The sequence below is a fragment of the Budorcas taxicolor genome, chromosome 20, assembly GCF_023091745.1.
Source record: "Budorcas taxicolor isolate Tak-1 chromosome 20, Takin1.1, whole genome shotgun sequence".
Classification (NCBI taxonomy): Eukaryota; Metazoa; Chordata; class Mammalia; order Artiodactyla; family Bovidae; genus Budorcas; species Budorcas taxicolor.
Genome location: NC_068929.1, coordinates 32,191,913 through 32,264,001, shown reverse-complemented (window position 1 = coordinate 32,264,001; position 72,089 = coordinate 32,191,913). Strand labels below are relative to the sequence as shown.

The following is a 72,089-nucleotide window of genomic DNA, read 5'->3' as shown; positions in this document are numbered from 1 at the left end:
AAGACACACAAAACTAGAATTTGGAATGGGAGAGAGCCTGGGACTTCCCTGGTGGCTCAGCAGTAAAGAATCCGCCTGCAAAGCAGGAGACGATGCTGGGTTTGTTCCATGGGTTGAGAAGATCCCCTGGAGTAGGATGTCAACCCACTCCACTACTCTTGCCAGAATAAGTCCCATGGACAGAGGACCCTGGTGGGATACAGTCCTTGGGGTCGCAGAGTCAGACAGGACTTAGAAACTAAGCACATAAGCATGGAGCCTGGGAAGAAACATGGGAATACATGGATGCCTTTCTCTCAGCCCAACTGTGACCTAATTCTAAGAAAACAACCCAGCTTCAAATTATGATCTCTCTTAAATACCTTAATTTCCTTCCCCGAAGGTAAATCCTTGAGGTTTCTGAGGCTAAAGGACTGGCTGATGCCTAGCTTTCTCCCTTACTAGATAACTAGTTTGCAACAGTTTTGCTAGGTATAAATTAGTAAACTCTACCGAATTCTATGTGGTGTAAAAGGAAAGCCAGGTAGAAAATGAACATGTTAAGTTTTTGTTTGATTCTCCGTGGTTCAAAACTCATAGAAGTCAACTGTTTGCCAAAGATCACAGGACTTTGCAATTCAGCTGTGTCATAGACCATTCATTTGGCAACATTCTTTCTCAAGTCTCTCCAGTATAAGGGCACCTGTGTTTCAATGTCTCATCTGGGTTGAGAAGTTTCCAGCCTAAACTCAATCCTATGGATACTGATTTCTTTCCTGAAACGTATTATGTAATTGGGGCCCATTTAGTTTAGTGCACAATGGTAGGGGCACAGATACAAAATAATTAGTACTTTGGCAAATTTCTATGATTAAAACAGAAAAGTAAGAATGGTAGACACATTTCACATGCTTTAAAGTCAGGTTAAGTTCCCCAAATAATACAATGTCTGCTGCCATTTAACAAAGGAGTATCATTTCTTTCTACAACTGACTTTAATGCACACATTTTTGCATCATGAACTCAGACTGTACTTTCACCATGAATTAAATCCAAACAATACCACAGAAAATAGCAAGGCACCACTTAATAGGCATGAAACCAGAAATCTAATAGTCATAAATAAGAACCAATTTTGTAAACTGTGGTTTTCCCCATATAAATTTGTATTATTTCTGTCATTTCTTCGTATACTTTCGTAACATTTTAAAAGAGCACAAAACTTTAATTTCTCTTTAGATAAAATATAATTTTATAGAGCTTTAACTCTTTTTTTTTAATTTAACTAAAGATTTTTCTTTGTACCAGCTAAGGAACCTTCAGTGCATCACTGAAGGCAAAAATAGACTATAATTTGATCATTGTTTTCAGAATTTCAGGAGACGTTTTTAAAACAGAATATTTCTTAATTCAGAATTTTAATGCTTTCTGAGCTACCTGACCTAGAAGAGTGTCATCAAGAGACTGGTGTCTGTCTCACTTGCAGACTTATAGTGCTGAATACTGTCTTAGCCACAAACTCTCTCCTGCCACTATAATCACTGTGAACACTGGTTGATCACCCTTATCTCATGCTCCACATGATAGCTACTAGAATGGCCCCAGACACCCTACTCAAAGAAACAAATATATGAGTGAATGTAATTAGGATAGGTAGGTGACATGAATGGCTATATATATATATATATATACACTCTGGTATTTTGTGTGTGCAGATATATTTTTATAAATGGGCAATGTTTTGATTGAACCTTGATCATGGATTTATTTCCAAATAAAACAACTTTTTTTTCTTGTCAGCAGAAAGCTAAAGTGGCTCTTGTAGCTCTGATGGGGAACAATGAGAGATTTAATAGAAATTGTTTATATATAATTTATATATGTATATTATATTATATATATTATTTATAAATAATTTCCACCTTTTGTATAACTGCTGTCAACTGAAGAAAAAAAGCATACTTTAAAGTTGTGAGTTAAAGGAAAACATAGGCAAAACACTCTCTGACATAAATCACAGCAGGATCCTCTATGACCCACACCAGAGTAATGGAAATAAATACAAAAATAAACAAATGGGACCTAATTAAACTAAAAAGCTTTTGCACAATGAAGGAGACTATAAGCAAGGTAAAAAGACAGCCTTCAGATTGGGAGAAAATAATAGCAAATGAAGCAACTGACAAAGAGTTAATCTCAAAAATATACACAGAGCTCATGCAGCTCAATTCCAGGAAAATAAATGACCCAATCAAAAAATGGGCCAAAGAACTAAATAGATATTTCTCCAAAGAAGACATACAGATGGCTAACAAACACATGAAAAGATGCTCAACATCACTCATTATCAGAGAAATGCAAATCAAAACCACAATGAGGTACCATCTCACACCAGTCAGAATGGCTGCGATCCAAAAGTCTTCACGCAATAAATTCTGGAGAGGGTCTGGAGGAAAGGGAACCCTCTTACACTGTTGGGAATGCAAACTAGTACAGCCACTATGGAGAACAGTGTGGAGATTCCTTAAAAGACTGGAAATAGAACTGCCATATGACCCAGCAATCTCACTTCTGGGCATAAACACCTGCTGCTGCTGCTGCTGCTGCTGCTGCTGCTGCTAAGTCACTTTAGTCATGTCCGACTCTATGCAACCCCATAGACGGCAGCCCATCAGGCTCCGCCGTCCCTGGGATTCTCCAGGCAAGAACACTGGAATGGGTTGCCATTTTCTTCTCCAGACATAAACACCTAGGAAACCAGAATTGAAAGAGACACATGTACCCCCAGTGTTCATTGCAGCACTGTTTACAATAGCCAGGACATGGAAGCAACCTAGATGTCCATCAGCAGACGAATGGATAAGAAAGCTGTGGTACATATACACAATCTTACTCAACCATTAAAAAGAATGCATTTGAATCAGTTATAATGAGGTGGATGAAACTGGAGCCTATTATACAGAGTGAAGTAAGTCAGAAAGAAAAACACCAGAACAGTATATTAACGCGTATATATGGAATTTAGAAAAATGGTAACAATGACCCTATATGCGAGACAGCAAAAGAGACACAGATGTAAGAACAGACTTTTGGACTCTATGGGAGAAGGCAAGGGTGAGACGATTTGAGAGAATAGCATTGAAACACGTGTATTACCACATGTGAAATAGATCGCCAGTCCAGGTTTGGTGCATGAGATAGGGTGCTCAGGGCTGGTGCATTGGGATGACCCTGAGGGAGGGATCGGTAGGGAGGTGGGAGAGGGGCTCAGGATGGAGAACACGAGTACATGCATGGCTGATTCATGTCAATGTGTGCCAAAACCACTACAATATTTTAAAGTAATTTTAGTTTAGTCACTCAGTCATGTCCGACTCTTTGCGACCTCATGAACCACAGCACACCAGGCCGCCCTGTCCATCACCAACTCCCAGAGTCCACCCAAAGCCATGTATTAAGTCGGTGATACCACCCAACCATCTCATCGTCTGTTGTCCCCTTTTCCTCCTGCCCTCAATCTTTCCCAGCATCAGGGTTTTTTCAAATAAGTCAGCTCTTCGCATCAGGTGGCCAAAGTATTGGAGTTTCAGCCTCAACATCAGTCCTTCCAATGAACACCCAGGCCTGATCTCCTTTAGGATGGACTGGTTGGATGTCCTTGCAGTCCAAGGGACTCTCAAGAGTCTTCTCCAACACCACAGTTCATCACGACAGTATGATTACTCACCTAAAGCCAGACATCCTCGAATGTGAAGTCAAGTGGACCTTAGGAAGCATCACTACGAACAAAGCTAGTGGAGGTGATGGAATTCCAGTCGAGCTATTATTTCAAATCCTGAAAGATGATACTGTGAAAGTGCTGCACTCATTATGCCAGCAAATTTGGAAAACTCAGCAGTGGCCACAGGACTGGAAAAGGTCAGTTTTCATTCCAATCCCAAAGAAAGGCAATGCCAAAGAATGCTCAAACTACCGCACAATTGCACTAATCTCACACACTAGTAAAGTAATGCTCAAGATTCTCCAGCTAGGCTTCAGCAATACCTGAACCGTGAACATCCAGATGTTCAAGCTGGTTTTAGAAAAGCAGCGGAACCAGAGATCAAATTGCCAGCATCCACTGGATCATTGAAAAAACAAGAGAGTTCCAGAAAAACATCTATTTCTGCTTTATTGACCATGCCAAAGCCTTTGACTGTTTGGATCACAATCAACTGTGGAAAATTCTTCAAGAGATGGGCATACCAGACCACCTGACCTGCCTCTTGAGAAATCTGTTCTAACTGTTGCTTCCTGACCTGCATACAGATTTCATAATTAACTGCAAACCTTGAAATCCATCTAAGTTGTTGCATATTTGTTCCTTTTTATTTCTAAGTGATATTGCATGGTGTGGATGTAGTGCAGATTGCTTAAATATCAATAGTTACCCTTGCAAAACAATTTAGTTGTTTCCAGTTTCAGGCTACAATAATTAAAGCTGCTGTGTACAGTCATGGACTGGTTTTTAGTGTGAACCTATGTTTTCATTCCTCTGAGATAAATGCCTAGGAATGTGGTTGCTGTGTCATGTTTATTATTTTAAAGAGACTGCTGCACCATCTTTCAGTGTCTGTACATTCCTACAAACAATATATTAGATCTCATTCTGTGCATCTGTGTCAGCATCTGTATTGTCAGCATTATTTTAGCTATTCTCATATTATGTAGTGATAGCTGTTTGTGATCTTTATTTCCATAATAACTAGTGTTGAACACCTTTGTATGTACTTATTTACCATTTATATATACTCTTTTGTGAAATGCTTCTTCATGCCTTTTGCTCATTTTCTACTTGGATTGTTTGCTTTGTTGTTAGTATTGAGTTTTGAGAGTTCTTTATATTTTCTAAATATGAGTTCTTTGCCAGATATGTGACTTGCAAATATTTTCACCCAGTGAGTAGTTTGTGTTTTCATCTTCTTAAAAACATCTTTTGCAGAGTAAAGGTTTATAATTTTGATGGATCATAATTAACCATTTTTTACAGATTGTTCTTTTGATATCATTTCTGTGTACTCTCTACCAAGCCCTAGGTTCCAAAGATTTTCTCCTATTTTTCTACTAAAGGATTCATAGGTTATTTTTTTCACCTATAAGTTCTTTCACTGTGGACTTTTAAAAAAGTACATAAAATTTGCCACCTTATCCATTTTTAAGAGTACAGTTTAGTAGTATTAGGTATATTCACATTGTTGTTAAAAAGGTCTGAACTTTTTCATCTTGCAAGGCTAAAACTCTGTACTCTCAAATAAACCTTCTTTCCCCCCTCCTCCCCAGCCCTTGGTAACCATGATTCTCCCTTATTTTTCTATGGATTTGACAATTTTAGACACTTCACAGAAGTGAAATCATACAGTGTTTGTGACTGGCTTATTTCACTCAGCATAATGTCCTCAAGGCTCACCCATGTTGTAGCAGGAAACAGGATTTCCTTCGCTTTTAAAGTTGAATAAATCGCATTGTATGGCTATGCTTTTTATACAATTCGTGGGATTCTCACAGCTAGTATACTGGTCAAGAAGCAACAGTTAGAACCCTGTGTGAAACAACTGGTTCAGGATTGAGAAAGGAGTACAGCAATGCTTTTTATCATCACCCTGTTTATTTGACTTATACATAGAGCACATCATGGGAAATGAGAAACTGGATGAATTACAAGCTGGAATCAAGATTGCCAGGAGAAATAACAACAACCTCAGATATGTAGATGATACCATTCTAATGGCAGAAAGTGAAGAAGAACTAAAGAGCCTCTTGATGAGGGTAAAGGAGGAGAGGTGAATAAGCCAGCTTAAAGCTCAATATTTAAAAAACTAAGATCATGGCATCCAGTCCCATCACTTCATGGCAAATAGAAGAGGAAAAGGTGGAAGCAGTGAGAGATTTCCTCTTCTTAGGCCCTAAAATCACTGTGGGTGGTGATTGCAGCCGTGAAATTAGTTGACAATTCCTTCTTGAAAGAGAAGCTATGAGAAACCTAGACAATGTGTTAAAAAGCAAGGACATCACTTTGCCAACAGAAGTCTGTATAGTCAAAGTTATGGTCTTCCAGTGGTCATGTATGGATGTGAGAGCTGAACAATAAGGCAGAGTGCCAAAGAATTGATGCTTTCAAACTGTGGTCCTGAAGAAGACTTTTGAGAATCCCTTGAAAAGTAAGGAGATCAAACCAGTTAATCTTAAAGGAAATCAACCCTGAATATTCTTCGGAAGGACTGATGTTGAAGCTGAACTGCAATAAAGAGCTGACTCATTGGAAAAGACCCTAATGCTGAGAAAGACTGAAGGCAGGAGGAGAAGGGGATGTCAGAGGATGAGATGGTTGGATGGCGTCACTGATTCATTGGACATGAATTTGGGCAAACTCCAGGAGATGGTGATGGACAGGGAAACCTGGCGTGATGCAGTCCATGGGACTGCAAAGAGTCAGACACAACTTGGCAACTGAACAGTAACAACAGTATGGCTATACTATACCTTGTTTATCCAATTCATCCAGTTAACAGATTTTTGCTTTGCTTCCACCTCTTGGCTATTGTGAATAGTGCTTGCTGTATGAACATGGATGTGGAAGATTTAGGTGTAAGCCTTATAATGAAATTTGTGATCCATTTTGAGATATTTTTGCAAAACATGTGTGGTTTAAGATGAGGCTCATCATTTGTATAATCAATTCCTGCAGCAACATTTGTTGACTCGTTGGCAGTACTTGTATGGGGCTATTTCTGATTTCTTTATTCTGTTCCATTTTTTTGTGTATCTGTCCTTCTGTCAGTACCACACAGTCTTGTGTTAACAGTTGTGTAATAAATCTTAAAATTGAATGAAACAATTCCTCCAACTTTATCCTGATTTTTAAATATTATTTCAGCTTTTCTTTTTCCCTTTCCAAATTTTAGAATAATTTTGCTTTATTTACTTATTGTTTAGTAAATATCTTCAGGATAAAATCTTATTGGATTATAATGAGTAAATTTGTATATCACTCTAGGGAGAACTGGCATGCTTACTTTCTTTTGATTTACATGGCATATATTTCCATTCTTTTACTTTACTGTTTCATCATTCCGTTTTCTTTTTCTCGCATTCCTGTGGGTTACTAGAATATTGCTTTACACTCCATTTTATCTATAATGGCTTTTTATATCTTTGTTAGCGGTTTCTCTAGGTATCATATTATAATATATAATTTCCTACAGTTTTTTGATATAGACATTTCACCAGTTTGAGTGAAGTGTAGAAACTTTATCTTCTCTTATGTCCCTTTATACTCCTGTTTATAATGTAAGGATATTAAATATTTTCTTTATATTTACATTACACTGACAACCAGATCAGGAAATGTTGTGATTTTTGCTTTAATAATCAAAAACAATAGAGAAAAGTCAAAAGGAAAAGAAAGTCTACTGTATTCACTGATATTTTAACTCTTCCTATTATTCTCTGTTTATAAGATTCCAGAATTTCTTCTTTTACAATTCCTGTCTCTTCAGATAATTTCTTTTTTAATCATTCTTTTAGGATCGGTCTTCTGGTGACAAAGTCTTGTAGTTATGCCTCATTGAGAACATGCCTCTTGATTTCTACTTCATTATTGAAGGATCATTTCACCAGACATAGAACACGAGATTTACAGAATTTTGAGCATTTGAAAAATGCTGCGACACTTCTGTCTCTCCTTCATGGTTTTCGATAAAAAATCTGCTGTCATTCATTTTCTTCCTCGGCAGATCAAAGTGTTTCCGTATTGCTGCTTTCAATAGTATTTTTTTATTCTTAATTTTCACAGCACTGATTACAGTGTGTCTTGGCATAGATTTCTTCAGGTTTTTGGTTTGTTATTTGCACAGCTTCTTAAATATGTTGGTTTATGTCACTTGCCAAATTTGGGGACAGTTTCAGCCATTATTTACTTATTGGAGTACTTTTTCAGTGCCTCTAGTTCCCGTTTCCTCCTAGCACTCACATGACACGAATGTTTCTCTTTTGTTGTCATCCCGCAGGTCCCTAGGGCTCTGTCCATGTTTTTTAGTCTACATTTATCTATGTTGTAGATTGGGCAATTTCTGTTGTTGTCTTCAGTATCACTGCTTTGTTCTTCGGTCACCTCCATCCTGCTGTTGAGCTTATCCACTAAGTTTCTTTTTTTTTTTTTTCACCATTACTTTTTTTTTAATTAAAAAATTTTACTGAGGGAGAGTCGATGTACAATATTATATTAGTTTCAGGTATACAACAGTGATCCAAAATGTTTAGAAATTTTTTTATAGATTATATTCCACTTAAAGTTATAATAAAATATTAACTATATCCCCTTATTGTATAACATATCCTTGTAGCTTGTTTTATATTTAACACTTGTTCCTGTCAATCCCCTACCCCTGTCCTGCCCCTCCTCACTTCCCTCTCCCCACTGGTAACCACTAATTTGTTCTCTATATTGTGAATTGGCTTCTTTTTTGTTATATTTACTAGTTTGCTATTTTTTTTTTCGATTTCACATGTAAGTGAAATCATACCACATTTGTCTTTCTCTCAGTTATTTCACTAAGCATAATACTCTCTGAGTCCATTCATGTGGCTAGAAATGGCAAATTTTCTTTTCTATGGCTGTAGAATTTTCATGTACCTGTTAGCTATCCCTTATGTCTTTTTTTTTTTCTATTGGAGGCTAATTTCTTTACAATATTATATTGGTTTTGCTATACATCAACATGAATCTGCCATGGGTGTATACGTGTTCCCAATCGTGAACCCCCCCCCCACCTCCCTCCCCATCCACCAAGTTTCTTTTAAAATTTCAGTTATTGCATTTTTCAGTTGTGAAATTTCTATCTGGGTTTTCCTTATATCTTCTATTTATTTTCTGATGCTTTCTGTTCATTATTTTTACATTTGTTCATAAATGTTCACTGAAATGTTTTGATGATGGCTGCTTTAAAATTATCATCATATAATTCTATTTTCATCTCAATATTAGCATCTGTTGATTGATTTTTCTTATTCAACGAGAGATGTTCATGATTTATATAATAATAAGTGAGGTTTTTATTGAAATTTGGATTCTTTAGGTATTGTGAAACACTTTAGTGGGGAACCACTAGACCATGCAGGTATGACCTAAATCAAACCCCTTATGATTATACAGTGGAAGTGAGAAATAGATTTAAGGGTCTAGATCTGGTAGATAGAGTGCCTGATGAACTATGGAATGAGTTCCGTGACATTGTACAGGAGACGGGGATCAAGACCATCCCCATGGAAAAGAAATGCAAAAAAGCAAAATGGCTGTCTGGGGAGGCCTTACAAATAGCTGTGAAAAGAAGAGAAGTGAAAAGTCAAGGAGAAAAGGAAAGATATAAGCATTTGAATGCAGAATTCCAAAGAATAGCAAGAAGAGATAAGAAAGCCTTCTTCAGCGATCAATGCAAAGAAATAGAGGAAAACAACAGAATGGGAAAGACTAGAGATCTCTTCAAGAAAATTAGAGATACCAAGGGAACATTTGATGCAAAGATGGGCTCGATAAAGGACAGAAATGGTATGGACCTAACAGAAGCACAAGATATTAAGAAGAGGTGGCAAGAATACACAGAAGAATTGTACAAAAAAGATCTTCACAACCCAGATAATCACGATAGTGTGATCACTCACCTAGAGCCAGACATTCTGGAATGTGAAGTCAAGTGGGCCTAAGGAAGCATTGCTACGAACAAAGCTAGTGGAGGTGATAGAATTCCAGTTGAGCTGTTTCAAATCCTGAAAGATGATGCTGTGAAAGTGCTGCACTCAATATGCCAGCAAATTTGGAAAACTCAGCAGTGTCCACAGGACTGGAAAAGGTCAGTTTTCATTCCAATCCCAAAGAAAGGTAATGCCAAAGAATGCTCAAACTACCACACATTTGCACTCATCTCATACGCTAGTAAAATAATGCTCAAAATTATCCAAGCCAGGCTTCAGCAATACAAGAACCGTGAACTTCCTTATGTTCAAGCTGGTTTTAGAAAAGGCAGAGGAACCAGAGATCAAACTGCCAACATCCACTGGATCACTGAAAAAGCAAGAGAGTTCCAGAAGAACATCCATTTCTGCTTTATTGACTATGCCAAAGCCTTTGACTGTGTGGATCACAATAAACTGTGGAAAATTCTTCAAGAGATGGGAATACCAGACCACCTAATCTGCCTCTTGAGAAATCTGTATGCAGGTCAGGAAGCAACAGTTAGAGCTGGACATGGAACAACAGACTGGTTTCAAATAGGAAAAGGAGTACGTCAAGGCTGTATATTGTCACCCTGCTTATTTAACTTGTATGCAGAGTACATCATGAGAAATGCTGGACTGAAAGAAACACAAGCTGGAATCAAGATTGCTGGGAGAAATATCAATCACCTCAGATATGCAGATGACACTACCCTTATGGCAGAAAGTGAAGAGGAACTAAAAAGCCTCTTAATGAAAGTGAAAGAGGAGAGTGAAAAAGTTGGCTTAAAGCTCAACATTCAGAAAACGAAGATCATGGCATCTGGTCCCATCACTTCATGGGAAATAGATGGGGGAACAGTGGAAACAGTGTCAGACTTTATTTTTGGGGCTCCAAAATCACTGAAGACGGTGACTGCAGCCATGAAATTAAAAGACGCTTATTCCTTGGAAGAAAAGTTATGACCAATCTAGATAGCATATTGAAAAGCAGAGACATTACTTTGTCGACTAAGGTCCGTCTAGTCAAGGCTATGGGTTTTCCTGTGGTCATGTATGGATGTGAGAGTTGGACTGTGAAGAAGACTGAGCACCAAAGAATTGATGCTTTTGAACTGTGGTGTTGGAGAAGACTCTTGAGAGTCCCTTGGACTGCAAGGAGATCCAACCAGTCCATTCTGAAGGAGATCAGCCCTGGGATTTCTTTGGAAGGAATAATGCTAAAGCTGAAACTCCAGTACTTTGGCCACCTCATGAGAAGAGTTGACTCATTGGAAAAGACTCTGATGCTGGGAGGGATTGGGGGCAGGAGGAGAAGGGGACGACAGAGGAAGAGATGGCTGGATGGCATCACTGACTCGATGGACGTGAGTCTGAGTGAACTCTGGGAGTTGGTGATGGACAGGGAGGCCTGGCGTGCTGCAATTCATGGGGTCGCAAAGAGTCAGACACGACTGAGCGACTGAACTGAACTCAGTGGGGAAAGATTACTGATTAAAGATTACTCATTACTGTCAGGAAGTCAGAACTGATTTCTTTTGCCTTCACTGACATCTAAGGAAGAAGGGGTACCTTGTTCCTCTAGGATGGAAGTTAGACTTCAGCCTTCCACCAGGAGTGAGAAGGGGGCCTTGTTAACCTTCCAGGTGTTACCCCCAGGTGGGGTAAACGTCTCCCCGCTCAGCTTTTTGTGCTGGTTGTGGGGGTGGGGCCACAGTGGCACTATTTGAGTGGAGTAGAACAGTTACTATCTAAATGTTTTTCTGCCTTACTAGAGTATTTCTTTCATGGTTCTTTGGCTAAAGAGAGAGTTTCCTGGATCTGAACTCATTGTTATTTCCAGGCTGTTGGCTTCTGTAGCACCTAGTCTGGGATATATGAGGCAACAAGAAAAATCAGGAATCTCGTTGGTGTGTCATACCTTGTGTCCCAAAGTTCCTAGTTGGTCTGCATTCTTCTCTTCACATTTCAGAATATTTCACTGGTTTTTTAACAAGGCAAAATGTTATTAGCTATATTTAGGGAGCAGAATAGGGGAAAATATGTCAACTACATCTTTCCAGAAGTGGATCTTCAATCATTGTTTGTTTGTTTGTTTAATCTAGTCATTACCCAAATACAGTTACTCATCCCCTTTAACTTGACCTAAAATGCTTTACAACACAAATATTTATTAGCCATTAGTCATTTTAATATGTATATATAATTCAGTTGAGTCAAATATAAATATATAGTGAAATATGCTATTATCCTCCCTAATGAGTTTCTTTTTGCTTTGACTGCTAGGATCATCAAAATGCTCCATTTGGAATATTGATTCTCTTTTGCAGAAGTAGACATTTGTGTAGATTACAAATTTGGAAATATTTTGTAACCAGTTTTACTAAAATCAATTGAAAATGACACTGCAATGTTGAAAAATAAATTTTTGCAGGACAAACAAATATGTCCTATACATTAATTTCATTTAAATGTCCATTTATGTCAAGGCCACTGTTGTCTTTTTTATTTCTAATATATCTTGCTATGCTTTGAAAATTCCTTTCTAACTTCCTATTTGATGTGTCAAAATACAGATTCCCAGCTGTAGGTACACTTTTGTTGGGCTTGGGAAGGATGAATTGTTTTATGAGATTTGAATCTCCTGTGTGTATAATTTTAAAAAGTCAGTATTTTCTATTCTAGTGCCTTTAAATTCACATTTAAATAATTAAAAATTTAAAACACATTCTATAATGCTTAAAATTTTAATTCAGAGTACATTTCATTGAATTTAATTACATATTAGGCATATCCTTTGAGTTAACACAACAAAAAACCCTTTAAACATTCTAATACAAGCATTTTCTGTACTGTTTACATAATGCAGAATGGCATTAGTGAGAATTTGACATACATGTTAAAAAAAGAAAACTACAATTATTTGGGAATATGTCGTAATAAATCCACAGTGCTTTTTTTTTAAGTAAAATTTATGGGCAAATTTCTATCTTAAAAGACACAAAAGCAGTTCATGTAATCATACTGTGTGATATTTTTGTAGCATTATGTAACATTACAGTTAATTACAAATACTAAGTCTAATATTTTCATTTGTTTATCAAATAATCTTTAAAAAATAATTTGTGCTAATTATATTCTGAAGTAAATTACAAATTAAATAGGAGAATCAATTTTTATGAATGAAAGTGCTTAAACATAATAGATAACACACCAAATAATACAAGGACTTTAACCAATACCATAAACAAATTTCACTAGCTTTCTCCCATTTGGGACATGAGAAATGAAGAAATAGATGTTATAGGTTAATCACATGATTAAAAGTAATTTTGACAATATTAGTCATGAGTGAGCGTCACTGATTTTACAAATAAATTTTATTATAAAGGCATAATCAGGCATTCCTGACTTATTGAGAATCATACAGATATTATCATTATGACACATTAATCATGAAGATAAGCAAATGCAAAGAATTGTCCAGTTCATTTCACAGGCCATCAAAAATACAACTTTGCTTCCTAGCCTCTCTTACAACTTGTGAATCACGTTTTTGAATGCTGATATATTTATAGTACTGCTGAAAAGTAATAAATCTTTAAGCTTACTAAATTGTCTCATAGGCATCTCACCTGGCATTTACCAAGGATAGTTCTTTCCCTGAAGGTGAATTTCAAAGTGTTTATCATTCAGACTTAAAATGTTGCTGCTGTGCCTAGGACTTCCCTCATACTAGATTATCCAATTCTTTGCTCCTACCTACAGGTAAAAATGAAACTTACCATCTGTTTTCCATTTGTCCTGATAAAATTATATATAGCACCTTCTTTCATTCTCATTGTTTGGATAATAAATTTTATGGTGACACTAGTTATTGAGAAGTAAAATTAGGGAAAAAAATAAAGACTCTCCAAAACAAGCAAAAATATATTGATTCCTTAGTACCACTGCAGGGATAGCATAAATATGCCACAGCATAGGTTCTATAAGCCTTAAGAATAAAATTATGGAACTTATTATTTAACTAACCATCTAAAAGAGTCAAAATTTTTTTTAAAGACAGTTTATAGATAATAGCCTGATTTTTCTAAGACTTTCCTTAGTAGAAGGCCAAAGCTGTTCACCATAGTTGTTTAACCTAGACTCTTAAGGAGAACTCCTTGGATTTCAATTCCCAGCTCTAAATACTTAATCTCTCAAGCTTGTTTCTTCATGTATAACACAGTATGTAATAGTTTCTATAGCATAAGATGATGCGGAAATTAAATGAGATAAAACATTTCAAAGTATTTAGTGCTGTACCTGTCACATGCTAAGCACTCAACAAATGTGAGTCATTACTATTTAACAATATGATATATCATCAATAAAGAAATCAGTTGATAAGCTGCACATGTAACTGACCTTCCAGATATACTGCAAATACATTCCTAAATATCATGTGAAAGAAATACAAATAGAGTTCCAGTTTTCTTTATTATCTCTCCTAGAGAAGATAAATTCAGTTAATTAATCAAAATCAAAGTAGATAACATACATATATATAATTTAAGATTCCAAAATAATTCAGTCATTCATCTATTTTTCATTCATTCAATAAATATTAATTCAGAGAAAGCTACAACAGGTCAGTGTGCCTTTTAATTAATACTAGAACACATACTTTTGAACTTGCTCCCACCTAAAAATGTTAATCGGAAGTACCTAATTCATTGCAAAACTTGTTCCATTAGAGAAGATTCATTTTCTATAAAGAAGTAGATTCAGTAAATAATTTTGCATAAATCTACCTAAATGCCTCAAAGGTGAAAATCCAGGGAGTATGTGAGCAGAACTGACATTTCTTTTTTTATGTATTTGATTATCAGATACAAACTTACAGAGACCAAAGTAAAGACAACTTACAGGGACCAAAACTAAACAATGAAAACTTTCTAAAAAATATATTTAAGATAATTTTTTTTTAAGATAAATTTTTGAATTGGATTCTGAGATATTCTAAGGTACTATGAGGTATTGGCAGGGAGGAGGAACGGGAAAGTTAGTGGAGTGGACACCAATATCTACAGTGCCATGCAGAGAACAACTGCTAAAATGCTTTACATATACATAAAGTCAACACATTACCTTACTGAAATAAAGGAGAAAAATAAGGTTAACATTTGTACTGCCAATAAAAAATAAAGGACAATGGGAATTTAGATAAGTTCTAAGCAACATACCCTGTATAATAGTTTAGGAATCAGAACTCTCTTTGCTCATTAGATTATCACACATTATTAAAATTCAACAGAAGTTTAATTATATTGCTACTGTTTCTCAAAGAAGCGGAAGCAATCACTGAAGTTATAAAGGATTGGTTTATTTCTGTTAAAATATTTTGTTTCACTTCTGATGTCACAATTTAGATTGTTCTTCTAAAACTAAGTATAAATTTATAAAATTTTATTTTCAGCTATGCATTTATCCATTCAGAGGTTAAAGCATCTGCCCGCAATGTGGGAGACCTGGGTGGGGAAGATCCCCTGGAGAAGAAAATGGCAATCCACTCCAGTATTCTTGCCTGGAGAATCCCATGGACGGAGGAGCCTGGTGGGCTACAGTTCACGGGGTCGCAAAGAGTCAGACACGACTGGGCGACTTCACTTTCACTTACTTCATGACACCTACAATGTACCTTCTCTGTGGTAGGTATGGGACAAGCAAATAAAATCAGAATCCAGGAAGGAGACATATAAAAGCATATGTATAATACAGGTAAATAAGCACAAAAAATGTGGAGTTATTTGAGCACATATGATGGTACATAGTCAACTGGGAATGAGGGATATGCCAGGAAGTAACATCAGATTCAAGTCTTGATGGCTAAACTTGAGTTCATCAAAGGGGAGGCGCGCAGCGGGCAGCATTCTGGATAGATTCTCTCTTTGTCAAGGCTAAATCAAAGACAGTAGAGAAAAATTGCTGCTGCTGCTGCTGCTGCTGCTGCTAAGTCGCTTCAGTCGTGTCCGACTCTGTGTGACCCCATAGACGACAGCCTGCCAGGCTCCCCCGTCCCTGGGATTCTCCAGGCAAGAACACTGGAGTGGGTTGCCATTTCCTTCTCCAATGCATGAAAGTGAAAAGTGAAAGTGAAGTCGCTCAGTCGTGTCCAACTCTTAGCAATCCCATGGACTGTAGCCTACCAGGCTCCTCAGTCCATGGGACTTTCCAGACAACAGTACTGGAGTGGGGTGCCATTGCCTTCTCCGGGAGAAAGATTAGCGATTGGAAAACTGCAGCATTAAGGTATGGCAAAGGGGAGCCTATACAGGTCTGTCATGGGAACTGGTACATTATGCTCCATAGTGAGATTTGTGTTTTAGAAATATGGCCCAGCAGCAATGCTAAAGGGGCATCTCAGGAGGTTCAGTGGTAAAAAAACCTGCCTGCCAATGCAGGAGATGTGGGTTCGATCCCTGAGGTTGGAAGATCCTCTGGAGAAGGAAATGGCAACCTACTCCAGTATTCTTGCCTGGAAAATCCCATGGACATAGGAGGAGCCTGGTGGGCTACAGTCCATGGCGTTGCAAAGAGTTGGACATGACTGAGCAACTAAGTGCACACACACACACACACACACACAAAGCAATGCAAAAAATGGATTAACAGTAGATGAGGCTGATGTAGGAAAACCAAGACCTTAGCTGTTGCAGCTGGTGAGCATGGGGTAGGGGAGGCAATGAGTGGATTGATGAGCTATTAAAGAGGACAAAGGAACAGAGATTCATGACTAATAAATATTAGTTAATAGAGGAAAAGAAAATGGCACAGCGCACTTTAGGTTTTGGCCTGGGTAACTAGATGCTAAGAAAAGAAAAGAGAGAAAAAGACTACAAAGTGAAGATTTACATTAGAGCATAAACTGAATATGAAAATATCTGGGAATTTTAAGACATCATTAAATCTACTTAATATGCAGCAAAACTCTGTTAGCTGGAAAGATGAACAGAATTTCCCAAGGTGTCTAATATAATAACGTGGCGTAATTTTCCTACTTCAGCTTTTCTGCTTGCTTTGTATTTTTAGTCAATTTACAATTGGTCATTTTTAGTTAATCCATTCATTTCCATGAGGTTACTTAATGGAAGCATTCCATTTTTTAACCTAACAGTGGTGAAATAATTTTCTGGAGGTTCCCCAGAGAGACTCTGAGAAGTCAAAACTCAACTTTAATTTCCTGAGTACCTTTTCTGCTTAAAGCTACTGAACTTAATTTTCTTTGCTAGGAAAAATAGCAAACACTGACACTTAAAATTTCAATTTACTACATAAATATTTCAGATCATTTTATGTTGGACAGCAATTTTTCTGCCTGAGAACCATTTTAGTCTAAATAATGGTGGCAAAATAGAAGAATACACACTGCATATGAGCTACGAATTGTATGGGGATTTGTATATATCTAGTCACAAATGCATTTGAATTGGATTTAGTCGAAAAGCAGGTCTGACTCATTTTTCATTGAATTCAAATCGTTCAGATTAACTAAGTGAACTGCTTGGTTGCAATCATATAGATACCACCCAAGATCATTTTGTCAAATTAATAATTAACTAAACCAAAACAAATGCCTGGCTCGTGGCTCTGAGACAAGAATATGATGAAACCTGCCATTGCTTAAATGATGTAGTCTATTCAGTAAAACTTTTGTGGATAGTTCACACGTTTTATGCAAAACAGTGCTGCAACAAACAGAGAAGCTTCCAAGTCACACTTCATGTGTATTATTCATACTAGTAATATTTTAACGTTAGTTAAGATGCCATATAAAGCATAATTTTTCACCATCTCAATTTTATTATAATTTTTTCACCCAGAATATCATACAAATTTCTATAAAGTATTTTTTCAAATAACTGAACTTCTCTTTTTCAAGCATTAATCCCCTAGGTCACCAAGACTGTGGGATCTTCACCACCATCCCAAACCCTCCCTCTTTGCCTGTAATTGTTCTGATCCCTGCTGCACTGTGAGCTGGGGGACAGTGGACACATAAGCACCAAGGATCCCCCAGCGGGTTTCACATATTGTCTTCAACCTAACCTAGTATCCTGCTGTATGATACCAATATTCCATTGAAAGCCACTGACAACTTTTCATGTCTATTCAGATTTCATTCGACTTGGTTAAAGTGAGTTTTATAAAATAATTTAGTTATACACGCAATAGAAAGCCTAAGGCACTGGCAACAACATAGAACAACTTTAATATTTCTTGATTTCAGACAAAGGCATTAGTATTATGAACCACTAATGATGCTTTTTGAGATATTTAGCCAGCCATGGATACCACCGTGAAACACAGAAGCATGCCTACAGCAGTGAGACATCATGTCTATGTGAACCTTAATCCTACAACATCAACAACAGCTGTAACTTAAGAAATCCAAAACCCACAGCTTAAAATAAAAAAGGCTCTCTAGGAAGTCTAAGAATCACTTTAGCTTAATGTGAGACAACAGTGGAGATGAGCGGAATGAGACTGAGAAATTTGCTTCGGTGGAGATGGAGATAGGCAAGTGTATGGTTTTATTTCTTTGCCTTCAACCAATGTTTTCATAGGAAAAGTATGTTTTCCTTGTGGTGACTGCACAGTAACCATCATTAACAGAGGTAGAAAGTGCTAATTTCCCCTTGATGACACTTCTTTTCAATATGACTGAAGAATGAACTTTACAGGGAATTAATACAAACACTTCACCTAGTAAACATGATTGGGGAAAAAACCTTTTTAAGACAAATGGCAAAGCTTTGCATTTAATGAATTCTTTGGTAATAAACAGGTCTTGAGTGACATTCACTCTGTGTACTATTTGGTTTTGCTGGTGTCATTCTGCGTGTCCCTTAAGGACTGGAATGAAATTAATTATCCTGGGTTATAGCTCATAGCACAAACTTAATATAATTTACCTTGCTTTAGTGTAAAATATAGAATGAAAATATATCTGTAGATCTGAAATTGCATATATTATTTACAAAGCTACTACTGAGCATTTTACATAAACTTTTCATCCTTTTAAAAGTAAAAAAAGTCACACGTTCTTAACAAGAAGCAGAAATAAAGCTGAAATGCAAACTCTCTGTACGTCTTCCTGTGACTCCTGACATGATGTTTGTCACTCACTGGCCCACGGATTCCTGAGTTACATAAAGCATAATGAAACATAATTAGTACATCCTGGTTATTCTGGAACAACTTATTATCATTTTAGCAAAGCAAAAATTTCTGGAAGGAGGTGATCCAAAATTGCTAAACCAAACAGTTGCTAAATACTCAAGAGAAAAAAGATGAAATATGGAAATTTTGATCCTCATCAGTAAAGAAAATAAACTAATATTGATTCATTCACAGACTAGATGTATAGGAATATATGAGAAAATAGGAGAATCCAGAAAAACAGAGAAAAAAATAAGACTCCATAAAAAGTTATAAAATAACTTGGCCTGTGGTGACAGAAGAAAAAATATACATCTACAGTGCAACCAATTCACTTTTAGATTGGTTGTTACATGTTCTCTGGTGGAAAAAGGATGCCATTTAATTATTGTGTAATGAGTATATTCTCCTATAATATCCAAGCACATAGTGAATGACTAGGTCTTTCATGAAACTAAAATAAAGGAGATGGATTAACAGGCTGTGTGTGCATATTGAATTTTACGTTTTTTTTTAGAAGGTAAGCATTTGGAAGCAACTTACATTTTTTCTGTGCCTAGGGCCACTATTTTCTATACCATTGCTATCATCCAATTTCCTGTATAGAGAACAAACAAGAAAATTACTATACATTTACACTGCATCAGACTAAGTCAGTACATGATCTATATCATGGCCATCAAGTTAAAATATGAGGTCAATAGAGATAGGATTTATTCTTGCTAAAAATGGTGTTTTACTCATAATGTTGATTTTATTTGCATGCCATTGCTTGGAGAGGAACCACTGCCACAGATGAGTGACAAAGTCCTGTTTATTTTATGCAGAGAGAATTGCTTTTCCCCAAGAGTGAGTGAAGGCTTCAGTATATGGCCTAACATATGTTGCTTTGACCCATCAAGATAATAGCCAATCTGGAGGTCAGCCAGTATGTAGATAAAGGTGCTATAATCCGACATGTTTATACACTGAATTAGAGGTTAAGCATGGCTCTTTGTCTCCTCAAAGTGCATCAGAATAAGACCACAACATGGGCTCCAGATTCTTAAGACAAGAAAGACTAAACTAGGTTACAAGGGTACATAATTAATACCCTTCTAGATCTTATGGGCAAGCTTGAGCTTATTAAACTAGTCTCGCCAGATAATAAATTGAACCATATAATCAGTTACATCAAAATTGGGAGAAGGAGTTATAGGTAAAATTGTGTGGATTAAATATCTTGGTGGATTAGATAAATGAATGAGCTCTTCATTGAACTGACTAGCTTGTTATACTCTTGAAATGACTAGCTTGTTATACTCTTAGTACTATTTTTTAAAGTCATTTTAAAAATCATTCATTCTGTGAATGGCTGGTATCTAAAAACATATATAAGCATCAAATATAAAATATATTGATAAACAATATTCTCTTTAAAGACAAATTTATCTCCTAAACTAAAAATTCTAAAAAAAGCATTAGTGAGAGGCTTCTCTAAATGAGTCCAAGTGCCCTTCATACTTGTATTAAATCTAAAGATACTAACAAAACCTAAAGATGAGAAATGTGACTGCAGGGGAATGGAGGGGAACACTTTGGAGGCTGAGCTGGGAGAACAAAATAATCCAGGCAAGGGTATAACTGTTTCAAGTATCTGAATAATCGTCATGTTTTTCATGATTCCAAGTGTAAGAAAGGTAATCAGCACATGCAAACCAGAAACATAAAATGTTCAAATTAATATGAACAAGTTCTCCAGAACGAGGTTCACATCCTTTTCAATCATAAGAGTCTGATTCTAAGATTAACATTTTTTTTTTCCTTATCTGGGGTTATAGAACTCCTGATATAATTATTTTATGCCCTTACTTTAGAAGCTTTGTCCTGTTGATTTGAGTGAACTGAGTAAAAATAACTATTTGAATAATATCTATGAATATACGCATGACAACTATCCACTCTAGTCTTGCTATTTAACTGTGGTTATAGCACTCACACCTCAGAGCTCGTCTTGACTGACAAAGATAAATTATAAGTGTCCATTTGGTAGTTGCTCAGGCTTCCCTTTTCCTAGGTTTCCTTTGGCTGCTTTACTCTGATCTCATTTTCCAGACCCCGGCTCTATTACTTGAACTTCAAACCCAGTTTTGGGCAACTCCCTCAGCCCAGTGGAGCTGGGCACCACTCTCAGTTCCCTGGCATGGTGGAACCAACAACTCCTACTGTCACCAAACCAAATGACATCACTGGTCATTTTCTTTCTAATTCTCCTCCAGCTCAGCTCAACTCTAAACAAAGGGGACTGTAAAAGAAATAGTGACACAGTTTGTGTTCTCAGAAAAATAATAACAAATAGAATCCTAGATCAGTGATTTTCAACATGACAGAGAATCAGAATCAGTGATGGAGACTTTAAAGAAATACAGATACTCAGGCATAGAAGGCATTCAGTAACCGAAGCTTATGCTAAGCACTTTTACACAGAGTTAAGTCTTTTAATCCCAAAACCTATGTGGTAATGTCATTAAACCCATTTTGTTGAAGAGAAAACAGAAGTACAGCAAGGTGTTGCAGACAGGTAAATGCCACTTTTCACCACAAATGGATATGTGCAGAAAATCACACACAATATACTCTTGTACCTTTTTCTCTCTAACTGCAAACATTTTATTTAATTTCATATTTATCTGTATTTTATTCAAGGGAAGATTATTATATAAAAAATAATACTTACAGCTGTTCACCTTGTTCAATTTCTTTCCCATCATCTGTGTAACAAAAGAAGAACTTAACTGTAAGGCTGGTTTATTATTCTTGTGGAATATGTATGCTCAATTCTACTTTCCCCTGAATTCTAATCCCTGACTGCCCACGCTGTTTTCCTGCTCTGCAATGAGAGGTGACAGCTGCACGTCTGTCATGTCCACTCCTTCCCTGCTCTCCTGACTTGCAGCTTTTATCAAGCAAAACACTGGCTTTCCAGATGGCTCGGCGCATAAGGAATCCATCTGCAATGCAGGAGACACGGAAGACACGGGTTCAATCCCTGGGTGGGGAAGAGCCCCTGGAGAAGGAAATGGCAGTCTGCTCCAGTATTCTTGCCTGGAAAATCCCATCGACAGAGGAACCTGGCTGGTTACATGCCATGGGGTTGCAAAAGCGTCAGACATGACTAAACACAAGGTACATGCTGAGGTATAACTGACAAAAATTGCTCAAGCCTCGTCTAGTGCCTGGGATCGTCAAAAGCAGGACTGACTGACTCGTAATTATTAGAGTTACTAAACAGCACCAAATAGGAAAAAATACAGAATGCACGAACAATTTTCCTAGCGGGCCAGTGGTTTCTCAGTCTGTAAACCATCAGGAACAGGCCAGGAAAACAGATCCGGCAGGCAATGTCTCTTTTATGAGAATTCAAAAATGTTTGATAAAACATTTTAAAAAATGAGTTATCTAAGTAAAAGGATAATTGCTTATCTTTGAGATCTTTTCTATTAAGTTACCACAGAAATTTCTAATATTCTAGTACCAAAGCATGTTATCACTTAATTGGTGTGTTGGTACCAGTAACACCAAAGAAGGGGGGATAAAAGGCATATTTTAGCACTAAAGCTTCTTAGGAAGTTGAAAAAAGAAGTCCATCAATATAATCTCCTAGCTCACAGTCATCACTGATATTAACGTAAATACCACTACAAATAACAAAAGTTATGTTTTTTTTCCCCAAAACTCTAAAGCCACTGTAATGTAGTAAGTCGTAACATGAGAATGTTATCTAAAAAAAGAAATCTTACCTGAGGGCTTCTTTTTCTTTTGAGTATACATTTCAAAAAGCAGAATAATAGCCACTAAGAGAACAACCTCAGCAGCTATCGCACAAAATGCTTTAAGGGGTACTAAATAGCTGAGCACGACGAGTTTAACGTGTCCTTCACTTTCCCCTAACTCGAATATTGCATGGCACCAGTAGGTTCCCTGATCGTCCTCTGAAAGTTGCGTTATCTTCAGCCTTGTTTCATTAGCATGTTTTCCACTGATCACATACTTATCATTCACTGGAACACCAATAGGAACCTAATATAAAGAGACATTAAAATCCATTCCTGTCATATTCCATAAAAAAAAATATGTCCTGAGTGATCTAGTTTTGAGTGAAAGCTACAAGACAGTACCAAGAAAACAGCTTAGTAGCAAAAGGGCATAATGAAATTTGTGAGAAGTTATACATAACAGCCTTGTCTAACTCAATGAAACTATGAGCCATGCTGTGTAGGACCACCCAAGATGGATGGGTCATGGTGTAGAGTTCTGACAAAACATGGTCCACTAGAGAAGGGAATGGCAAAACACTTCGGTATTCTTGCCTTGAGAACCACATGAACAGTATGAAAAGGCAAGAAGATAGGACACTGAAAGATCAACTCCCCAGGTTGGTAGGTGCCAAATATGCTACTGGAGATCAGTGGAGAAATAACTCCAAAAAGAATGAAGGGATGGAGCCAAAGCAAAAACAACACCCAGATGTGGATATGACTGGTAATGGAAGTAAAATCCGATGCTGTAAAGAGCAATATTACACAGGAAATTGGAATGTTAGGTACATGAATCAAGGCAATTGGAAGTGGCCAAACAGGAGATGGCAAGAGTGAACATCGACATTATAGGAATCAGTGAACTAAAATGGACTAGAATGGACGAATTTAACTCAGATGATCATTATATCTACTACTGTGGGCAAGAATCCCTTTGAAGAAATGGAGTAGCCATCATAGTATACAAAACAGTCTGGAATGCAGTACTTGGATTCAGTCAGAAAAATGACAGAATGATCTCTGCTCGTTTCCAAGGCAAACCATTCAATATCACAGTAATCCAAGTCTATGCCCCAACCAGTAATGCTGACGAAACTGAAGTTGAATGGCTCTATGAAGACCTACAAGACCGTTCAGAACTAACACCAAAAAAAGAGGTCCATTTCATTATAGGTGACTGGAATGCAATAGTAGGAAGTCAAGAAATACCTGAAGTAACAGGCAAATTTGGCCTTGGAGTACAAAATGAAGCAGGTCAAAGGTTAACAGAGTTTTGCCAAAGAACACACTGTCATAGCAAACACCCTCTTCCAACAACACAAGAGAAGACTCTACACATGGACATCGCCAGATGGTCAACACTGAAATCAGATTGACTATATTATCTGCAGCCAAAGATGGAGAAGCTCTACACAGTCAGCAAAAACAAGACTGGGAGCTGACTGTGACTCAGATCATGAACTCCTTATTGCCAAATTCAGACTTAAATGAAGAAAGCAGGGAAAACCACTAGACCATTCAGGTATGACCTGAATCAAATCCCTTACAATTATACAGTGGAAGTGACAAATAGATTTAAGGGATTAGATCTGATAGAGAGCCTGAAGAACTACAGACGGAAGTTCATGACACTGTACAGGAGGCAGTGGTCAAGACCATCTCCAAGAATAAGAAATGCAAAAATGCAAAATGGTTGCCTGAGGAGGTCTTAAAAATCGCTGTAAAAAGAAGAGGAGCAAAAAGCAAAGGAGAAAAGGAAATATATACCCATTGGAATGCAGAGTTCCAAATAGCAAGGGAGGATAAGAAAGCCTTCCTCAACGATCAATGCAAAGAAACAGAGGGAAACAACAGAATGGGAAAGACAAGAGATCTCTTCAAGAAAATTAGAGATGCCAAGAGAACATTTCTTGCAAAGATGGGCACAATAAAGGACAGAAATGGTATGGACCTAACAGAAGCAGAAGATATTAAGAAGAGGTGGAAAGAATATGCAGAAGAACTATGCAAAAAAGTTATTCATGACCCAGATAACCACGATAGTGCAATCACTCACCTAGAGCCAGAAATCCTGGAATGCAAAGTCAGGGGGCATTAGGAAGCATCACTAGAACAAAGCTAGTGGAGGTGATGGAATTCCAGTTGAGCTATTTCAAATCTTAAAAGATGATGCTGTGAAAGTGCTGCACTCAATATGCCAGCAAATTTGGAAAACTCAGCAGTGGCCACAGGACTGGAAAAGGTCAGTTTTCATTCCAATCCCAAAGAAAGGCAATGCCAAAGAATGCTCAAACTACTACACAACTGCACTCATCTCACACACAGGCAAAGTAATGCTCAAAATTCTCCAAGTCAGGCTTCAACAGTACATTAACTGTGAACTTATCGATGTTCAAGCTGGATTTAGAAAAGGCAGAGGAACCAGAGATCAAATTGCCAATATCCACTGGATCATAAAAAAAGCAAGGGAGTTCCAGAAAAACATCTACTTCTGCTTTATTGACTACGCCAAAGCCTTTGACTGTGTGGATCACAACAACCTGTGAAAAATTCTGAAAGAGACGAGAATACCAGACCAGCTTACCTACTCTTGAGAAACATGTATGTAGGTTAAGAAGAAAGTGTTAGAACTAGACATGGAACAACAGACTGGTTCCAAATCGGGAAAGGAGTATGTCAAGGCTGTATATTGTCACCCTGCTTATTTAACTTATACGCAGAGTACATCATGAGAAATGCTGGACTGGATGAAGCACAAGCTTGAATTAAGATTGCCAGGAGGAATATATACAACCTGAGATATGCAGGTAACACCACCCTTATGGAAGAAAGTAAAGAAGAAATAAAGAGCCTCTTGATAAAGTAAAAGAGGAGTGAAAAAGTTGGCTTAAAGCTCAACATTCAGAAAACTAAGATCACGGCATCCAGTCCCATCACTCATGGCAAATAGATGGGGAAACAATGCAAACAGTGACAGACTTTATTTTGGGGGGCTCCAAAATCACTGCCAATGTTGACTGCAGCCATGAAATTAAAAGATGCTTGCTCCTTGGAAGAAAAGCTATGACCAACCTAGACAGCATATCAAAAGCAGAGACATTACTTTGCCAACAATGGTCCATTTAGTCAAAGCTATGGTTTTTCCAATAGTCATGTATGGATATTAGAGTTGGACTATAAAGAAAGCTGAGCACCAAAGAATTGATGCTTTTGAACTGTGGTGTTGGAGAAGACTCTTGAGAGTCCCTTTTGGACTGCAAGGAGATTCAACCTGTCCATCCTAAAGGAGATCAGTCCTGAATATTCATTGAAAGGACTGATGCTGAAGCTGAAATTCCAATATTTTGGCCACTTGATGCGAAGCACTGACTCAATTGAAAGACCCTGACTCTGGGAAAGATCGAAGGCAGGAGGATGGATTGAAACCATCCATCCAGGCTTCATGTTAGAATACCTGGCTAGTTGTTCAAAGTACTTCCTCCTTCACAAGTGCAAGCATACATTCATTAAATCAACTATTAAGTTGATTAAGCTATTAAACTGATCATTCCTATTAAGGAAGCTCCCCGGTTCTTGACACTGGGAGTTCCTCAGACTGGAACGGGCATCTTCAGGCCTTCAAAGCTGATGTAGAAGGACTAACAGACCTTCCTGTGAGCCTGGTAAGCAAGGTGGTCTGTATACTTTCTGTCTTTTCAAAGCTGTATTTCTCTTTCAATCAAGTCAGTTTCTGGAATTCACTGGGTTTTCTTCAGTCTTTTAAGATCCATACCAAGCTATTTGGGGGTTGATTTATTTAATCTATTTAAATTAAATTTTACTCGTAGGCCATTTGCTGCCTTCATTGCTCTATTATTCAACTGCAGTGATCAATAAATGCTAATCTGAATACAAGTATTCCTGGAGATTATCTGATGAAGAACTGTGAGTTTATTATTTGCCAAAAAATTATACCAACCAGGCTCTCTGTGCACAGCTTTGCCTGTGATCTTGTTACAAAGTTACTCTCTAACTCAGGGCTGATAAATCAAAGCACCTCATGTTTAGTAGGCACCCCAGGTTGAGTCTGATGCAGATGGTTCATGTACATTTTGAAAAAACACTTGACCTAAAGTTTTGACTTGTACTCTCTTCGCTGTACTTTTCTTATATTCTAATATGATCCATGCTTGGGGCTAAATTGGAGACACTTAGTAAGATGGAAAGAAGCACAGACTGTACTCTCGAAGTTCCATATAATTAGATTTGGCTATTTTTTGTCTAGTATGACATATGCGGGCTTTCCAGGTAGCTTAGCTGGTAAAGAATCCACCTGCAATGCAGGAGACCCTGGTTCAATTCCTAGGTCCAGAAGTTCCCCTGGAGAAGGGATAGGCTACTCCAGTATTCTTGGGCTTCCCTGGTGGTTCAGATGGTAAAGAATATGCCTGGAATGCAGGAGACCTGGATTCAATTCCTGGATGGGAAGATCCCCTGGAGAGGTCATGGCAACCCACTCTAGTATTCTTGCCTGGAGAATCCCATGGACAGAGGAGTCTGGCGGGCTACAGTCTATGAGGTTGCAAAGAGTCAGACAGGACTGAGCACTTGTCAGCAGCAGCGTGTTTTTCTTAATATCAGGTCTTTGAAAAGCCATTCATTTTTTAGTAGGAATTTAAAGTATCTGGCTTCCCCTAGGTCCCTGGAGGCATAAAAGAGGTCAATGACACTAAAAGAACCCAAAACCTAAGTTTAAGTTACCTAATTTTCATTCTTTCCTTAAATGTTGCCACTATATTGCATTCTATCACAAATGTTTCTAGAGACAGAAGCAGGAAAAGATAACTTCCTTTTTTTCAAGTTACTTTCATGAAATGATAAGGAAAAAAAAGAATAATTTTTGTTGGGATTATACCTAAGCTTATCAACTAAAAATGAATTGTACATTCAGTGAATTTAAAGAAGTTGCTAAATATAAAACAAAGTACCAGCTAATGAAACATTGGGAGTATCCATTGGAAAAGACTCTGATGCTGGGAGGGATTAGGGGCAGGAGGAGAAGGGGACGACAGAGGATGAGATGGCTGGATGGCATCACGGACTTGATGGATGTGAGTCTGAGTGAACTCCGGGAGATGGTGATGGACAGAGAGGCCTGGCGTGCTGCGATTCATGGGGTCGCAAAGAGTCGGACACGACTGAGCGACTGAACTGAATTGAACTGAACTGAGATGTATAATGTAAAGTGCTAAAAACATCAAACAACTCCATTCATCACTGTTCTTTCTCCATGATCATGTATTTAAGAATAAGATAAGAGAAGAAGCAATAGTCCTAAGAACTTTGAGTATAATACAATCTTATTACTTATCAAGTAAATGTGTTTATTTTATAAGTAAAAGAAATATTATCTTACCTGTACACTCCCATTGCCACTGTACCAGGTCCAATTTAAAGGAAGACAATCTTGACATTTACACATCAAGACAACTGAATCCCCCATGTAAGTGATCAGTGGTTTGTTTTTCCCATTAATTTCAGGAACTAAGGAAAATGTATAAATATATATATATTACTAAAAAAGTCTGAATGGCAGGATGTATTCAAGTTGAATATAATTTATCCTTTCATTTTTTCATTTACATATGATTTTCTTTCTGTAGTTTTAGTTCTATATAAAATGAATCAATGTACAGTAGTTACCATGGACAGTTGTAGTAGGTAGGTAGTGCAATGTAATTGTCCAGTAGTACAGAAAGAGAAGAAAGGTCTTCTATTATGAGCCTAATGACAGTTATAAATATTGTAATAAACTGTTACATACTTTGGATACGAAAGAAACTTCATGTTTTTCAAGTCTATTTTTTCATCCCACCTACTAAATTACTTTAGAACAAATATTTCTCTTAAAATTTACCCTTAGATGGCACTTAAGTAAGGAGACAAAATTTTTAGGATTTAAAATTCTTAGTTCATACAAATTTATGAAAAGGGTTGGAGAAGTTGAGAAGATGAGAAATGAACAAAGGAAATTTAAGACAGAAAAGGAGAATGAGATGAAAAATTCTTTCATGTGGTTTTGTTAAAATTAAAAAACCCAAAAAACTAATAGTCACTGTGATAATCTATTTCATAAAGTCAGAATCAGATGCCATTAGTAATAGTCTAAAATTGAGTACTGAATTTAGAAAAATTAAGTTTTAAGGCTATGAATAACTTGGTATGTGTGTGCTAAGTCACTTCAGTCGGGTCCGACTCTTTGCAACCCTATGAACTCTAGCCCTCCAGGCTCCTCTGTCCGTGGGATTCTCCAGGCAGTACTGGGGTTGGTTGTCATTTCCTTCTCCAGAATAATTTGGTAAGAAAATTAAAACAGACCAACATAAGCAAAGCAATAAAGATCAACCAGTAGCCTCCATGATGAAATCAATTCCTTCTGCTGGACCTCAAGGGATATACTGGAGAATATACACTTATACTGGAGATAGAAACTTATCAACAAAGATGACTTTTGTTGATATCTTTTCTTTTACTAATTTTAGCAGGTTTTGTGTTTTGGTTTTCCTTTTAGTAGGTTTGCTAGCAGAGAGTGTTTGACATTATGTGTACATTTTAATAATATTATGTTGACAAATTTTATAGATATTATTTGCTATTCATTTGTTATCCTATTTTTATATTTTATTTTGGGAGGGTCAGGGTGGAAAATGGAAAGATCAATTTTAGTTGCTAAAATTAAGTTTCCAGATTAAATACATTTTCTAAATGCTCTTGGCTTTCTACTACCCAAAGATAACTGAGCATTTTATGGATATGTGAATTATAAAGATGAGGAAGGGCAAAATAATCATAACTAGAAAAGAAATTCTGACTTCTATATCCACTTGTATGGGCCTCCCTCGTGGCTCAGATGGTAAAGAATCTGCCTGCAGTGCAGGAGACCAGGGTTCGATCCCTGAATCGGGATGATCCCCGGGAGAAAGGAATACCAACCCACTCCAGTATTCTTGCCTAGAGAACTCCATGGACAGAGAAGCCTGGAGGGCTACAGTCTATGGGGTTGCAAAGAGTCAGACACAACTGAATGACTAACACACACACAGACACACACACACACACACACACACACACACACACACACACACACACACACTCCTCAACATAACCACTTGTATAGGGGATAAAAATAGGGTTGGATTTCTTCATAGTCTGTCTTTAGGTGATTAACATTATTGTGATAAATGCGGGAAGTCTTCCATTTTCCTTATGGTTTTACATGGGGCTAAATACAACTGCACACGTCATCCTCTCCTTCATCAGTAAACCTGCCCAGCATACTATTGAATGACGTACTGCTAAAAATAAGAGATGCAAATGAGAAAGACATATCACCAGCGCAAATGTTCCAGAAATCTTAAGATGGCAGAGCAATCTGTAAGTCAATGATTACTATACCTATTATTACCAAGGAAACCTGTTTTGACAAGATGGAATGATGTACAATTTTACAATAACCACGTGTGAACTGCCAATCATAATTTGTAATCACCCCCACTAACAGTTTATGAGCACCTAGTAAGGTACCACTAGGGCACTCCTGAGGAAGGAGAGACGTGGAACCCATGTAACTGTTGTGACTGAGGTCATCCCAGTCACAAGAAGCTGGTGAGCTGACCTTGCCAGAGAATATTCTGAGCACTCCTTCTGAGAGCCTCCTAGTGTCCCATATTCCCTTTTGGTCGCCATGAGGCTGAGGAACTTTAAGGGAAATGTAGTCATTACTTGTCCATTTCAAAGATCAGATCATGGGTGTTTGAATTAGTCAGCACAACGTGACGGTGACGCGACAGACATAAGCTCTAGGTCCGGGAAATATCTGAGTTAGAATTACAGTTTCAATGTCACGAGCGTTGAGGACACAGGTAGATTATGCCCTCCCCTACAGTGTTACTGTAAAGAACTAAGTACAGGAGCACAATATATAACATTGCTCGGTGTAGAGCAGTTGTTTTGCTTTAGTTGCTAAGTCGTGTCCACCTCTTTTGCAACTCCATGGAATGTAGCCACCCAGGCTCCTCTGTCTATGGGATTTCTCAGGCAACAATAATTGGAATGGGTTTCCATTTCCTTCTCCAAGGCATCTTGCTGACCCAGGGATCAAATCCACGTCTCCTGCACTGGCCGGCAGATTCTTTACCGCTGAGCCACCAGGAAAGCCCTCGGTGTAGAGTGAACACCACGGAATTCAAACTTTTGCTGTGTCCAGGTGCTGGTACCGCTCTTCTTAACAGAGCTTCTTATAATTTATAACGCCCATGGCCTTCCTGCATTCGCCAGCTTAGTGGCGTGGATTATTAGTGTGTGCAGGAATGATTTCTAGGCTGTGTGGAAGACAGAAGAAATAAAACACAGAATGAAAGGAGAACTGGAGATTCATCTGAATTCATTTCAGAACTTTAAGAGTGCATAAGAACACCCCTGAATGAGGAAAAGCATCCAAACTGAGTCTTTTACAGAACAACCAACTCAGCTGAGAAAGGTGATTAAAAGGGATTAAAATGATGGAAAATAAAAAATGAATTCACAGGGGACAAGGCCCAGAAGAAAAGAAACAGTAGCTTTGAGATGCTGGTGGTGGTACCAATTCATCCTTTAATAATATATATATTTAAAAAGTTTGCTCTGAAGCTGTAAAACAAATTCTACCACTTAAAAACTCATTCAAGTCCTTGGCTAACACAGATGAATAAGAGTTTATTTGTTTAAGAATTACAATTTAAGTATAAATTAGAACAATTTAAATCAGGGGACCTAATTACCTCTCCTTACCATGAAAAGAAATGAAATTGGTTAAAAGTTAAAAAGAAATTATTGTTTCCAGAGCTATGTTGTATATGGAGCAGAAATAAATGGAATAATAACTTTACATATTATTATAAAACCTAACAATATAAAGGAAATGGCCCATTCAACACATACTGAATTTAACAAGGCAGAATAAAGCAAGTAATACTTTGATACCATGAGCTAAATTTTTAAATACTATACACGTGTCTTTTTATAATAAAAGTAAAGAGGGTATCTCTCACGTAAGTGTTCTTACTAGATCAAGTTATTTTTTTTATCCAGTTCAATTTCCTCAGTCTTGGGCTACCCCTTCAGGGCCATTTGTAGATCCAGACAGCACTCTAATAGAAGAACCCATACAAGAAAACCAGGAGCAAAGCTAGCACCCAAGAGAAGACTGACTATACATATTGACATGAACATGAGAACGGTATTTTAAGTTCCTGAAAAATAAGACAATAACTTTAAACGTCACAATGTTAAAAGGTTTAATTCAGCTTGAACCACAGAACATATTTTGTTTCATTTTTCTTATGGTACAGCCCGTTTCCTCAGGAGGCACTGGAGAAGAAAACTGAGGTCTGGGGAGGGGCTGGACTGAATTCCCTGGTGACCTCAGTATTAAATTCCCTACTCTCATTCAACCCTCCAGTTTTTCAGTCCTAGAAGAGGGGTGAGCCCTGGATGGGTCATATTCCGGGGCACAGATTGGGCCTTGTTTTCTAGGGCTAGGAATCTGGAGGTATAAATAACTCAGCCTCATACTCAGCATGTTTTTTTCTGGTTTGGGAGGGTCTCTCCTCCTGTCTGAGGAAATAAGTATCAAACTGAGCTTGGACTGTGAAAGCATAGGTGACTCTGCTTTGGTTTAAGGTTAGTAAGACCTAAGTGAGAAAAAAGAAGCCACCTAAGGATTTCAGCAAGGTCTGTAGCCACGTCTGGCCGATAATGAGATGTTATTTTTCTTTGGTGTCTCTTTTCTTTTTCTTTTTTTTAAATTTATTTATTTATTTTTTTGGTGTCTCTTTTCTGTGTGTATTTCCATATTTGAGATTTTGTTGTGAAGAGGAATGACTGCACCAGGTAAGAATGGAGTTATTCTTGGATATCCTGACAAAACACTATCAACTCAGTAGCACCTTTTAATCGGACTCCATTCCAATATTCCCAAGAGCTGACGTGGCTTTACTACTAAATGGAGTATGAGAACACAGAAGCACTTTAAGGGATAAAGTCCTACCTGGAAAGATCCACTCTACTTTTGGAGAGGCCTCAATTAAAAGACTGGCTTCCCTGGTGGCTGAGGGTAAAAGAATCTGCCTGCCAATGCAGGAGACATAGGTTCAATCCCTGGGTCGAAAAGATTCCTTGGAGAAGAAAATGGCAACCCACTCCAGTATTGTTGCCTGGAAAATCCCATGGAGAGGAACCTGGCAGGCTACAGTCCATGGAATTGCAAAGAATCAGACACGACCGAGTGACTAAGCAACTAAATACTGGCAGATTAAGTAGTTTTGAGCTTGGCTAACATATGGATTCCTTTCTGAAGCCACAAGGTTCCTTCCAAACCTCAGATGGAACAGAGCCACCCTTCTTGAGCTCCACAAGCAGAGGTACAACGTGTACATATCTGGCACTGCTTTTTCATAGCGTAGCCCTGATACAGTTGTTTCTAGAGCCAAGCTAGGCTCACCTTAAAACAAGCACTGCTTTGAAGGCAGACGGTGAAACTGGTTTGGTTGAGCACCAGGTAAGGGCAGTTTCTGCTTTCCCAGCTTGTGGATCTCCCAGACACCTATCCTGCTTCTCAATTTCACCATGCTTCTTTTTGGAAATTAATCAGGCCATGCTTCAGCATGGGAATGTGCGTTGAAATATGATCAAAATATTGAAATTCACTCACAAGCTAAGAATCAAAAGTGGAAGACAGGTAACATTTGAGATGGCAAAAGATACATTGGTCTGCAGTGAGCCTCTAAGAGGCACAGGTTTGGGAGGCACAACTGGTAGCTGAAGGGTGCTTTTCAAGAAAATCCTGGGTATTTTATGAGGTTTGGGTGAGGAACACATGGGTATGCTATGAAAGCATCCCAGGTTAAATGTTGCTGCTGCTGCTGCTGCTGCTAAGTCGCTTCAGTCGTGTCCGACTGTGCGACCCCATAGACAGCAGCCCACCAGGCTCTCCCGTCCCTGGGATTCTCCAGGCAAGAGTACTGGAGTGGGTTGCCATTTCCTTCTCCAATGCATGAAAGTGAAGTCACTCAGTTGTATCTGACTCTTCGCGACCCCATGGACTGCAGGCTACCAGGCTCCTCCGTCCATGGGATTTTCCAGGCAAGAGTACTCGAGTGGGGTGCCATTGCCTTCTCCGAGGTTAAATGTTAACTGCAGATAACTGACAGTGACTGAGGGATACCACAGGGAAACAAAACTCACATTCTGTATTCTTTGCATCTCTTCTGTTTCCTTGACGATACCCTAAACTAAAAGCCAAATGACATTAATCACTGCTCTGGTATGCTTTCTTTGGCTGATAAGAGTGATGTGCATCAAAATTAGAAAAGGCACTATACTCAGGGAACACTGATTTGTTTAAACTTCTCCAGAGGTAACAGCTGATTCTGGGTTTCTGCTTATGTTTAGAAATATTTATGAATAGAAGGGCAGTGTTAGAGCATTCCAATGTGTCCTGCTGGCTTTATGGAACTCTGGATAAAGTAGGACACACACTCTTTGGGTTGAAAGAATTCAAATTTTAAGACAGTAAATTTGCTGATTCAGATGTGTCAAGGAAGGTAAGGTCTAGAAACTACTTAGTGGAAGTGAAAGCCCTATGGAGTTGTAAGCTTAGAGATTTCTATTTGCATATTTGTGAACTATAAAACATCAGCCTGTGTCACTTTTGGCTCAAGGATGTTTAGGTGTTATTGAATTAGAAAAAGATTCTCGCATATAGTCAAAGCCAGCTAACTAGCATTCTATTAATACACTATACACTTCTATCAATACACTTTGAAGCTGAAGTTCCAACTGTTTCTATTATTCTGTTCTTCCTTACTTTGACTTGTTGGATGCTCCCAACAAGGACAGATGGCTGGGAGAAGAGAGGTTTCTTGATACTATCAAAATGTCACTGTGTCTTCTAAGTTCTTTGTCCTATTACTTATTCTTTACCAACAAAATTTCTGCATCTTGGTACTAAGAGATTTTAACACTGATTGTTATTATAGAAACTTTCAGTATCCACTTTAGAATATTTCACCTTCTACTGAAAAACATGGTAGACCATCACTGACATATTAGCATTTGCAAGGTAATCACTGACATATTAGCAGTTGGTGAAAGGTAATCACTGACATATTAGCAGTTGCAAGCTTCAGGTGTGACCTTTGCTTTCTCCCTGTACTGTCACCAACAGACAAACACACAAAGTCAGCAGGTTTTTTTCACAACATACTCATCAGGGATGTTCAGGTTTTTTATAACCTTGTAGTATAGTCAAAGATGGAGACGATCTATACAGTTAGTAAAAGCAAGACTTGAAGCTGACTGTGGCTCAGATCATGAGCTCCTTATTGAAAAATTCAGGCTTAAATTGAAGAAAGTAGGGGAAAACACTAGGCCATTCAGGTTTGAGCTAAATCAAATCCCTTTGATGCTGGGAGGGATTGGGGGCAGGAGAAGAAGGGGATGACAGAGGATGAGATGGCTGGATGGCATCACTGACTCGATAGACACAAGTCTGAGTGAACTCCGGGAGTTGGTGATGGACAGGGAGGCCTGGCATGCTGTGATTCATGGGGTCGCAAAGAGTCGGACACGACTGAGCAACTGAACTGAACTGAACTGATGACTATACAGTGGAGGTGACAAATAGGTTCAAGGGATTAGATCTGGTAGACAGAGAGCCTGAAGAACTATGGATGGAGGTTTTAACACTGTACAGGAGGCAGTGACCAAAACCATCCCAAAGAAAAAGAAATGCAAAAAGACAAAATGGCTGTCTGAGGAGGCTTGACAAATAACTGAGGAAAGAAGAGAAGTGAAAGGCAAAGGAATAAGGTCAAAGATATATCCATCTGAATGCAGAGCTCCAAAGAACAGCAAGGAAAATTAAGAAGGGCTTCTTAAATGAACATTGCAAAGAAACAGAGGAAAACAGTAGAATGGGAAAGATGGGAGATCTCTCTTCAAGAGCACAGAGATCTCAAGGGAATATTTCATCCAAGGATGGGCATGATAAAGGACAGAAACAGTAAGAACCTAACAAAGCAAAAAAGATTAAGAACAGGTGGCAAGAATACACAAAAGAACTATACAGATAAGGTCTTAATGACCCAGATAACCAGGAAGGTATAGTCACTCACCTAGAGCCTGACATCCTGGGGTCTGAAGTCAAGTGGGACTTAGCAGAAATTACTAATTTTAATTGGAAAATACCTTGATGCTTAGAAAGACTGAAGGCAAAAGGAGATGGAAGCAGCGAAGGTGAGATGGTGAGATGGCATCACCAACTCAATGTACATGAATTTGACCAAACTCCAGGAGACAGTGGAGGACAAAGGAGCCTGATGTCCTGTAGTCTGTGGGGTCACAAAGAGTTGGACACGATTTACTGACTGAAAAACAACAGTAATAAATCAACCAATTCCCATAAAAGGAGAAAAAGGGACTTTGCTGATAAACTGTTTGGAGGTCTCAGGCGCACGCACTCCAGTTGACTCATGTAGTCAATAGCAGAATTTGGGGAGGGGTGCTCAATTAGACGATAAAATAGGCTCAAATAGAGGATAAAATGGGCTTTTCATCTACACTCAACTGAAAAGATAACCTTTCTTAGGAAAAGTCATAAGCAATCCACATGGAAAAACAGAAATACAGGATATTTGTAAAAATATACACTAGTCTAGAAGTCTCACAAGATCTAAATAACTATAATATGAATTATTCTGCAAATGCTATTAAATTATGCTCAAATAATTCCTCCAAGTAATAGTCACCTTAAATAAACAGAATTATTTTATCAGCAAGAATCTGGAAGGGCCCAAATTATTAATTATATAAAATCTTTAAGATATAGGACACACTTAAAAGTTACACTGTTAAGTGGGCATTTAAAACTAATAAACTGAAAATAAATTGTTTCAAGAAAACTATCAAAAGCAAAAAAGTAGGTATTCAGTGGCTCTTTGTATTCCTCAAGCACTTGATTTCAAACCAAGACCTTGTGTAGGTGCTTCTAACAAAAGCAAGCATCAACCTAGTTACTCAAAATAGATATAAATTAAGAGGTCTTCTTTAAGACTGGGATTAACTTTATTAAAGTGTTAGTCACTCAGTCGTGTCTGACTCTTTGCTACCCCATGGACTGTAGCCTACCAGGCTCCTCTGTGTGTGGAATTCTCCACGCAAGAATACTGGAGTGGGTAGCCATTCTCTTCTCCAGGGGATCTTCCTAACCCTGGGATCAAACCAGGGTCTTCTGTATTGCAGGCATATTCTTTACTGTTTGAGCCACCAGGGAAGTCCCAAAAACATGGTACATTGAAAATGAAAATGCTTCTTTTCACATTAGAGGCCAGAATGATCAGTTCCAAGTAGTAATGTAATTTATTATGAGTACTAATAAGAAAAAATGAATTTAATATTTAAACTTTGACCAGGTATGACAATACATACTTCTAGAAAACAGTACTATTTAGAGGAAGAGAAAAAGCAATTTTTTAAGTTGAATCTCCTGGAGGCACTTTGAGCCTCAAGATTTGATAGGCATTTCCTCAAGACCTCTAGCCTTTCTTTATGCATTTAAAGGAGACACAATAAATTGTTTACTAGGGTTGTGTGTGTGTCCACATGTTAAGTCTCTGTTAGCTCATTAGAATGGTTGCAGGGGGCAGAGAAAAAGACTGGGGAAAGAAAGGAAAAGAGAAGGGAAGAAAAGAAATAAGGGAAGGAAATTTATACGACGTTTCTAACATTCACTAGGTTAAATTAGGCAAATGGAGGAAAGATGGTTAAAAGAGAACATCAATGATCAAAATAATCAAAAGATGATAACAGATTCTGCCTTTGCAAAGACCAAAGTGCATAAATACAGGATTTATTATATTTATTCAGTAGGAACATATACAAAACCACCTGAAGGAAATGAGTCTGCGTGCAGAGGGACTACAGGGAGGCATGAATGAGGGAATGATCTGAAATCATGGCAATGATGGAGCAGGCCATCCTGCTATTGATGGGACTCTGGGGACAGTATATTTTGTCAGAGCAGCTAGCCAGATTTCACAATCTTTAGGAAACGCAAAAAAACAATTTCTCGTGTGCCCTGAGAAATTAACATGAAACAAACCCCAAAACATGGCAACAGACTGCATTTCCCAATTACCATCAGGGACAGTGACATACACTAAGCTGTTAATATCATAAAATATGATTTTTTTTGTGAAGATAATTACCCAATTTGAACAACTAGTCTATATTATGAGATTAAGACCTTTAAAGTTTGGTTTAATGGTGGTAAGAGTAAAATACTTTGACTTTTTTTTTCCCATGGAGGAGAGCTGTGGATTACACTCTAGGGTTTGGCCTTATTTGATTAAAACAAAACCAGGCAACCTTTATGCATCCCCATATTACCTTTAAGTGCTGCACTCAAAATGCCAACAAATTTGGAAAACTCAGCAGTGGCCTCAGGACTGGAAAAGCTCAGTTTTCATTCCAATCCCAAAGAAAGGCAATGCCAAAGAATGCTCAAACTACCACACAATTGCACTCATCTCACATGCTAGTAAAGTAATGCTCAAAATTCTCCAAGCCAGGCTTCAGCAATATGTGAACCATGAACTTCCTGATGTTCAAGCTGGTTTTAGAAAAGGCAGAGGAACCAGAGATCAAATTGCCAACATCCGCTGGATCATGGAAAAAGCAAGACAGTTCCAGAAAAACATCTACTTCTGCTTTATTGACTATGCCAAAGCCTTTGACTCTGTGGATCACAATAAACTGTGGAAAATTCTGAAAGAGATGGGAATATCAGACCACCAGACCTACCTCTTGAGAAATCTGTATGCAGGTCGGGAAGCAACAGTTAGAGCTGGACATGGAACAACAGACTGGTTCCAAATAGGAAAAGGAGTACATCAAGGCTGTATATTGTCACCCTGCTTATTTAACTTCTATGCAGAGTATATCATGAGAAACGCTGGACTGGAAGAAACACAAGCTGGAATCAAGATTGCCAGGAGAAATATCAATCACCTCAGATAGGCAGATGACACCACCCTAATGGCAGAAAGTGAAGAGGAACTAAAAAGCCTCTTGATGAAAGTGAAAGAGGAGAGTGAAAAAAGTTGGCTTAAAGCTCAACATTCAGAAAACGAAGATCATGGCATCCGGTCCCATCACTTCATGGGAAATAGATGGGGAAACAATGGAAACAGTGTTAGACTTTATCTTTTTGGGCTCCAAAATCACCGCAGATGGTGACTGCAGCCATGAAATTAAAAGACGCTTACTCCTTGGAAGAAAAGTTATGACCAACCTAGATAGCATATTCAAAAGCAGAGACATTACTTTGCCTACTAAGGTCCGTCTAGTCAAGGCTATGATTTTTCCAGTAGTCATGTATGGATGTGAGAGTTGGACTGTGAAGAAGGCTGAGCGCCGAAGAATTGATGCTTTTGATCTGTGGTGTTGGAGAAGACTCTTGAGAGTCCCTTGGACTGCAAGGAGACCCAACCAGTCCATTCTGAAGGAGATCAGCCCTGGGATTTCTTTGGAAGGAATAATGCTAAAGCTGAAGCTCCAGTACTTTGGCCACCTCGTGTGAAGAGTTGACTCATTGGAAAAGACTCTGATGCTGGGAGGGATTGGGGGAAGGAGGAGAAGGGGACGACAGAGGATGAGATGGCTGGATGGCATCACTGACTTGATGGACGTGAGTCTGAGTGAACTCCAGAAGCTGGTGATGGACAGGGAGGCCTGGCATGCTGCGATTCATGGGGTCGCAAAGAGTCGGACACGACTGAGCGACTGAACTGAACTGAACTGAAAATCTCAAGTCCTAGAGCCACTGATACAGAACAACAAAAGCGTAATCTCACAGGTTAGGAGTGCAATAACTCAGACACCCAGAAGAATATTATGAAAGCTCTGAGTTTAGAGAGCTAACTAAGTAAATAAATTCAAAAGAGTGCTACAAGAAATGTAGAAATAACCTGGCAGCCTAGTCTTTCAAACTAAAACCTGTTATTTTCAACTGGGAAGGCACTGGGAAACTCCATTTTCAACATCACCACTTATAACCCCACGGAAAGTATATGATGACTTTCTTAGTATTGTAATAATCATTTTAAAATGTGAGGATTCAGAATTCTCCAAGTATAATGCTAGATTACTTAAAGTTATTACTCTATAAATGATTAGTACTGACCTTTCAAATTAAATGTGCCCCTTTGTTGCTTTTTCTCGCCAAAGAAACAAGAATAGCTTCCCATCTGTTTGCTGTTAATGACGGCGACCCTAAAGATAATTTATGTTATTAATACAGGCTTAGTTCTCAAAAATGCTTCTTAATGAAAACAAAAAGACTCAGCCATTAATCAAGATTTTAAAAAAGAAACAATTCTGTAAATGTGCAAATTAGAGTATTAGCATAACATTCACGTGACAGCAAAGGAAAGAATGCTCAGTCAGCAAAAGTATCTAGAATTTAACTGATTTCATCTAGCCACACGGGTTAAAATTTTATATACTCACCTATATTGGGTATACAGGATACTTCCCGTTGCATTGACGAGATAATTATCCTCAAGTAGTTTATCACCTTTTTTCCAAGTCACATTTACTGAATTCAGATTTCCAGATGGTGTGAATTGGCATGTGAGTTCTACATTAGAAGGTCTTTCTAAAGTGATATTTTTTTCTACTGGCATATTGGAGCGTTCTACTAGCCACAAAATAAAACAAACAAAAAAGGATGTAAAAGTTACAGTTAGGGAAAATTCAACATATAAAAAATTTTAATAATCAACAATAGTGCTACATCTACAGTTACCTAATGTAACATTCCTTTGAAGCATTATTCCTCTGTCAACACAGATTTGGTTCCCTTTATTATTTTCTTTCATAGGCATAGCTGAAAAAAAAAGGTTTGTTGCAACAGTAATAGAATCACAAAAGCCCAATTCTAAGATCTTAATCTACTCAAACTCTTGCTAGCTGACAAGGATATAGGGGGAACAGTTCTATTTAAAGAAGTGCCATATGCTCTTGATGGGGTAGAAACAGTACAACTGTAAAAGCAAAAACTAGTGGCAACAGAAAGGAGTGACTGTTTCAATTCCTTTTACTAATCATGTTACTGGTAGTTACTACAAGAATGTTTTGTGAATATACTTTGTATGATATACTAATTCTCTCACTCCCAGCTTTCTTAAATCCTTAAGAACTTGAAAGAATGGGATAAAGATGCAATTGTGAGACAGAAGAATTTAAATAAACATCCTGCAATTCTGAGTTTTCACTGCATTTGAAATACCAGTACAAAGCCATTAGGTGATATATCTATATATAAATAGGAAGATGTAAACATTTATATATATATATATAAATATATATATATAACTTTTATATATATATAAATATATAAGTGTGCCAACTTATTTTAAATTTTGAACAGTGGTAAATTTAAAAAAAATCAAGTAGGCACACTGCTCTTTCTATACTAATTGTACCACTGGTAACCAAATAATAAAGAAGGATAACTTTCTCTTTATAGAATTCCAATGAATAAATGCAGAAGTCATAGGAACAGGCATTTTGCATCAACTGCTACAATCATCTCAAAAACAGAACTGTGTGTCTGCTGAGGAAGAACATAGTACTACCTATGAATTAAGTTTGTCCAAAAAAAAAAAAAAAAAAAAAGTAAAGTGGAAGGGAGCCCTAAAACTAAGTCTCTCAACCCAATTGCTAGTTTTTGGGAAATACAGAGAATAGAAAAACATTTTAAAACATGCATTTTTTAAAAAAGTAAAATAAATTATAATATTTAGGGATGTACACCTAAGTGATAAAACAATTTTAAAAAGCAAGGAAAAGACTATACAAAAATCAGAACAGTGATGCTTACTTCTACTGGGAAGGAAAGGGCTGGGTTTGGGAGAGGACATTGCTTTATAGAAACACATTTTTCCATCTCATGTTCAATAGTATAGTATCATTAAAAGCATAATGCAGAGCCATAATGTAGAAAGAAAAAAACTGAATTTAAAACAGCAAAACATCACTCTTAATTACATTTAAAACTTTACAAAAATGCTTCCTTAAGCAAGGGCTAGGTGCAAAGTTTTTCAAACAGTGAAGTACAGCTAGTGTGAAGTGCTTTGCGAGCGAGCACATGCTTGAAATGACTACCCATGTAATTCTAAAACTGCTGAATTGAATTTTATGCCCAAAAAGCAAAACAAAACAAAACTCCTAGGTATAGAAAGATCTTAACAAAACTCAATTATACAGGAGAAAAAAATATGAGTCAGGTAAAACTGAAGGGATTTATACGTTTCAGCAGATGTACATGCACAAATTATACTAGGTACTAGTAACAGGAGAAAATGTTTCTAGATCTGATGTATTTGGTCCTGAGCTTCTGTTTTCTGTAAATTTTCCTCGCTCTAGGACAGCTATAAATCTTAGTCCTGTCTGTCAAAGAAATCTACTTCTTCCTAAGAGTCTCTGTCTTCACCCACACCCTCATTTCAATACAGAATATTCTATCTTACCACATTACAGAAAGTGCTTTGTCTTGGGTTAAAAATGGCCTATTTAATCTGATGAGTTCTTTTCCAAGCTCATGTTTTGTCTGATGTCTTTGAAATATCAGATGTTGCCAGAGACTACCTCTATGTGCTTAATCTCTCAGTCATATCCAGCTCTTTGTGACCCTATGGACTGTAGCCCACCAGGCTCCTCTGTCCATGGGGATTCTTCAAGCAAGAATACTGGAGTGGACTGCCATGCCCTCCTCCAGGGGATCTTCCCAACTCAGGGATCGAAACCAAGTCTCCCACATTGCAGGTGGATTCTTTACCATCTGAATCACCAGGGAAGCCCACTTCTCAAAATTCCCTCTGTGTGCTCAGTAGCTAAGTCATGTCCAACTCTTTGGGACCTCATGGTCTGTAGCCCACCAGGCTCCTCTGTCCATGGGATTCTCCAGGCAAGAATACTGGAATGAGTTGCTATTTCCTTCTCCATGGGATCTTTCTGACCCAGGGATTGAACCAGTGTCTCCTGTATTGGCAGGAGGATACTTTACCACTGAGCCACCTGGGAAACCTGAAATTCCCTTAACTTTGCTCCTGTTTCACAATCCTAACATTGTAAAAATGTGTACATTAATTCTTCCAACCACCCCTAAATATTGGTCTCTAGTCTTTTTACTTTTCAATTTGACCTTCCCATGTTGGACTCAACTATTATTTCTAACATCCCTTATTTGTAAAACTGTTGGCTCCATTCAAGACTTTCTTTCTGACCTCCAGGCCCACAGCTCCAGCTGTCTACTGAGCATCTAAATCTAGATATCCCGAATGTTCTTCAAACTCAAAAGGGCCAAGGGAGATGCATTAGCCTTCTCTTCTCCTGACCTCTAAGAAAATCACATCCAGCAGAATTCAGTTGATTTTTATCTCTGAAATGTCAGATTTGCCCAGTTGTCTCTAACCCCCCTTACTTAGGGGCTTTGATGAGATTGAGAACACGCTACCCCCAAAATATGGCACCTTGGTATACTAACTATCTTAAGCTGAAGGAGTTTGTGAAAACAGCAGAAGCAGGAAGGTCACTGGCATTCCCCTTGCCCACCTCTCTTCAAACAGCTCATAAAACCCCGATGCAGAGGTGCCCTCTCTGTACCTGGGGGAAAGGAGCATCTTTATCTCCAAAGACAAAGGGACACATAGAAGAATTCTAGCAACAGGATTTTCTAAATTTCTCCCAGTTTATTACATGTATCTCATACTCTCTATCATATTCTCCTATAACTATTCACTTTTCATCAAGCCTAGCATAAAAATTTGCAGATTTAACTGTTTCCTTGGTTCTTCATTTCCTTATGAAGGATGTGTGTCACATAAAACTTACATTAAATCAATTTCATGCTTTTCTACTATTCATCTATTTTTTCAGTTTAATTTTCAGACCTAGTCAGGGACCCCCTAAGAGGGTCCAGGAAAACCTTCTCCTCCCCTACACTTTCATTATCTTTCACCAGGACCAGAAAAATGACCTCCTAACTTCTCTTGACTAGAGTTCCTCTTCTTCTACTTCTTCTCTATAACAACAAAGTTGTCCTTCTAAAGCAAAACTTGGATTATTTATCTGCTCTGATTAGATACCTTTCATCTGCCAAAAAAAAAGTGGGGGGTATTCTTTTTCTTTTAATCATAGAAGGGACACTTACCATGAGACCTACCATCTCATCTGTAGGCACACTGTTGTATAGTAGAACTGACTCATCTTGCATAACTGAAACTCAGTACATTTGACTAATACCTCCCCATTTCCCCCTCCCACTAGCCCCTGGCAACTACCACTATATTCTTTGCTTCCATGAAAGTGTCAGTCACTCACTTGTGTCTGACTCTTTGTGATCCCATGGATTGAAGCCCACCATGTTCCTATGTCCATGGAATTCTCCAGGCAAGAATCTAGAGGTGGGTAGCCATTCTCTTCTCCAGGGGATCTTCTCAACTTAGGGCTCAAACCTGGGCCTCCTGCATTACAGGTGGATTCTTTACCATCTGAGCCACCAGGGAAGCCCTTGCTTCTTTGAATTTGACTATTTTGGATACCTCATATCACAAGAGCCAAGATATAGAAACACTCTATCCATCCACCAATGATGAACAGACAAAAACAATGGGGTATATACAAACAGTGAAACATCACTCAGCCTTAAAAGAGAAGGTAGTTCATTCAGCAATATACAACAACATTGATGAACTCCAGGGATACCATGCCCACCATGTGAAATAAGGCAGCCAGAGGACAAACACCGCACAATCCCACACATATGGGAAGGTCTGCACCTCTGCAGTCTCAGCTCATAGCAGTCACCCTCTGCTGGTACTGTATGGCTCCTCAGAAGACCAAGCTGGTTTGCTCTATTCCCCTCCATTTTTGAAAGGAAAGCTTAGTTTGTAAAGAAATTCTCAGGAAGTCAAAATGTCTAGGACATGTGGCAGAGAGATGCACCATCACTCAAATCTCCAAAACACCCTTTCATATCTGACAAAACTCTGCTTTAGGGATAGTCTTTGTAGACATCTGTGAATCGCTTTCCCATGTCTGAGTTGAGTTTATTCCTGGTGAATGCTGAATGTTGCTCAGCCCAAGTGTTAACTCCTGCAGGTTCCCCTGTTCAGAGTGAGGAGAGCCGGGCCTCGCTGCAGGGCAAAAGATGCTCAAGGTCAGAGAACCCAGAAAAGGCTATTTGACTCTTGCATTATATCTGTGGCCCCTCAATAAGGGTGATGACAAACTTCCCTGGGGAGAATTGGCAGGGAGATGTAGTGCCATTATCACTCCTGGCAGGAAGCAGTGTAGAGATTTATGTTCCAGAAGGCAGTTCCAGGGCACCATGCTCTTCTTGGTGATGTGGTTAACTGGAGCCTCCCAACATAGCAGGAAGTTAGAATATGAATCATTCCCCCATTTCACAAGAGAGCGGCCTGATGTCAGGGGCTCTTGTAAGGAGTTACTTACAGGGCAAAACAAAGTATATTGGACACTTCAATTTCCTCATTTATAAAATGGGACAATATATATTTTATGAGACAGGAGAAAGGATTAAATGAGCTATCATGAGAAAAGTAGTAGTCGTATAACATAGTAATTGCTGAATAATTACCCACTTCTTTCCTCTCACCATTTATCCCACTGGGGGATATAGCAAAGTTATCATGTATGTTGCTAAAAGTTATATATTAATTATATCATTTAATCTTCACAGCAGTTCTACAGTGTTAGGTACCATTATTCTCTCACTATTTCATGGATGAGGAAGCTAAAGCAAGCAGAGTTTGACTATCTTGCCCAAAATAGCATAAATATAATATAAATATATTAAGCATAAATATAATAATAGCAGAGAATGTCAAACTTAGGTGTGGCTGAGTCCAGATTCTCATAACCAATAAATAGTATATCCCAGCTCTCAGAGATGTGAAATGCTCATAACAATGGAAATAACTTCATCACTTTCAAACTACTGAACCAAGATTTTAAATGAAAGAAAACATTAATAGAAGATGAAACAAATCTATAACATAGCAATATATTTCTTCTGCTTGCTCCTCAGAAGAAAAGCTATGACAAACCTAGACAGTGTATTAAAAAGCAGAGACATCACTTTGCCAACAAAGGTCCATATAGTCAAAACTATGGTTTTTTCCAGTAGTCATGTACAGATATGAGAACTGGACCATAAAGAAGGCTGAGCACTGAAGAACTGATGCTTTTGAATTGTGCTGGAGAAGGCTCTTGAGAGTCCCTTGGACAGTAAGGATCAAACCAGTCAATCCTAAAAGAAATCAACCTTCAATATTCATTGAAAGGACTGATGCTGAAGCTGAAGCTCCAATACTTTGACCACCTGATGGGAAGAGCCAAGGCATTGGGAAAGACACTGCTGATGGGAAAGACTTAGGGCAGGAGGAGAAGAGGGAAACAGAGGACAAGATGGTTGGATGGCATCATTGACTCAATGGACAAGAGTTTGAGCAAACTCCAGGAGATAGTGAAGGACAGGGAAGCCTGGCATGCTGCAGTCCATGGGGTAGCAAAGAGTTGGACACAACTGAGAAACAACAACAAAGCAATACAGCAGTGTGTTACTAAATGAATGCTGTGATTAACATTTTTAATTAAAAATTCTTTTCTTCTCCAGTTTGAGACATAATTGCCATATAACACTATAATAACTTTAGAGCATAATGTTCTGATTTATGTACATTATGAAATGATTACCATAGAAGTTTAAGGCATATACATCACCTCATACAGGTAGAAAATAAATTAAAAAGAAAATATATTTTACCTTGATCAACATATTTTCAACATTTATACTTTCAACTAAATGCCTCCATTAAAACTGCAGCGTAGTCTTTCTTCTTGCCAACTCACTCTCCAAGCCCTAACTGTTATCTCACTGCTTTTTATATATGCTAGTGTTTCTACAGCCTGATTTCCTTCCCATGAGGAAACACAAGCACTGAAAACATGTAGAAAGTTTTATCTCTAACATGAAAATATTTTTGGTTAGCAAAAAACTAGTCTGTCTATTTAACTCAATGGACAATGTTTCAACTTCCCCAAAACTCCACAAGTGCAATGCATTTCTGCTCTTTTACTGTTTTATAAAAGAATCCATGACATCTACATTTCTCAGACCATACTCATTTGCTCAGTTTCTGAATTATATTTTTAAAAGAATGTTCTTTAATTCATAGAGTAATTTACCTCTGTCCCAATACAGTCTTAAAATTTTAAACGTATATGAACCTTTCTCAACCGTTTCCAAAGAAGGCATACGGATGGTCAACATGCACATGAAGAGATGCTCAGCATCACTAATCATAAAGGGAGATGCACATCAACAGCACAGTGAGATATCACACCTATCAAAACGGCTATTACCCAAAAAACAACAAACAGCAAGTACTGATAAGAATGTGGCGAAAAGGGAACCCTTGTGCACTATTGGCAGAAATGTGAATTGGTGCACCCATCATGGAAAACACTATGGAGGTTTCTCAAAAAATTAAATATAGAAACACCATACAATCCAGAAACTCCATTCCTGGGTATTGATTTTTTTAAAAAAGAAGCATTAATTCTAAAAGATATATGCAATTCTGGTTTCCTAAGAGACACATGTACCCCAATGTTCATCGCAGCACTGTTTATAATAGCCAGGACATGGAAACAACCTAGATGTCCATCAGCAGATGGATAAGAAAGGTGTGGTACATATACACAATGGAGTATTACTCAGCCATTAAAAAGAATACATTTGAATCAGTTCTGATGAGATGGATAAAACTGGAGCCGATTATACAGAGTGAAGTAAGCCAGCAAGAAAAACACCAATACAGTATACTAACACATATATATGGAATTTAGAAAGATGGCAATGACGACCCTGTATGCAAGTCAGCAAAAAAGACACAGATGTGTATAACGGACTTTTGGACTCAGAGGGAGAGGGAGAGGGTGGGATGCTTTGGGAGAATGGCACTGAAACATGTATACTATCATGTAAGAATCGAATTGCCAGTCTATGCCTGATGCAGGATACAGCATGCTTGGGGCTGGTGCACGGGGATGATCCAGAGAGATGTTATGGGGAGGGAGGTGGGAGCGGGGTTCATGTTTGGGAACACATGTACACCCGTGGTGGATTCATGTCAATGTATGGCAAAACCAATTAAAAAAATAAATAAATTGAAATGATGGGAAGATAAATAAATAAATAAAAGATATATGCACCCCTATAGCCACTGCAGCATTATTTACAATAGTCAAGATATGAAAGCAACCTAAGTGCTCAATAAGAGATGACTGATAAAGAAGATGTAATGTACACACACACACACACACACACACACACACACACACACAGGAGTATTGCTCAGCCATAAAGAAATGAAATCTTGCCATTTTGCAACAACATGAATGACTTAGAGGGTATTATGCAAACCAAAGTAAGTTAGAACAAGATTGTTCCATTTGCAACATGAATGACCTAAAGGGTATTATGCAAAACCAAAATATGTCAGAGAAAGAAAATTACTAAATGATTTCACTTCTATATGGGATATAAAAAGCAGAACAACTGAACAAACACAACCAACCAGAAACATAGTCACAGAGACAGAGAACAAACATATGGTTGCCAGAGGGGAGGTGGGTAGAGGGTTGAGAGAAATAGGCGAGAGATTAGAAGGTATAAACTTTGTTACAAAATACAGAAGTCACAGATGAGAAATATACAGTGTAGGGAATATAGCCAATAATAATGTAAGATCTTTTTACGGTTACAGATGGTGTAGACTTAACGAGACTTGTAGTGTTGATCATTTTGAAATATAGAGAAATATACAATCACTGTAATATGCACTGGGAACCAAAAGAGTGTTGTAGTGTTATACTTTAAAAACAAAGAAACTCATAGAAAAAGGTATCAGACCTGTGATTACCAGAAGCAGGGGTCTGGGAAAGGGAAACAGGATGGTGGCCAAGAGGTACAAACTTCCAGTTATAAGATAGATAAGTTCAGTTCAGTTCAGTCGCTCAGTCGTGTCCAACTCTTTGTGACCCCATGAATCGCAGCACGCCAGGCCTCCCTGTCCATCACCAACTCCCGGAGTTCACTCAGACTCACATCCATCGAGTCGGTGATGCCATCCAGCCATCTCATCCTCGGTCGTCCCCTTCTCCTCCTGCCCCTAATCCCTCCCAGCATCAGAGTCTTTTCCAATGAGTCAACTCTTCGCATGAGGTGGCCAAAGTACTGGAGTTTCAGCTTTAGCATCATTCCTTCCAAAGAAATCCCAGGGCTGATCTCCTTTAGAATGGACTGGTTGGATCTCCTTGCAGTCTTCAGAGTCATATTCCTTGGGGATTCCCAGTCTCTTTGCTGTATCCCCAAGTTGGGAAGTCTGATGTGGACCCTAGAACCTTCATAACATTGTGAGAGATTCTTTGGCATTACTGTTCTCCAGTTTGTGATTCGCCTACCCAGCAGGTATGGGATTTGATTTTAATGTGATTGTGCCCCCTTACTGTCCTGCAGATCAAAAAGCAACAGGTAGATATGGAACAATGAACTGGGTTCAAAATTGGGAAAGGAGTATGTCAAGGCTATATATCATCACCCAGCTTATTTAACTTAAATGCAGGGTACATCATGAGAAATGCTGGGTTGGATGAATCACAAGCTGGAATCAAGATTTCCAAGAAAATTATCAACAACCTCACATAGGCAGATGATACCATTCAAATAGCAGGAAGTGAAGAAGAACTAAAGAGCCTCCTGATGAGGGTGAAAGAGGAGACTGAAAAGTCAGGTTTGAAGCTCAACATTCAAAAAACTAAGATCACAGAAACTGGTCCCATCACATCACAGCAAATAGATGAAGGAAAAGTGGAAATAGTGACAGATTTCATTTTGTTGGGCTCCAAAATCACTGCAAACAGTGACTGAAGCCATAAAATTAAAGACACTTGTCCTTAGAAAAAAAGCTATGGCAAACATAGACAGCATATTAAAAACCAGAGACATTACTTTGCCAACAAAGTCCATATAGTCAAAACTATGACTTCTCCAATTCATGTACAGATGTGAGAGTTGGACCATAAAAAACACTGAGCACCGAACAATTGATGCTTTTGAATTGTGGTGCTGGAGAAGACTCTTGAAAGTCCTTGGGACAGCAAGGAGATCAAACCATTCAATCCTAAACAAAATCAACCCTGAATATTCATTGGAAGGACTGATGCTAGAGCTGAAGCTCCAATACTCTGGCCATTTGATGCGAAGAGCAGACTCATTGGAAAAGACTCTCACGCAAGGAAAGATTGAGGGCAAGAGAAGAAGGGGATGACAGAAGATGAGATGGTTGGATGGCATCACCGACTCAATGGACATGAGTTTGGGCAAACTCTGGGAGATAGTGAACAACAAGGAAGCCTAGTGTGCTGCAGTCCACAGGGTGGCAAAGAGTTGGACACAACTTAGCGACTCAACAACAACAAAAAGGGATGTTATCTTGTACAACAAGATAAATATGATTAACACCTGCTATATGTTATATATGAAAGTTGTTAAGAGAGTAAAGCCTAACAGTTCTCATCATAATGAAACTTTTAATTTTTTTGCTCATACCACATGGCTTGCAGGATCTCAGTTCTCTAACCTGCAACTGAATCTGGGTCACAGAAGTGAAAGCCTGAAATTCTAACCACTAGGCTACTAGGGAACTCTCTTTTTTTATCTATATAGGATGGTGGATATTCAACAAACTTATATGGTAATAATTTCATGATGTATATAAGTCATATTATGATGTACACCTTAAACTTAAACAGTGCTATATGTCAATGATATCTCAATAAAATTGGAAGGGGAAAAAAAATATGTGGACCTTTAAGCCATTTGTAACCTTCAGAGAAATGACAACAGTTAGACCTTAATGGGTTCATTTAGGAATCATATAATGTGAAATAAAAATCTACTTTGTTCTTGCATTAAAAAAAAGAAACAAATGGAAAAAGCAAATTAAAATTTTGCACATAGGACAGTGTTTCCAAACATGCTTTAAAAATAGAAACTCTTATTAAAAAGAGGTAAGTACATTAAGAACATTATGCTAAGTGAAATAACCCAGAGAGAGAAAGAAAAATACTGTATGATTTCACTAATAGGAAAATGAAAGTAGCTCAGTCATCTCCAACTCTTTGCAACCCCATGGACTGTATAGTCCATGGAATTCTCCAGGCCAGAATATTGGAGTGGGTAGCCTTTTCCTTCTCCAAGGAATCTTCCCAACCCAAGGATCAAACCCAGGTCTCCTGCATTGCAAGCAGATTCTTTACCTGCTGAGCCACAAGGGAAGCCTAAGAATATTGGAGTGGGTAGCCTTTCCCTTCTGCAGCAGATCTTCCCAACTCAGGAATCAAACCAGGGTCTCCTGCATTGCAAGCAAATTCTTTACCAATTGAGCTATGAAGGAAGCCCCTTCACTAATACGTGGAATCTAAAAAGAAAGTTAAATTCAAATAAGCAGAGAGCAGAATGTTGATGTTATTAGAGACAGAAGAGGGGTGGGGATGGGGCGATCAAAGGGGTATGTATGAGGTTGCAGTTACATAGAAGGAGTAAGACTAGAGAGTCTAAGACTTTATGCCTAATATATAGGCATAAAGACTATAATTAATAATTCTGTATAGAACACTGGAAATATGCTAAGAAAGTAGATTTCAAGTGCATTCTTCACACACACAAAATGATAACTATGTGAGATGACATGTTAATTAGCTTGACTGGAGCAACATGTATGTGTGTGTGTGTATGTGTATACTCATGGTGTATATCTCTGTACAAATTTTATATATATATATATATATATATATATATATATATGGAAATTTTTAACTAAATAGATACTCCAAGTCAAATGAGATCTAAATCACAGGTGACAACAGAGTATTCAGTTCAGTTCAGTTCAGTCGCTCAGTAACGTCCAACTCTTTGCGACCCCATGAATCACAGCACACCAGGCCTCCCTGTCCATCACCAACTCCCGGAGTTCACCCAACTCACGTTCATCGAGTCAGTGATGCCATCCAGCCATCTCATCCTCTGTTGTTCCCTTCTCTTCCTGCCCCCAATCCCTTCCAGCATCAGAATATTTTCCAATGAGTCAACTCTTCGCATGAGGTGGCCAAAGTACTGGAGTTTCAGCTTTAGCAGCATTCCTTCCAAAGAACACCCAGAACAGATCTCCTTCAGAATGGACTGGTTGGATCTCCTTGCAATACAAGGGGCTCTCAAGGGTCTTCTCCAACACCACAGTTCAAAAGCATCAATTCTTTGGCGCTCAGCTTTTTTTACAGTCCAACTCTCACAGCCATACATGACTACTGGAAAATCCATAGCAGGATTATAAAAATACTAATTCTCCCCCCCAAAATAATCCATAATAATCCAAAATAATCGGAGAAGGCAATGGCACCCCACTCCAGTACTCTTGCCTGGAGAATCCCATGAACAGAGGAGCCTGGTGGGCTGCAGTCCATGGGGTCGCTAAGAGTCGGACATGACTGAGAGACTTCACTTTCACTTTTCACTTTCATGCATTGGAGAAGGAAATGGCAACCCACTGCAGCGTTCTTGCCTGGAGAATCCCAGGAACGGGGGAGCCTGATGGGCTGTCATCTATGGGGTCATGCAGAGTCAGACATGACTGAAGTGACTTAGCAAAATACTCCATAGATTCAGTTAAAAGTCAGTCAGATCCAAAAAGTATTTTTTATGAAACTTGGTTCCAAACAAAAAATCCACTTGAAAGAGTAAGAGTAAAAGGAATTAGAAAAAGCTATTTTTTTGAAACAAAGTAACAAAAGTATAATGTTTCAAGAAGTAATATTAATTTGTTAGTGATGCTGGAAAATACCAAGAAAATTAATGATATAAAATAAGCAGAATTTTTCAGATTGCAAGTTGGAAACAGTAGACCAGAAAATCAACTTAGTTACCATCAGATTTGTTTTTTAATGGGTTGTAAGATAGAAATCCGGAGAAGGCGATGGCAGCCCACTCCGGATGGAGGAGCCTGGCAGGCTGCAGTCCATGGGGTCGCTAAGAGTCGGACACGACTGAGCGACTTCACTTTCACTTTTTAGTGTCATGCACTGGAGAAGGAAATGGCAACCCCCTCCAGGGTTCTTGCCTGGAGAATCCCAGGGACGGGAAAGCCTGGTGGGCTGCCGTCTATGGGGTCACACAGAGTCGGACACGACTGAAGTGACTCAGCAGCAGTAGCAGCAAGATAGAAATCATCAAAGTGTAACACATCTATTATGTGTGGGTGTTGCTTGACGTGTGCATGCATGCATGGTAGTACATCAGTTCAAAAGGTAAATCATTCCTCATTTTGTAGAGCACTATTAAAAGTGTGAAAAACATTGAAACAGTAAAACAAAATAGCATAGGGGAATTTGTAATATGATCAGGGTGGTATTTCAAAATAGTAGGGGGGAAAAGAACTATTCAGGCAAGGATTTGGGGATATTTGGGAACATATATAAAATAATATGTCTATATAAAATAATATATCTATATAGTAACATTAGTGTTCTATCACACACAATACAAAAAAAAGTTTTAAATGGTTTAAAAATGGAAGGTTAAAAAACTCCTATGAAAATATTAAGAGAAATGTGTAAATAAAAATTAATACACAGTAAAAAACCATGTAAAAAATTAAAGAAAGAATATTTGGAATTTTTATAAAAAGTAAAAATTACTACTCAAAATTTATAGCTGTCTCATTTGTATAAATAGAAAACTATACAAGCCCAATGGCTTCCCCGGTGACTCAGACAATAAAGAATCTTCCCACAATGCGGGAGACCTGGGTTCCACCCCTGAGTCTGGAAGATCCCCTGGAGAAGGGAACGGCTATCCACGTTAGTATTCTTGCCTGGAGAACTCCACAGACAGAGGAGCCTGGCAGGCTACCATCTCTTGGGTCGCAAAGAGTCAGACACGACTGAACAACTAACACTTTCACTTTTTTCATAAGCCCAAAAGACAAGTGAATAAATGATATTAACATATAAATGCACACATAAATATGTCTGTCTAACTCCAGAATGCAAATTAAAACAACAGGTAGACCTTTTCATGCTCATAATATAAAGAGTTTAATAGTATCAAGGCTGGTCAGGATCTAGAGAAAATTACACTCAAATATGCACACGGGGGGAAGGAGTAAATTATCACGATACTTTGGAGGGTAGTTTGCAAGTATGCGTTAAAATGTGCATAGTAAATTCATCAATTCTACTTTGTGGTATTTATCCTAGAAGAACACAAACAACCATGCCCAGAAAGAGATATGTAGAAGTGTCTGTTGCTCTGTGGTTTACATTAGAAAAAAATTTAAGCAAACTAAGCTCTCTTAAGAGAAAAATACCCAAGCCTGTGTACCTACACAGTGCACACATGTAAAAGAACATGCTGCATACGTAGATGACATGGCTAGAACCCCCAGAATTAATGTTGAATGATGACCCCCAAAAAAGCAATTTTCAGATGGATACATATGGGTTTATACTCTTAATATTAAAGAATAGACAAAAATACTATATAGTTTCTATAGTTGCTGGAGAAGGCAATGGCCCCCCACTCCAGTCCTCTTGCCTGGAAAATCCCATGGATGGAGGAGCCTGGTAGGCTGCAGTCCATGGGGTCGCTAAGAGTCAGGCACGAGTGAGCGACTTCACTTTTGCTTTTCACTTTCATGCATTGGAGAAGGAAATGGCAACCCACTCCAGTGTTCTTGCTTGGAGAATCCCAGAGACAGAGGAGCCTGATGGGCTGCTGTCTATGGGGTCGCACAGAGTCGGACACGACTGAAGCGACTTAGCAGCATGGTTACTACATACGTAAACACATACATTGAACAGAGGTTGCCGCTGGCAAAAAGAGAGAGATCTGAGAATGGAAGCAGTGAACAGTCAAGTCTGAAAAGTTTTGTTTTTATCCCCAGAAGTTCTATTCAGCTATTTTTCAAAAGTGATTTTTTTCCCCCTTTCAGTTTTACTGAGATATGCTTGACATACAGCCCTGTGTAAGTTCAGTGTGTACATCATAATGACTAGGCCTACGTATATTGGAAAATGATTATCCATCACCTTATACAGATACCCCCCAACAGATTTATTTTTAATAGCATAATGTTCTTTTCTCATGTTTCAAGTATTTCTTCTTTCATGTCCTTCCCTAGTATTCTAGAGTCTGAAGTTCTGGAAGGTGTTATCCTACTGCTCCTTAGCAGATGCTCAGTGTTAGAACTGCTTCATTGCACTTCACATTTCTGTCTTGCAAGCAGGTCCAAATATGAACTGTACAGCCAAGGAGAAGGGTTCCTCCTTCCACAGATGTTTTTCATTTGCTTTCCTGCACAAGTATCACCTGTCAGGGTCATTTTTTGTGTTATTTCTCAGTTTGGAAGCTCCTGTATCATGCAAGTAATGTAAACCTGAATTCCAGCCTCAGAGAGAACAGGCTCTTGTCTTAGAAAACTCATGGAAGTCTTTTGTTTTGGTGCAGAACAAGGCTAAAACCAAGAAGCCAGCTGAGCATCTCCTTGTGCTAATCAGCTGTTTTTTACACTATGTGATTCCTTTCTCTGTGTTTATAGAATTCTGAGGGTTTTCAGCTCCAGCTTTCTGGGTCTTTTCACTTCCAACTCCCCTCCTTGCCTAAATGCAAGGCCTTGTTCTAAGTCTGTGGCTATGAGAACTCAAGTGCCTTGGCAACAAGCACAATGAAACCTAATATGACATCAATTCACAATTGGATCCCTGGTCTAATTATAATTCTTTACAAACAAGTTAATTTTCCAGTGTTTGCCTTTATAAACTTCCCCATTTTATAGTCCAGGAGAACACAATTCAAGTGCTTCCTAAATCTGTCTCCTGGGCTATAGTCTTCCATTTGGCTCAAATAACACTCTTTTCCATTCCTATTATAGACTGGTTTATTGATTATATCTTTTGGCAATACTTAGCTATATACTTAAAAGATTTTATATTTAAAAGAATGAATGTTTGCTATATTTTAGATTTTCTAGATGTGTCAAGAGAACTGTTAGATTCTCTAATTTATTGTGGGCTAGAAATAACATTTTAGTATTTCTTAAAATGAATTCATTTGTATTTATGTAATTTAAAATTAAGTAAAAGATGCTGGATACATATCAGAGAAACAGAAACAGTACTTCTCTATTTGCGCTTTATTGGGGACATAGCTTTTAACTTAATTCTCAAAGATGGGGAGGATTTGAAATCAGCAAAAGGGCAGGGAAAAGGCTTTTAATTGATCAGGTTCCCTGTCCCACTTATGCTCAGCACCATCATCTAACTTTTTGGTGAATTTTTTATTAAATGTTAATAACCACGTGATTATTAAATCATCTGTCTCCCCATGCTGAGGGGACAGGGAACAGTAATACAGCTATTCTTTTTTATGTGTCAAGCAGTGGTTTACAATTGAGGATATTTTTGTCTACTAGGGGACATGTGACAATGTCTGGAGACATTTTTGGTTGTCACAACTTTGTAGGTGCTACTCAAATCTAGTGGATAGAGGCCAAGGATGATGCTAAACATCCTACATTGCCCCCAAACATGCACCCCCTGACCCCAGCAACAGAGAATTATCCAGCCCAAAATGTTAATGTTTATGATAATGAGAAACTCTAGCATAAAACAAAAGCTGCTGACAGCTACTATCAATTGTGTTACTATGATGGATCCCTCTTCCACCTTCTCTTTCACTCTCTGTGTATATTAGGATTCACATTCCTTTTCCTCTCTACATCAACAGTCTACATAAGACTTGATAACTGGTGATCTGCTTCTGAGAAACATCCTAAACAAGTACACCTCATTGGAATCATCCTCAGATCTTCTCGCAACAAAGTGTCTGAGCAGCCAAATGTAAGGGACATTCATTTCTTTCAGTTCAGTTCAGTTCAGTCGCTCAGTTGTGTCCAACTCCTTGTGACCCCATGCAGCACGCCAGGCCTCCCTGATCATCAACTCCCGCAGTCCACCCAAACCCATGTCCATTGTGTCGGTGATGCCATCCAACCATCTCATCCTCTGTCGTTTCTTCTCCTCCTGCCCTCAATCTTTCCCAGCATCAGGGTCTTTTCAAATGAGTCAGCTCTTCACATCAGGTGGCCAAAGTATTAGAGTTTCAGCTTCAACATCAGTTCTTTACATTTTCTCAAACTCACTGACCAGTCACTTGAACCTGGAATCTGAATCCTAACCCTAGACTTCCTGCCTAGCTGGTCTGAACAACATGGCTGCCTTTCCCTACCTGGACTAATCTTCCCAAATTTTACTCTGTGCTTTAATATACTCATCTGTACCTCCAATGCCTCCTTTGTCTACCTCCCTGTCTCATCAGGTCCTTGCCAAGACAGCTAATCACATCTTAAAATGGGGACAGTGGGGACAGCCTATGCCAACATTACCAGGGTAGTCAAGAAAACTGCCAGCAGATGTTTTGATTGTAACCTCTTTGGTTAAACTGTAACACACTGATGGAGACACCAATCACCATAACATACACAGAGAAAGAAAAAAATAAAACAATAAAGAAACACTCTGATTGCTGTAATACAAACAATGACTTCCGAATATTGACACTGGGAAACCTAGCAGAGTGATGTAAAAACAGTCCATTATTAAAAGATCAATTTTGAAACCCAGTGGTATCAGACAACTGGAAAAAAAAAGCATAGCTTATTCTTAGTAAGGTAAGTTATACTTTTACAAATATATCCACTATCTTAGCAAGTGCAATTTCCAAAACAAACCTATTTAGCAAAGAACAATTAAAATACCCTCCTTTTCATTGTTTTTGAAACTTTTTCCATCGTCTCAAAAACAAAGCTAAGTTTCCTTAAAAGAGGTATAATTATATTAGGAACACTGTTGAAAGAAATGAGTAACTGGGCATTAAGAAAGGCTGTGTACAGAGTATAATGGTTAATAACATAGCCCCTGGTGCCAGAGAGTCTGATTTGAAAATCAAACTCCCAACTTACCACCTGTGACTGTGGTCAGTTCACTTGGTCTCTCAGGGCTTCTTTTTCCTCATGAGCAAGTTGCAGATAGTGGCAGTATCTATTATTTAGGGTTCTTATGAGGTTTAAGCTCAGTTATGCATAAAAATACACACCTGGTACTTAGACATTACCTTGTATCTGTTAGGTAAACTACTAGCAATATTTTTAAAACATAAAACCAGTAGACAAGTTGCTATCATGACTCAAAGGTCATGCTGTTCACTCTCCAAGGCACAGGACCTGTTTCTCAGTTTCAAGCATCTCTGAGTCAGTATGCTATGAACTAGAGTCAACTCTGCAACCAATGTCCACATTTAGATCTCTCTTTGGAAGGAATGATGCTGAAGCTGAAACTCCAGTACTTTGATCACCTCATGCGAAGAGTTGACTCATTGGAAAAGACTCTGATGCTGGGAGGGATTGGGGGCAGGAGGAGAAGGGGACGACAGAGGATGAGATGGCTGGATGGCATCACGGACTCGATGGACGTGAGTCTGAGTGAACTCCGGGAGTTGGTGATGGACAAGGAGGCCTGGCGTGCTGTGACTCATGGGGTCACAAAGAGTCGGACATGACTGAGCGACTGAACTGAACTGAACTGAAAAGAGACATTTTGTCCCCAAAGAGATGAACTTTTAAAAAGGCCACAGCAGAAGAAAAAATAATAAGCAACAAAACAGAAATGTTGTTAAGCACAATTCAAATAAACAAGGTGAAAGTATATGAAAACATTCTCTTTATGAAGTACCTTTAAAATCCTAGTGATAACAATAAGAAGAAAGCCGATGGTTCCTAATAAACTTAAGTACACCTTCAGATTTAAATTCTATATTTCAATAAAGGCAGTTCCTAAAACCAAACTTTTAGATGGAAAGGCAACCAAAACAACAGGCTACCATGAAAAGGGTCACAGCTCAGAGACGCTGTGTTTCAAAGAAAAGTAAAAGTGAAGGTCGGTCAGTCTTGTCCAACTCTTAGCGACCCCATGGACTATACAGTCCATGGAATTCTCCAGGCCAGAATACTGGAGTGGGTAGCCTTTCCCTTCTCCAGGGGATCTTCCCAACCCAGGGATCAAACCCAGGTCTTCTGCATTGCAGGTGGATTCTTTACCAGCTGAGCCACAAGGGAAGCCCAAAGTTAATGTCATTTTTTTTTTTTTAGTAAAATAAAATCCAGACTTAAATAAGGAACAATTGTATTCCAAACATCTACTGCAATAGGGGAAATGCTGCAAGCTTTGGATCTGCAGGCATCTCAATGTCAAACAGAATAAAACAATTTTATAAGAAAGGATAAGAGGGCTGGAAGGAACTCTTGAGAAGAAATGAAGCTTTTACCCAGTGGTAAAAGCAGACAGCACCATTGGACTGGGGTAATGCATGTACTGTTTGCACAGACTGGGGGCAAGCCAAAGTCCAGGGGTCTGAAAGGAAGAGAAAAGTATGACTCAGGTTCGATCAGGCCAAGGTCGACAGGGTGTTGTGTTAGTTGCTCAGTCATGTCCGACTCGTTTGTGACCCCACGGACTGTAGACCACCATGCTCCTCTGTCCATGGAAAACTCAGGCAAGAATATTGGAGTGGGATACCATTCCTTCTCCAGGGGATCTTCCTGACCCAAGGATTGAACCTGGGTCTCCTGTATTGCAGGCAGATTCTTCACCATCTGAGCCACCAGGGAAGCCCCAAGGCAGACAGTGAATAATGGACAGCTGTGAACACCTGCTCTCTTGGATACTGTAGGAACACTGGTTTTAATAGCAGTTATCAGAACAAAAGAGTGGCTAGGCGTGAAACCCTCCAAACAGGTTAAGTAAGTAAATAATCAGCCTGACATCAACTTTTTTTTACTCTTTCTGTGGGCACCTGATCCTTTTTGCACCTGAGCTCCAGCTATATAGGATAAATGAGGGATGTGCTCCTGCCAGCATTACCAGGTTAATGAATAGATTTGCAAACTTATGTCCTTACATAAATCTCTCTTAAAGAAACACTCTGTCCTAACAAAGGAAACCAACCATTAAAACTTGTGAAAAGTAAACCAACAGGCAGCAACACAGGAGGGTGATGATTCCTTTTTACAAGAAGGAATACACTCCAAATACTAGAGTGGGGACCTCTGGAAAGAAACAGGAGTGGCACAAAGTCATAAAGATGTTCTTCTGTCAGAAAACTGACTGCGAACATTCCAGTGGTATCAGATTTCAGGGAGGGCACACCTTTTACTCACATTAAACAGAAACAGGGAAACCATTCTTAAGACTAGAGGACAGTTAAAGCCTGGACATAGGATTGGATAAAACTTATCAGTGACTTAATAAACAGGATTAGAATTCTTATTATACTTCTAATATTGTTACTAAAACAGATAACTACTCTGAGTCATTTAAAGGGCTCTGAGATTACTTTTAAAACACTGGAATCCAAAACTGTGAGGAGAAAGCAGGCCTGCATTTTATTTCAGGATTCTTTACTTGTTTATCCATAGCACCGTCCCTGACTTATAGGTAACATCCTAGGTTACAGTTCATGGGGTCGCAAAGAGTCGGACACGACTGAGCAACTTCACCTTCAAAGGTCTTCCAGTAGATATATGAATTCTCCTCTCAAGGCAGAGTGACTTGAATGGCTGTACCAGCAAGGTCTGAGGACAGCAGAAGAGCATCTGCAAATTAAAATGAACCCTCCCTTCTCTTCAGCTGTCTTTCTTCTAGAGAACTTTTCTTAACCCTCCCAGCTGGACTGGCCGCCTCCTCCCTGCACTGGAGTACCTCACAATGTTTTAGCCATATGAGATACTGGTGTGTTTCTCCCACCAGACTATGAGCAGAATTTAGTACTTCATACGGCAAAATACAGTAGCTTAATTAAAAATAAAAGTTATCTGGGCATTATATTATTTGAAACATGAAACATAACACATTTACCAGTCATTGATATGTTATGACTCTCCAAGGTAAGGTTAGAGTATTTTGTCGTCATTTCTTCCTGGACAGGTAGACTTATAATAGGTGCAGCCTTTGTCATCATTTCTTCCTGGACAGGTAGACTTGTAATAGGTGCAGCCTTTGTCATCATTTCTTCCTGGACAGGTAGACTTATAATAGGTGCAGCCTTTGTCATCATTTCTTCCTGGACAGGTAGACTTGTAATAGGTGCAGCTGTAAGAAAAAGAACATATGATTACATATTATTATCAAGGTTAAATGACTGCATAAAAGCTATTTCACAGCAGCTAAAATACTGTATTGTGTATACACAATGTTAACGAAAAATGTTTTCAGGAATCTCTGATTCATTATGTTTAATATGCTCCACAGACATTTAGAAATACATTGGGCTAATGAACGTAACAAAATTTCCAGTCTTTCTATATTTTTTTCCTGAAAAATCCCTACTGACTTGTATCAGTTGACTTAAAAAGAAAAAAACTTTCCTTATCCTACAATTTGTCATTTCTTTCTAAAACATAAATGAAGACATTGAGAACTTAGATAAAGAGTGCTAGAAAATAAAAGACATCTAAAGGCAGAGAGAAGATGAGAGGACAAAAAAAGGACAGACAGGTCATAATAAAGGACATAAAAGGTGAAAACAGAGAGAGTGTACTGCGGGCTGGAGGACAGACAGCACACAATACATGCAACAGGAAAGTCTGTGCTGCTGCTTTCCAGCTATGAGGACAGTATAGCCTTGTTTGTTTCTGTTTTCAGTTGTTAAGTCGTGTCCAACTCTTTGCTGACCCCATCAACTATAGCCCACCAGGATCCTCTGTCCATGGGATTTCCCAGGCAAGAATACTAGAGTGGGTGGCCATTTCCTTCTCCAGGGGATCTTTCTGACCCAGGGATAGAACCCGCATCTCCTGCATTGGCAGGCAGGTTCTTTACCACTGAGCCACCAGGAGAGCCCAAATAAGGAGAGTCTTTATTCCAAAAATTCTACTGTAATCAGGGAAATGCTATGAGCTTTGGATCTACAGGCATCTCAGTGTCAAAGAGAAAAAAAAACACTTTTATTGTATACAGAGGGGTAAGAGGACTGGAAAGAACTTTTATGAAGCAATGGGGCAACCTAGTGGGGAAAAGCAGACGGCAGCACTGGTCTGCGGTCATGCGTTATTGCTTGCTCAGACTGGGGGCAAGCCGAAGGTCAGGGGTCTGAGAGGAAAATAAAAGCCTGATTCCAATTTGATCAGGCCAAGGCAGACAGTGAGTAATGGACAGCTGTGAACACCTGCTCTCTTGGATACTGTAGGAACACTGGTTTTAATAGCAATTATCAGGACAAAAGAGTGGCTAGGAGTGAAACCCTCCAAACAGGTTAAGTAAGTAAATAATCAGCCTGACATCAACTAAAAGTCCAATTTTTACTCTTTCTGTGGGCACCTGATCCTTTTTGCACCTGAGCTCCAGCTATACAGGATAAATGAGGGATGTGCTCCTGCCAGCATTACCAGGTTAATGAATAGATTTGCAAACTTATGTCCTTACATAAATCTCTCTTAAAGAAACACTCTGTCCTAACAAAGGAAACCAACCATTAAAACTTGTGAAAAGTAAACCAACAAGCAGCAACACAGGAGGGTGATGATTCCTTTTTACAAGAAGGAATACACTCCAAATACTAGAGTGGGGACCTCTGGAAAGAAACAGGAGTGGCACAAAGTCATAAAGATGTTCTTCTGTCAGAAAACTGACTGCGAACATTCCAGTGGTATCAGATTTCAGGGAGGGCACACCTTTTACTCACATTAAACAGAAACAGGGAAACCTTTCTTAAGACTAGAGGACAGTTAAAGACTGGACACAGGATTGGATAAAACTTATCAGTGACTTAATAAACAGGATTAGAATTCTAATTATACTTCTAATATGGTTACTAAAACAGATAACATTTAAAAGGCTCTGAGATTGCTTTTTAAAACACTGGAATCCAAAACTGTGAGGAGAAAGCAGGCCTGCATTTTATTTCAGGATTCGTTACTTGTTTTTCCATACCACTGTCCCTGGCTCATAGACGACATCTTTAATTTCTTTGTCTAAAGGTCTTCCAGTAGATACCTGAACTCTCCTCTCAAGGCAGAGTGACTTGAATGGCTGTACCAGCAAGGCCTGAGGACAGCAGAAGAGCATCTGCAAATTAAAATGAACCCTCCCCTCTCCTCAGCTGTCCTTCTTTTAGACAGCCTTCCTTAACCCTCCCAGCTGGACCGGCCACCTCCTCCCTGCACTGGGGCACACTGTCCTCATCACACTCGACTCCCATCTCACTATATTACAACTGTATTAGGTACTGGTGTGCTTCTTTCTCCAGTCTGTGAGTAGAGATTAGTACTCCATCAGGAAAATACAGTGGCTTAATTAAATATAAAAAATTATCTGGTTATTAAATTATTAGAAATTTGATGCATTTACCAGTCACTGATAGGTTATGACTCTCCAAAGAAAGATTAGAGTACTTTGTCATCATTTCTTCCTGGACAGGTAGACTTGTAAAAGGTGCAGCTGTAAGAAAAAGAACACGTGATTACATATTATTATCACGGTTAAATGAGTGCCTAAAAGCTACTTCACACAACAGCTAAAATCCTGCACTGTATACTATTAATGAAAAATAATGTTTTCAGGAAACTCTCATTCACTAGGTCTTCTATGTTCCACAGACATTCAGAAATACACTGAGCTACTAAATGTACCAACATTTCCCATCTTTCTATATTATTTTTTTACTGAAAAATCCCTACTGCTTTACATCAAGCGGCTTAAAAAACAAACCTTTTCTCATTCTACGATTTGTGATTTCTTTATAAAATGTAAATGATAACATTGAGGAATTAGATAAAGAGTACCGGGGTGGGGGTAGAGGCCTAGAAAGGCAGAGAGAAGGTGAGAGGACAAAGAGGGACAGAGAGACATAATAAAGGACATGAAAAAAGGAAGAAGAGAGAGCGTGCCAGCTGCTAGAGGACAGGGAACACACAGTGGGTCCACAGGAGAGGCTGCGCTGCTCTTTGCTTTCCAGCTACAGTCACAGTCCAGTCTGCCCTCTACCAAACCGACTTCAGTCATGCTCTATCACTCATCTCTTCTTTCGAAAACTTTCATCAAAAAAGCAAGGTTTCTGTTTCCATCTGTCGCATTCCCCTCAAAGATTGCTTTTTTTAAAAAAAAAAAAAACCCAGCTATTCTCTCCTTGTCTTTGGGACACAGACATTACCTCCCAGGAAGACTACCCCAACTCTATCAAACAAGGCAGAGAAGGAGAAAGGCTCATTACTGTAAACTTGACCGTATTCTGAAAATTTTTCATTTACTTTAAATTAAACTTGGGCCTGTTTTATACCACATTTTTTTTAATTCTCTGCTTAAAAAGTTATTCCATTTGCAAGATTAGATTTCTAGTTGTTTCTTTTTCTAACATGTATGAAAAATGTTACCAAAGCAAGTTATCCCTTTTGTTGCTTCAGCTTACATACCGCCTTTACAATATTGACTAATTTTTTAAAAAAGTACTTTGCAGAACCTAACTCTCCAATATACCATGTTACAAAAATTTGGTCACTTCTAATACAATCTTGGAAGGTAGGATGCAGTTTCTCATAAAATCATTCTTTAACAAATAACATACCTAAATCACACTGCTCTCCAGGGCTTCCCTGGTGGCTCAGCTGGTAAAGAACCCACCTGCAATGAGGGAAACCTGGGTTCGATCCCTGGGCCGGGAAGATCCCCTGGAGAAGGGAGCAGCTACCCACTCCAGTATTGTGCCCTAGAGGATTCCATGGACTGTATAGTATATGTACGCTTTATATTTATGCTGGGCTTCCCCAGTGGCTCAGATGGTAAAGAATCCACCTGCAATGCAGGAGACCTGGGTTCTATCCCTGGGTTGGGAAGATCCCCTGGAGGAGGACATAGAATTCACTCCAGTATTCTTGTCTGGAGAATCCCCAAAGACAGAGGAGCCTAACTCTCCAATAAGCCATGGTCCAAAGATTTGATCACTTCTAATACAATCTTAGAAGGTGGAATGCAGTTTCTCATATCCTTTAACAAATAACATACCTAAATCACACTGCTCTCTGACAGTGATTATTTAGGAAAATATGCCCTGAGTTTCTCACTAGGCTGTCAAGAATACAAACCTCTCCTTCATCCACACTTAATATTCATTCATTCATATTCTCTGTCACTCTCTCTCTCAAACACACAGACATTGCCAAAAAGTTTATCAACATGAAAGTTCCTTTTTTTGTTGTTATTGGGCATAGCTCACTTAGAGGTTGCATTAAAGAGAAAGCATCTCAAGGAGATCAAGACAGATGCTCCACTCTGTCATCTCTTCTGTGAAGCCTGCAGACACAAGCCTGGATATTTGTACTTCCTTTGCTCAGGAGGCCTTTCCACTTGGCCTAGCCTACTGTAGAGTGGAATACCATCATGAAGGTCTTCATCACACTCTATCCCTGAAATAAGCTCATAACCTTTTGAGATGGTCTGACATTTATTATCATTATTATTATCCACACTATCAACAACAATATGAGTGACATAAGCTGGAAGAAACACTGTCATTCTCATTTCACTTAAATAAGTGAACATATAGAGCATACATGCAGGATGTCAATATGGAATATAAAGCTACATGGATCATAATGATATTGACTGAGGCCCACCATTTGTGACAGAAGGTCATTAAAGTTTCAGAGTAGCAACCATTCATAATGTTGACCATAACTGCCCTGTGTGCTGTATACAAGCTTGCATGTGATCTATAGAATATGAAGCACGATCTACATCTTTGAATGACTCTGGTGGTGGAAGAGAGCTGGAGATAACACACCAGGGAGATGAGGCCAGGTTATCTTCACATTTTGCATCATCAGGACGTGGATGGATGGGTCCACCCAGGGCCTACATTACAGCAAGAAGAGAAAAAGAGGTCTAGGCTTGGCTTGGGCAAAAATCTGAATTTACGAAAGTTGAAGGAATAAGAGAAAAAAGAAAAAGCAAGCTTAAAGAGTAGGAAAACTGGGATAATTCCAGTTATTCTACCTGTTGTGACTACTTCCAATTGCCAGCTCCTGTATTAAAAATACAACCAGACATCCATAAACCAGCCATCACCTGTATCCTAACTTCATATTGCCTTTAAAGCATTCATGATCAGGCTCCAGATTCCACTGAAGTCCCAAGTGCAAAGGGCATGTCTAACTGTTGTGAATTTTGTCTTGGGAAGACCTTTAAGAGTCTTCAATACAAGAGCAGGGCAGTTTGCACAAGGCGTCAGAAGAGCAAAGTAAGAAGTTTTTTGTTTAGCCAAGATATGTTTTAATCAAAAAAGTGAGAATGTAAACCTTACTGCTTTCAGTAGGACGGCAGGAGGCTGACTCAGCCAACGATGGTGTTTGAGGGAAATTGGCAGGAGAGTCAGGCAGATGTGGTTTGAATACTTCCCTGAAAGGGTTAGGCTGAGTCGCAAAAGAGAAGTACACAAAACAGAGGCAGAAATTTGTATCCTGATCCAAATACTGCCACCAACGTGTTCCTTGGGGCTTCGTTTCATAGAGGAAAGAAAGGAAGATTAGAGAAGCTGCATAATACTGAGTGATGGCAGGACATCACTCAGAGATCAGAACACACATTCCTCAAGTTGCCATGCTCACTGACTTCTTAGTCATTGCTGGAGGCGTTCCACTCAGTATTCTTTTACAGGTAGTGGCCAAAATGCCAACGTAAGAGAGTAGCTAGCTTCTAGTAGTTGTGCCAGAGATGAAAACATTTTCTTTCTCTCCTCAAGGAACTGGGTTTCCCAGGCAGCACAATGGTAAAGGGTCCACCGGCCAATGCAGAAGGTGCAAAAAACGAGGGTTCGATCCCTGGGTGGGGAAGATCCCCTGGAGAAGGAAATGGCAATCCACTCCAGTATTCTTGCCTGGAGAATTCCATGGACAGAGGAGACTTGAGGGCTACATTCTGGGGGTAACAAAGAGTCACACATGACTGAGTGACTGAGCATGCACACCACACTTGGCAAATGGAGCATGAAGCTGTTGCGTCAAAAAATTGAGTAACATGTAATTTTCACCTGTTATTATTGTTTCATGGAAAATCGCAAAATGGTCTCTACTTAAATATCTTCAACATGTTACGTTTTAAAATAGGCATTGCTGGAAGGGTTCATAATTTACACTATTAACATTTTTAAATGAAATAAGTATGCCATGCTTTCTACCTAATATTAATGAAACATTTTCACATATTTAAATGGGGCCCTACTCAATTGAAGTAAATTCGGAAAAAAAAAGAGATCAATTCAGTTCAACCACACAATCGTGTCCGACTCTGTGACCCCATGGACTGCAGCAAGCCAGGCCTTCCTGTCATCATCAACTCCCGGAGTTTACCCAAACTCATGTCCATTGAGTTGGTGATGCCATCCAGCCATCTCAACCTCTGTCATCCCCTTCTCCTCCCACCTTCAATCTTTCCCAGCAGCAGGGTCTTTTCCAATGAGTCAGCTCTTTGCACCAGGTGGCCAGAGTATTGGAGTTTCAGCTTCAGCACCAGTCCTTCCAATGAACACCCAGGACTAATCTCCTTTAGGATGGACTGGGTGGATCTCCTTGCAGTCCAAGGGACTCTCAAGAGTCTTCTCCAACACCACAGTTCTAAAAATTCTTCAGCGCTCACCTTTCTTTATAGTTAACTCTCACATCCATACATGACCACTGGAAAAACCATAGCCTTGACTAGACAGACCTTTGTTTACAAAGTAATGTCTCTGCTTTTTAATATGCTGTCTAGGTTGGTCATAGCTTTTCTTCCAAGGAGTAAACATCTTTTAATTTCATGGCTGCAGTCACCATCTGCAGTGATTTTGGAAACCAAGAAAATAAAAGTCTTTCACTGTTTCCCCTGTTTCCCCATCTATTTGCCATGAAGTGATGAGACCAGATGCCATAATCTTAGTTTTCTTAATGTTGAGCTTTAAGCCAACATTTTCACTCTCCTCTTTTACTTTCATCAAGAGGCTCTTTAGTTCTTCTTCACTTTCTGTCATAAGGGTGGTGTCATCTGCATATCTGAAGTTATTGATATTTCTCCGGTCAATCCTGATTCCAGCTTGTTGATAAGTAACACTAGAAAACTGCACTGGGTTTTAAGATTTGCTTTTACTTAAGTGAGAAAATAAGTTCAACTATATCTGTGTTTAAGAATAAGCATTTTCTCTAACCCCTCCTGAAAAATCTCTTAAATTTTATAATCTCAAAAGGATCTGAACTCCATTTAGAAAAAAAGTGTAAGAAAAAGCTATTAGTAGGATAAACACCATTCCTTGTCTTCCTCTCTCTTATCCATAGAATGTATTGATTGCTGTGCTGTGCTCTGCTTAGTCATGCAGTCTTGTCTGACTCATCGTGACTCCATGGACTGTAGCCCACCAGGCTCTTCTGTCCACGGGGATTCTCCAGGCAAGAATACTGGAGTGGATTGCCATGCCCTCTCCAAGGGATCTTCCCAATCCAGGGATGGAACCCAGGTCTCCCGCATTGCAGGTAGATTCTTTACTGTCTGAGTCACCAGGGAAACCTGTATTGATTGCTATCAACTGTAAAATTAACATTTTAAGAAGTCTTAGTTTTAGCATTCTGATATACAGCATTATGGGCTTCCCAGGTGGTGCTAGTGGTGAAGAACCTGCCTGCCAATGCAGGTGGATGTAACAGACATGGGTTCGATCCCTGGGTTGGGAAGATCCCCTGGAGGAGGGCATGGCATCCCACTCTAGTATTCTTGCCTGGAGAATCCCATGGACAGAGGAGCATGGCAGGCTACAGTCCACAGGGCAGCAAAGAGTCAGACAAGAGTAAAGCAACTTAGCACATATATAGCATTATAAATGAGCAACCCAGTTACAGAAACAAAATAACCTAGGAATAGATAATGTATACTATTTATGAAACAAAGATTTGGAACTCAGAATATATTTCCCCATGGAAGGAATACTATATATAACCATGAGATCCCAGGCCAAATTCTAAAAGCCATTTAAGTCATGATAAAGCTGAACTACAGCATTAAAACATCTAATTACCAATACTGCTTGTAAGCAATGCATTTAGAGTTCTACCTCTGGGTTCTAGAAATATAGTATTTCTATATTTCTATCCTCTATCTACAGCTGCATTACAAAAAAGAAGGGGAATAAGGTTACCTTGATTCCTACAGACCCCAGAGAGAGTGTGTCAAGACGTTTGGTAAGAAAATAAATTTCTGATGTGAACATTTATAAGTCAGACTTTCTAAGTCATGGACAGATAATAGTCTATATAGGGAATGCATATTTTTTTTACATAGTATGGGAACTATTAGACAAGAAGGTCATTTTTAGATTCACTTCTAAAAAATTAAAAAGACAATTTAAAAGCTTAATGACAAAAGCAACGTATACCTTTACACAGCCTTATAAACCTACTTTTAAAACTTGGTCACACAGAAATGCAAATTGAACTTCTCTTTAAACATGATGTTTGCAAGATTTTGAAGGGTAGTGTGGAAACCCATATTTTAAACTTCCTTTACATGGGTCATCAAGATATTTTAACAGTGAACTTATGCCAAATAAAACTAGCATTTCTGCTCTTTCTAGAGACTTGAGTTTTTAAATGTTTCACTGACTAGGTTATTCTTTGGAGACTGAGATATTGTTCGATGGTTTTCAACTAGGGGTGATTCTGCCCCCCACCATCACCATGCCCAGGGAATACTTAGCAATGTCTGGAGACATTCGAGTTGTAACAGTTTGTAGGGTACTACTTGTATCTAGTAGGTTATATTAGTTTCATAGGGTTGCTATACCAAATTACCACAAATACGGTGCCATAAAACAACAGTTTATTTTCTCATAGTTCTAGAGGCTAGAAGCCTGAAATCAACGTGCAGGGCCTTGTTCCTTCTAAAGGTGCTCGGCAAGGATTCTTTCTTGCCTCTCCTAGCTGCTGGAGTGGGTGGGTCAGGGGGTGGGTGAGAGGATAAAAGAAAGAGAGAGAGAGAGAGAAAGTATGTGCATATTCAGTCACTATGTCGTGTCCGACTCTTTGCAACCTCAAAGGTTTTACAGTGTAAAACCCAATTAGCAGAGATGTTAGCTGAGGACACCTGGTCATAGATGGCAGTAGTGACCTGGTGACCATCCACAGAAAGAAGGGCCTTAACTTCCACCCACATTTTCTTTCTTGTATTGTCTTGTATGTATTTATACATCTTCACAATTTTTCCCTCTTCTTTTCATTTCTCCCTTTATTTATATAGGGTATGGTGGTTTAGTCACTAAGTTGTATCCTGCTTTTCGCCACCCCATGGACAGTAGCTCACCAGGCTCCTCTGCCCATGGGATTTCCAGGCAAGAACGCTGGAGTAGGTTGCCATCTCCTTCTCCAGGGAATCATCCCAAACCAGGGATTAAACCCTCCTGTGTTTCCTGCAAGGACAGGCAGATTCTCTGCCACTGAGCAGCCTGGGGAGCCCCTGGCAGCCTTCTTGGGATGCCCTGCCTGGTAGCTGCATCACTCCAGTCTCTGGCTCCATCTTTATTTGGCCATCTTTCCTCTGTGAGTCTGTGTCTCTATCCAAATCTCCCTTTCCCTGCTTTCATAAAAACCAGTCGCTGGGTTAAGGGTCCACCCTAATCTAATATGACCTCATTTTACGATAATTACATCTACAAAGACCCTACTCTCAAGTTCACTTTCATAGGTACCAATGGTCAAGGCTTGAACACTTGAGGGGATGGGGACACAACACACCCACTCACAGGTAGAGACCAGTGATACTGCCAAGCATTCAGAAGGACGCCCCCACCTCCACCCCTGCACTGCCCCAGCGGAGAATTTTCCAGCCCCAAAGGTCAATACGGCCAAGGTTGAGAAACCCTGATTTCAAAACAGGTACATCTTCAACCCTGATTTCTCAACCCAGTATTTAAAAATCTTCATATGGCCCTCTGGCTCTGAGTTCCTATTTTACAGGTTTAGGTGCAGCTCTTTTAAAGCGTGAACTTTTCTTGCACCCTTCATGGCTGGGGCCTATTTTGAGAACTTGTTACAAAGAGGCACCAAGTGCTGCATGTGGTTTTAAAATGCAAACCAAGAAACCAGTTACAGTCATTAGCTAGCTCCAGGCTCTTGGCTACCTCACAGAAGCACTCTAAGCTTCAAGATCAATCAGATGAGACATTCAAATTCCTTTTCAGGATCTCAGAAATGTAATTATGAGGCTGTCATAAAAAATATTCTATTTTGAGAGCAGGGATACATTAGTAACGATAAAACCACAATAACTTTACAGATAACAGAAAAATATTATTTCCAAGTAAAAGAGACACACCATTTTTAAACATAATATCTATTATTTCTATACTAAAATATATTGAGATGTGCCTGAATAGTGACGTTTTATTGGGAGTAGAGAGTTTATTTTTAGTAAAATACAGTGAGGTTTTTTTTCTTCTATGTTAATGTGTGTGTCCAAAGTTGTTTATTTCTAAGGTTCACCTAATATTGTGAAATATGTGAGGCCAGCTATACAAAAGTAACTTGAAACGATTACAGTCCAGGACAAACAGTCTCAACACTTATAATCTGTCTCTGTTTGAGGACAAATACTCCTTTGATAAACAGTACCTAGTTATATAAACCAATGACTGTTTCTCAACTATACTTGCGGTGTATCAGTCAACTCAAGAGTTCTCAGAGGTAACTTTTTTTTTTTTTTTTCTTTGCTTCTTTTCAAGTCATCTTAAACTAACAGAAAAGTTTTAAAGTTCAGAATAAAGAATGTTTCCCCCACTGGAGAATAAGTTGCTGACCTAAAGACCCACTTGACCTTGGAAAAAATACAGTATATTTCCTAAAAAGGACACACCTCGCAACACCCCAATACTGCTGTGAAAATCAGAAAATTAGCATTTTATGCCCTCTGATCTCATCCCACACTTTATCGGAGTTTCAACAATAGTCTTTATAATGACTTTTTATTCAAAGGTTTCAGCTCAGAATCACATGAGCTGCCTTGAACCACCATGTCCCTCTATTC

The 72,089-nt window shown here is 38.7% G+C and overlaps 1 protein-coding gene across 1 annotated transcript; it reads right to left on the bottom strand.

The window, feature by feature from the left end:
• Positions 1-18,890: 18,890 nt before the first annotated feature.
• EMB (embigin) lies at positions 18,891-65,567 on the bottom strand. The gene is made up of 11 exons (XM_052658960.1): positions 65,429-65,567; positions 63,408-63,497; positions 60,918-61,070; positions 40,609-40,689; positions 40,311-40,497; positions 39,985-40,073; positions 28,120-28,247; positions 22,707-22,986; positions 21,644-21,677; positions 19,471-19,525; positions 18,891-18,908 (listed from the first exon to the last, which is right to left on the bottom strand). Exons 1-11 carry the CDS (start codon positions 65,565-65,567, stop codon positions 18,891-18,893), a joined length of 1,254 nt encoding a protein of 417 aa, XP_052514920.1.
• Positions 65,568-72,089: the final 6,522 nt, after the last annotated feature.

Bases quoted from the DNA above. Each gene is read 5' to 3' on its own strand.
- EMB (XM_052658960.1), bottom strand. From the start codon at position 65,567: ATGACAGTGTTTCTTCCAGCTTATGTCACTCATATTGTTGTTGATAGT. The intron at 40,690-60,917 runs GTAAATGTGTTA...TTTTTTTTTCAG, and splicing joins TCATAACATATCAATGACTG to CTATGCCTATGAAAGAAAAT. The intron at 40,498-40,608 runs GTAACTGTAGAT...TGTGGCTAGTAG, and splicing joins TCAAAGGAATGTTACATTAG to AACGCTCCAATATGCCAGTA.